Source organism: Streptopelia decaocto (genome assembly GCF_964273445.1).
Source record: "Streptopelia decaocto genome assembly, chromosome: 10".
Classification (NCBI taxonomy): Eukaryota; Metazoa; Chordata; class Aves; order Columbiformes; family Columbidae; genus Streptopelia; species Streptopelia decaocto.
Genome location: NC_138665.1, coordinates 8,351,818 through 8,423,906, shown reverse-complemented (window position 1 = coordinate 8,423,906; position 72,089 = coordinate 8,351,818). Strand labels below are relative to the sequence as shown.

The following is a 72,089-nucleotide window of genomic DNA, read 5'->3' as shown; positions in this document are numbered from 1 at the left end:
TCATTAAAATTGCAAGAGCCTGTAGCACATTTGTAACAGCTTGCCCAAAGGTTAGCATTTATAGTTTTGCACTGCCAACATCCTGCTTTTATGGGCCACATTTATATGCTAAATTGCCTATTATGTTAAGTTGTAAGTTCCCATTTAGCAGCATCCGGAATAGGATTTGACTATAAGTGTTTAGATTTTATTAGTGCTATGGTCGTCTTCTTAACAGCTCAAACTTCCTGCAGGCTGAAAATTTGCTGCATCCTCTACAGAGGTTCTTGTGTACAAGATGTGTTTAGGAACAGCAGAGGATAGACAGCATGGGAAGAAATGTAAGACACTGCCCATTGATTGGAAAAAATGTGCCTTATTGTGTCTCACCTCTAAGGAAGTCTTAAATGTCATGGTTAAGCAATGCTTACATCTAAAACAATCTCAGTAACATCCACTTCTTGACTTAACAAGACCAAAAAGGTCAGCTGAAAATATTCCAAGAAGAAGGGTGTTTTATTGGTAAGTAAATATGTCTAGCTGCTTTCTTTTTGCTGTAGGTTACTTCCCGACGCATGACCTAACAGAAGGAAGTGTGATATACCAGCCACATAAACTGAAGTGGCAAATTTTAGCTGTATATGCAGTTCGCAAAGGTAGTAGAAATGTATTTGCTAATTAAATTGTGTATCACTCAGTCTTCCCTTGCTAACAGGTAGTTATCAGGACAACCTGGGACTAAGGGAGTTACCAATATCACAAAAGCCTTTCAGTTCTGTCACCAGTTTGTCAGAGCAGGGGTCTGATTTTAGAAATATCAATAAATATTTGCTCTCCCTGACAAAAATAACAGAAGCTCAGGGCCTTAGCCGAGGCTTTCTCTGCAATTTGAAACAAATAAAACTGTGTGTGAAATTTCTTTTTGAATGCTCTATCAAAACCAAGAATGTGAAAACACTAAGATGCTGCTCTGCTCCTAAGCTTTTTCTAGCATCCTGGAAAACAGCATTTGAAAGAGATGTGCTCTACAGGCTGCCCAGACCAGTTCTACAGACTTATTTCAGTTCACAAAGTGGGTGTAAGAATGGAGCTCTGTCGTTGTAGATCATCAAAGAGCTTTGGAAACATAGAATCATTTTGGTTGGAAAAGATCCTCAGGGTCATTGAGTCCAACCATTAAGAAAATATAAGTCAGTTAAAGCCATTATTGTTGTAATAATTTTTAGACTGCAACTAGCTATTCATCCCAACCATAAGTGGAAAACACAAAAAATGGAGCTTCAGATTGTTCATACAGAAGAAGAAATATTTTCCAAGCAAGAATCACAAATGTATTTTGATACAATGGGAAGTTTTTAGTGGCAAGTAGGAATGATAAAATGTAAAATCTGTCAGCACAATTCATAACTGAGGAGGGCTACCTCAATCATTGATTAAATAGGATTGCAGAGAGTTTTGAGTATGCTCTGCAGAATTCCAAATTTTTCAGTGATTGTAGGAGTGGGAGTGAGGAAGGTGCTTTCGTGGAAAATACAATAGCATTTCCAAGAGACAGAGGCCCCACATGAAAGCTCTGAGGTCTCTGTAGGAATCTTTGTTGCCAGTAAAGGCTGCAACCCCTAGCAAATGCAGACAGCTCTTTACCTATTAAGACAACGTGTAGGAGAGAGACTTGAGGAAAGTAGCTCAGAAAGTTTTCTTTAAAAAATGACCTATTTAAAGTTACGTTTTTCAAATCATTTAAGGAGCAGACTTAGTTAATGCTACTTAATCAAAGTTCCCTGCAAATAACTTAAAGGTGACAGGTCAGCAAAGACAAGCTTATTTAAAGACTGTATTTTAAGATTTAAAATGCTAAGAGTCTTACCAAGTTTAATCTCCTAGGAATTATAATAAAGTATAAGAGAAGTTCAAACCTTATTTATTTCAAGATCATATTTATTATTTTTTGAAGACCTTGCAGGCAAAGAAACAGACAAGAATTAACACATCAGCTATTTCTCTAAAAACATGCACCGGGGGTTGGATGATGATTGGTCACTTCTGTTATTCAGAATATTTAGGATTTCTAGTTGATAGTTCTCTATGGTCTAAATGGGTTCCTCTGTTTTAGGCAGTTGAAATTTTTTACTTCCAAGTTCTTGTTGTTTTGTTGTTGTTGTTTGTTGGGTTTTTTGTTCTTTTTATATAGACATGACGTAACATCTGTAAATACACTGCAACACTGTGCTAACTCCAAGTTCTTGGTTGTAAATTTATTTTTAAATAGCTGTTGCTGCAGTTTGAAGTGAAAATGGTGACCTCAACAAGCATTATCATTATTATGCCTTCAAGGGACTTGCACACTCCCATTCACTCTGATGTGCTATATCTGAATAGTTTGGTGTTCTGGGCCTATTATTTTGCTGAACTTACTATTAAAAAGGGGCTATGCATTGCACTGTGTTGCTTTCTTCAGATACATTTCATAATAAACCACTGCACAGTAGGCTTCTGATTTCAAGTTAGTAATTGGAATGTTATTTTAATTAGAAATGTGCACCTAGAACTTTGCTTTTCCTATGTCGGAGTTACATGGTGAATATGTAATTGAGGAAGAAAGCCCTAGTGATTTTCTACTTTTATTAGGCTAAGAAAGAACTAGGGGCTATCCAGTGAAGGCATTACAGAATCCTGGAAGGAGAGAAAGTTCATTGCTCACAGCTGGGAAAGGAGAAAACATCAGCTAATGAAATGGACTGAACTACAGGTTCAAAAGTCTGAAGAAGTCTTGATATAACCACTGATATATTACTAGCCTAAATCCAAAATATAACTCAGCCTTGCAGTTGGGTCTGTGAGAATGACAGGATCCGAATGCCCTTTTTATATCTGAATGCCTTTTGAATTATAACAAGTTCAACAAGGGAAGAACGAGGTTCTGAGAGTGGGAAGATTGCACCATTGTGCATTCTCTAAGTCAGTGCTATCCCAGCAAAAAATAATTGAGGACATGTTTTTAGCTCCATTTGAAGATTTGTGAGGCATATGTGTCAAGCATATTAAGAACAAAGCAGCAAATCCAGACAGCTATTAAATACCAAATTATGTGCTTTAGTTTAGAATGAAGCAATCAGTGTTTGGAGAATGCTCTTAATAACTCTGTCTCTCTGGAAATTACCTATTCAGTGCAGGAAATTTCTGTTTGATTATTTCTACAGGTAAATATTGTATTTATTACATTCAGAAAACAACAGGAATTTACATAGCTGAGCCTACATATACTCTTGTAGCATTTTCCTTCTCTTTTACATTTATAATAAACATGAATTATATATGGAAAGACAGCCATGCTTTGTTTAAACTGCTGCACTAAGTACTCTGTGACAGCAGTGAATCAATGGTTTGCTTTCTTATAAATTTGAATGAATGTAATAACTGGAATAAACAATTAATCTGATGGATACATAGGAACTCTCTGCAGCTAAGTAGAACTAAAAGAATAACACTGTTCATTGTTCATACATTTGTCATTTGTTGATCATACATTATTGACTTTCTGTATTGTTTGTCTGATTATTTGACTCTCAAAGTTACTTTGAATTACTTATTCAGCGTTCACTTAAACTGATATCTGAAAAAATTATTTTTTCAATCTCTAACTAATAAGCCAATTAAGATCAGCTTTGGAAGCTATTAACCAGATTACAGTTTCTGGTTTTGCTACCTAATTAAATCTAATGCTCCTGGTACTACAGTGACACTCAGGCACTTAATGTATTAATAATTTTTAAAAATAATGCCAGTATTTGTACAAAATACATACATATGTACACAAATACATACATATGAGATACTAAATATATGTATATATATAAAAATACTAAAACACCAATGAGTACTTGCTTATTACCTTTAAAGACCAGCATGAGCTTCAGTTGGGCTGTAAGTCTGGATGCATCAGGGGACAATAAGTGAGTGGAATTGTTCAGAGGAGCTTTCATTAGGTTTCTGCTACCTGGTGCCCTGACACTGTCATGGACGTCACTAAATTAATGGAGGGAACAGGAATGACTGTACAGTGACATTCTGTGGACAAGCATGAAACATTAGATAATAAACTCACAGAGCTTGTTCCATTTTGTATCTCCTCATTTTATAAACAGAGGAACTGGAATCACTTACATGAGAGGAAGAAATGCCTGGTGGAATATTCCTATTTCTGTTTCTCCATCTTCCTTGCTAAGTGAAATCAAGGAACAAGGAAAATGATCTCGTTAGGACTATTACCCATCATGCTTGTTCTCATGGATTTCTTCTTGCAGAGATGCTGGATAAATTCTGGAAAAATGTTGATTAGGATTGGCCTTGCTCATACCCAGACCTGATTGTTGCCAACCCAGATGGTAAATGGAGTCAGTTAATGTCCTAAGCAAACAGTTTACTGTACTTTAAAGACTGCAACAAGCAACTGAGACAAGTCAACCTTGTATCTAGGGAGAAAAAATTGGTATTTCTCCACCATGAAGCTTCTGCCTTCTCCAGAATAGCCTACATTCCTACATTCAGAATGTTAACCATAACTTACACAACCACATAACTGAGATCAATGTATGGAAGACATTTGTGTTTTCTGAGGCTGACAGTGACCATATCCTTTTGGGACAGGATGGGTCCAAAAGCATGGGCTTGCCTTTGGGATGCAAGAACCTTACTTGATAACAGTGCTGTGAAAAATGTTTTTCTTTGCTTTCTGCAAATCCTGAGAAAAAGCCACAAAGCCTGGCTCTCCAGCAGCCTGCTTCAACTGGGGTTGCCTGCAAATCTAGAGTTCTAGACTCTGGATTTCAGTCAGTGCCTAGCATGCGGATCAGTGAAGATTTTGTAAATTCAGGCATATTAATTGAAGAGCCTGAGCCAACAACTGACTTATGTCATCTACTCTGTCCTGGATTTCAGCACACTGGATATGAAACCATTTATTTCATCAAGATTAAGTTTCTGACCTGTGTTTTCTTTTGTAAAACCTTGGCTAGCAGTCCCAAAAGGCAGATGAAATGGTGTAACACACCAAAAATTTGAAGGTTTGTCTCATGTTTAAGTAAGTTACACCTCCAGCATCTGGCCCTTTGTCGGTTTTAGTTTGTAAATAATAATAAAAGATGAGTTTGTGTAGGAATAATCCACCAAACTAGCTCATTGTCTTTTTGTAATTAAGGGCTAGACTTAAAGGAATAATCAAAAATATACCATTTTTTCATACATGTTTTTGCTTTCTGTCTCAGAAAAAAACAGATCAGGTGGACACAAGTATCCATGATCAGGGGAGGGGGAATACAGCTTCTTAAAAACTAATTTCATTTTTTTGGCAGATCCTTTTAACACCTGAGGTAAAAGTACATTAGAATAAGCTCTGCATCAATGTAGAGGTTAAGATGGTAAAAGATTTGTTTTATTATTATAAAAGACATCTCCTGAGCTATCTAATTTAAAGAAGTTATCTGTTCCACAGGGGTAATATTGCACTTAAATAGGAACCTAGATTTGAGATAATAATTTGCTTCATATTCCAAAGTCAGAACTGACTTTTCTATGGCAGATGGGAAAATATTACTAAAAGCCACTCTCTTTTGAAGTGTACTGGAATGCAGATATTACAGATTTACTCTTCATGTCCAGAAAGGGTGGTATGTTTGGGGAGGATGGGGCAGAACATGCCACAAAATCCTTCCACTAGACAAAATCCTCCTACTAGGAAGAAATAGCATTATTTAGTTATTTCCTTTGTAATATCTATGAATAATTACACAAATTCCTCTACTGGTGAAAAAAAACATCAAGAGTTGATTAATTTCAGTCTTTTTTTTTTTTTCCTCTTATAAATTCTTCACATATTGTTTTTCCTTGTACTAGCTAACAATTTGTACATATTGCTTAGATCTTCCTGTGTTTGTTTTTTTTCTTCCCCCAAAGCTACACTAAACCAACAAATTTGTGAATTCATTTGCCTAACATGTGCCTTTATTTCAGGTCAATCACCTATTAATATGTTCCACCAAACAGGGATTGGAGCGTTCGAGTTTTTCATGCCTCAAAAAAACAATAAGATGCTTGCCAGTCAAAAATCCCTGGAGTCTGGATTTTCTTCATGCCAGTATATTAAAAACTGGATGGAAAAAACAAAACAAAACAAAACAAAACAACAAACCCTCTTTATTTTGTCCTTGAAACCTCCCAGAGAGAGCTACTTCATGAAAGGAAGAGAGGTATTTTTCCCGTAACTGACAACAGGTTTGTGTCACTTGCTATAAGGATCTGATGCACTTTAATCCTTAAGGTTATTCACTGTATTTCCACTTACTAAGGCACTTACGCTCTCTTTCCATGCCTCTTGTGCTGTCATACACATTAGCGTGCTTATAAATGCCAGTGCGCATACCAAGCTGTACTACTGCTATCAAGAGATAATCTTCCTTTTTTTAGTTTTAGGCTATGCTAAAAGTTTCTTAGAAATTGTCATAAATACACAGCATCCAGAAATGGCCACAGTCACCAAATTCATAATTTGGTGTCTCATCTTACATAATAATTTTAATATTTAGTCCTTTATTTGGTAATTTAAGATGGCATAGTAACTGATTATGTATTTCTCCAAATCACTCAATGTCAAATAGACATTTCATTGAAAAAGTCTACTTGAAAAGTAGGAGAAACTGGCCAGTTAAATCTTCGAAAGGTAAACTTTTGCTTGTTTATGAAAACCTAATTACCAGGTGAGAGAGAGGGGAAGTAAATATGATGATTGGATAAGGCTGATGATTACCAAAGCCAAATGACAATGAAAATAAAATAGGGCCTTGAATTAATACTACCTAATTTTATTTGCTGTCTCCCACTGACTGGCTTTAATAACTGTTAAAGACAATGCTGTTCTGCATGACCACACCAGTAGTTCATTGTCTGAGATGTGAGCCCTCCTCTTCATTTTTTGTGAATTATAGTGAAATTAAAATGACTGATAATTGAGTTTGTAAAGCACTTTGGCAATCATGAAGGTGAGCCTAGCTCTGATACAGCCAAGAGAATTGCTGGCATTAATTTTTGTTATATTAACGGACAAGAAAAATGTCAATTCCCAGATAACATTTACTGGCTAATCTAGGGCCTGGGTGTCCTTACATTTTGTTTAACCTCTTTACAGATATTTGATGGAATGTGGACAGATAATTGAGTGCAGGATCAACTCTTATTCCTGGAATGGCTTTTATGGCTACTGAAGTAAATGTTCTCAGTCCGATAACATCAAGAAAGCTTTAAGTAAGTGGAACATCTTGTATTGTGGTCAAAGAGATATGAAACATAGCACTATAATAACCAAGGCAGTCTTATTATCAAGAAATATCCTGGCCAAAGGAAGCCAATAGCATTCTTATTAAAAAAAAAAAAAAAAAAAGCAATCAGAATTCAGAAAGAGAAAATTGATTCCACTTTTGAAACCATGAAACTGCATGCAGAAATAAAATGTGTTAAATCCAGTTGCACTTAAGTCACTATTTACTTTTCTCTCACTGTGTGCTTCAGTTCTGTTGAGGGTGATAATCACTTGCTGCCAAACCAAAAGGAAAAGCAAACCGTTATTATTCTCAGGATAGTAACAGGGTTTTTGCAATGAAGGAGTGTGTGCACTCCAATTATTTGACTTCCTGTCAGCAAACTAGATGTTACTATGTTTGTTTTCTGCTTTCCAGTCAACGTGCTTACAGCACTGCATTTTCTAATCTTTCTGGTGCACAGGCTGACATTGCAGCACCACAGTGTAGTCTGTTACCTTCTGTCACATCTGCTTAGATCTGAAGTAACATGTATATACTAAGACACAACCTGATGAAACACAGCACATCGGCAACATAAAGTCATGCTCTTTCTTGGCCTTGGGGACAAGTGTAGAAACTGAAATTCTTATACAAAATGCAGTGAAGGCAATAGTGCATTTGTTTACTGGAGTCATCAATTAAATCAGAATATTCCATTTTCGATAATGAAAAAAGTTGGTAATATTCAATGAAAACATTTACTAAAATGTATGATTCAACATGGTTTTTTTTCTCATTGCCTGTTTTGCAAATGTTAATGGGAAAATCATAAATGAACAGAGAGCAAATCTAAGTCATTCCTACTGCTTATTAGAAGCCAATTCAATATGTGATTAAACAACGTACAAGCCTTGTTCTAATCCTATTCATAAAGTGAATTTTATTCTGTAGAAATAATTTTTCTGTAGAAAGATCATATCTAGAAAGCATGTCATGACAGATTTATCAACAAATTCAATTACACTAAAAGCTAGAATGTCTGCACTAGCAAAATTGTACAAGAGAAATTGCTTCATGAAGTTAGTGATGATGTATTATTTCTACCTAAGACCCAGACTTCTGATACCAGTTAAGATTTAAGAAAAAAAAATCAGTATCATCTGCTCTGTCAAAACACAAAAGAATATAACCCTTTTAAACTTAACACAAACCGAAAGCTCATAAAGAACTTACTAAAATGAAATACTAAGTTGTTTATTGCTGGTAGAGAATAATGGATGGGTATCTTCAGGAAATGAAGTTACTTCAGTGAGACAGGTCTTGTCTGCAACCACATAGCAGATCTTGCACTGAATGGTTCATCCTTTGTCATTTTCAAGTAGAAAAAACATTCACATATTATAAATTCCCTTTTTCCTGATAGTGGATCAAGATTGGGGAGACAAAGATCACGACTAATATTTATTAAAACCTTTCATTAATTAAGCTGCTGTTATTATTAGAATCCAGCTTTTATTTTTAATTAAAGATAACTGTATGTTCGCTTACTCCCCAGCTCAGTCATACACATGCTTACGTGAGGTGAGTCGTGGTTATGTGGCTGCAGTAGTGGGGTGGCCAACCATGGTGATGCCAGCTGGGTAGGGAGGTGTCTTTGTTTGAACAGCAGCCACCACGTTTTGTCTGTGGGTCAAGTGATAGGACCCGTTCTTGATGCTACTGTGTACTGGTGGCTTTGGACGAAGTCAGCAGACTTCTGGCATTTTATCCATTTCTGCAGGTTCAAACAGACCATTAGTCTCCAGAGTTTATCAGACATTGTAAGGCTTTTAAACACTCTCTCTGAACATACATCGACCCTCTCTTTGGCTGTTTTCTGGTAACTTCCTCTCCATCCACACCCATCAGTACCTCCAGACCCATTTCACACAACTTCACACAGAAGAGTGTGGCACACAACTGAAATTTTAAAAGTGTATACACAAAATGCTGTGATAACACTGTATTGCTGCCATGTTATACACAAAGGGTTGAGATGCATGCCCCTGTCTCACCTATCTGGCCTATAGTCACAATATCAATTTGTGGTCAATTTTCCATGCTCTGCTGGATTAAAGTAATTATACCCCATTTTTGGACAGGCACCAGAATTCAAGTTAGTCAACTACGCTGAAAAATTTACCCTGTTTCCCTGAAAATAAGACCTACCCCAAAAATAAGCCCTAGCATGATTTTTTTTGGATTTTTGAGAATGCTTGAAATATAAATCCTACTCCAAAAATAAGCCTTAGTTACAGTTCATTAAAAATGTCAATTTAAATAGTGCCCAGGCAGCTATACATGTAAAATAGTAATATGTTTTGGAGCAAAAATTGCTATAAGACCCTGTCTTGTTTTCAGCAAAACAGAGTAGTAAAGAAAGGGGGGAAAAAAAAAAAAAGCCAAAGAGCTTCCATTTGAATTTATTTCTTCATTTTTAGGTACAAGAGGAGAAAAAGAACCTCTGTTTTATTTAACTATTGACCATATTGCTCATACTTGAGAAATAAAGGACTTTCCTTTTCTATTGGGGTACTGCTGGATCTTGGCTTGCTCATAGTACTCATTAGAAGAAGAATGTTGATTTTGCTGTTTGAGCACTGCTTGTTATTTTTTCCATGTTGTGTACAGGTTACTGTCGGTTTGTTAAAAGACAAAAGAAAATCAATGCAGGTGTTGAAAAGGAATCTTGTGTATTCAACTTCGCAAGCAAAGTTCTTAAATAAGCACCAAGAAAAGTGTAATAGAAAAAATATGAATGCCAGACCTAATTACCAGTGTACACATAAAGCCATATTGCTTTTTCAAATATAGAGAACTGAGTGGAAAAGGTGAAAAAAATATTTGCAAGGAAAATAAAAATGGAGTGACAACATACATTTGCATTTCAGCTATGTTTATGTCCTTTCATTTAATAGTGATGTATCTTAAATGATTCGTTGACACAGGGGAAGATTAAAAGAGAACAATTAATTCCTCAAACTCAAAATATAAGGACAAAGGCATGATTTTTATCTCAGTTGTTGGCAAGAGTTATTGAATCACCTGTATAATCTTTTAGATTTTAGCCTCTGAATAGCACATTCTGAACAGTACATTCATCTGGGTGTTCTGAAGATGCAGAAATTTTAAATAATTTATGATCATCTTGGGAAAAAATTGGCAAGTCTGCAATCCTATATTTTTGTTTGTTTGTTTCTTCAAGCTAATTCTACAAGAGAAGTAAAACATATGGATACATTCCTTGCCTGTTCTTAAATTAAGATACTGCTAAAAAACATAAACAGAGGTAACAAGCTGGGTATTGAGTCAATAGATTGAGCATGAATTAATTGTTTGATTCTCTAGGGTATTAATTTGTCTCTAAATTTCATACTGATTTTCTCACTGATTTATAATTAGTTATAAGAATATTTTTATATACCTTAAAATGCAAAAAGATTAGAAAAAAATACAGAGTCTTTTCAGGTAAGAGGCACGTCATTCACCTGAGAAAAATGTCTCTACCAAGAGTAGAGCTAATGATGTCTAGTGCTCAGTTTTTCCAAGATTTCTGTCCCATTTCACATATAATTTGCAAGTTGCTTGCCAAGACAGAGCTGCCCAGCACAATTAGACTTCCACGTACTAACGAGAGCAGGAAGAGCTGCCAGCAAAAGAGGCAAGCAAACCAGTCTGAAAGTGCATAATGGTTTGCTGGGAGGATGAGAAAATGTACATTTGAGGATGAGTTGGGGAAATAAAAGCCAGTTATGTGGTCTTTTGTTCATGGACACTACTTCAATATGAAATAGAATAGAAAAGGGGGAAGGACACCAATTGTTATTAATAGATACTGATATTTGCCAGTTCTGTAGCTCTTAATGCCAGTCTCAGGTGTCTACCTTGTAAACGCTTAGATATTAAAAGGAAGCAAGAGTGCAAATGTAAGAGTAATATGAGCACAGGATGGACCCTAAGAAGCTTTAAGCTTCAGTTGTCTTTCTCAATTCTTTATCAGTCTCCTGGTCCTTCTCGCACTTGACCAACCTGCACTTTTTTAGTATCAATTAATTTAATTCTGGATACTAAATTCTCATGCAAGAAATGAGCAGAGGGAGAGAAGTGTGTTCATAGTGGCTGTGGATATTTAAACAGTGAACACCAGAATTTAGAAATTGGTTGGAGAATAGTGTTTTCTAGATTAATGCAGAATCATATAGAGAAAGGTGTTTGTTAGTGTGTGTGTTGTTTTTTTTTTCCTTGAAAAGTATTGTTAACCTCTGTCTTAAAAAGCTGACACCAAAGAGCTACAGTCTAGGCTGTTTAGTTTTTTTGGTGTAGATTAACAAGATTTTTTCTATTAAAGCCACTGAACACAAAATGGTATCTCAAGATATAGTTAATTCTGTAGATTCTGTATAGTTCAGCATTATAAGAAGCAAAGATACTTGTCTACAGTTGTTTTTGTCCATAATAACCATTGCTTTGCTACTGTTAAACTGAAGGCTTTTGTTAGTTTTTTTTGAATGCTCTTTACAATAAACACGAAAACAATTTTTCCCCATCAATTTCAGCCTGAGCCAGCTTTAGCAGTTTCAGAGGTACCTTGGTAACATGCCACCAATATATACTGAAAAAATGAGAGAAAATGCTGATCCAGAAATCCTTTTAATTCAAGCAATTAAAGAGGTACAGTTCTGAGCAACACTATTTGTGTTTATATTCTACCTGCTATGCAATTAAAAAAATAAATCAAAAGCTCCTCAGGACTGTGCTTATTTTTTACTGAAATCAATGTCAGCATCTAGTTACGAAGAAGAAACTCTCAATAGCAGATCCTTGCAAGAGAGAAAGTTATTTCAGCTTCAGGCTGATAAAAGGATTATTAGAAAACAGCTCTCTGTGGGTGTGTGCATGTGTGCATGTCTGAATGTTTAAACAATCTTGAAAAATAATACTTTGACATCATTCACCTCAAGCCCATATAAACAAGACTGTCTCATCCCACCAAAAGCAAATGAGGACATATATCGGCATGTGATGGATTCAGGAGTGTTTCCTGGACTGATGATAATTGCTGTAATAAGCTCTCACACACAAAAATAATCCTTTTGAAATATGGTCATGCTAAGATTATGTGAGAAGTTTCCATAGTAGGTGGCTTGTGTTGGTGTGGTTTTTGTTGTTTGTTTTTTTGTTTGGTTGGTTTGGGTTTTTGTTTTTTTTTTTTTTTTTTTATACCTACTCACTGCCATCTTATATTTGCTAGGATTTTCTGAAGTAGCATACTGCACACTATGCAATAGACTTACTATGTAAAATACCAGAAAAAAAAGGTTGACATAATGACTCATTACAATTTAAATCTTATTACACAAAGCTTCATTCAAGTCAATATACATAGTAGAGAACCGCAGGGGTACATTTTAGCCTGGTGTGAGAGGAATGAGTCATGCAATTCTCATTATGCTTAATAGAAGAAACACATCTATTGCCTCATGTAAGCCCCTGGAAATGCACCTTGCAATTTGTATCCAAATCCCATTGGGCAGTGGCTACTCCACCAAACAGTCAAAGTAAAATAGCTATGTTTCAAACTTTTTGGAAATGGTATTGCATTCTATTGATGACCTATAGCAAATATGACAAATAGCATCATTTGCAGCGATGATTACTCCTAATAGGCACAGAATTGAGTGGAGCCTCTCAGAAGCTTAAAAAGGGAGGGACAGAAACCACATGAACATGGATCATGTCTTTGATCTCATTATTTTTACTGGCAGAATGTTAACTTTTCCCTTCCTAGACTCTTAAAAACGTTGTGTACGTTTAGAAGCAGTTATTCCTGAACCTGGCCACTCCCTTATTGAATTTTAGGATATATATTGAATTATTTTTTAATAAACTATGCTAGAAGACTAATAGCTTATATACTTACGGTTTTAGTTGCTTGTTTTACTAATGGCTTGTTCTGGATAATTAAAGAGAATCTCCAGGAAATCTCTTTCTTCTGATAAGTAGGTTGCACAAACAGCTTCAAGGAGAATGCATCCTTCCAGCCATAAATCTGTACTTATAACTGCCAAGTCTGTTTGCATAGTCTAGATTGGTATGCTTGTGACTTCAGTTTGATTTTATTGTTGTAGATTCACGTGCTATTGAAAAGAGATATTTACTATTAATTATTGGGGACTTTTGAAAAAGCATCCTGTAAAAAATTTTTAATCATAGACAATGCTACTGTAGATTAGAATCAGGCATAGTTTTACTGGGACTATCTACATCAAAAAGGACTGAGTTGTCAAAAAAGTGCACCCTATCTTTCAAGTTAACAAAAGTGATTCTTCTTTTAGTGCTTCAGTGCAATTAAGGGATTTGATTTATGAATTTGAACTGCAAGATCCAACTGATCTTTCTAACTTCTTAATTTTTCATAGTTTTTTCAAAAGACGAACCCCCAACTTAATTTTAATTCAGATAGCTCATATTGCTTGCAAAACTCTAAAAGAAAAATCTCAAATTATCAGAGAAGTGTTTTGAAAAACAAAGTTGCATGTGTTCTGAAAGCAGAGTCTAACTCAAAAAAACCCCACTTTATTAAAGATGAAAGCTATATAGAATTTTTGGGAACAAATTCAAACAGCTCTTGCTGAATCCTCAAAGAACAGAAAGGTGCAGGTCACTAGTGCAGTGCTGCTCCTGCAGAATGGCAGCATCATCACAAATTCAGCTTCATTGCTGAGACTTAGCAGCGAAGCAGTAAAGCACCCCTTATCCAAAGGGCTTTAAAGACACTTTCTAAAAGAGCAGGATTTCCATTGTGCCTGTGTTGTGAGCTTGGCAGGGGTATTCATCAGCCATTATTGATTTAGAATAAGGTATGGCTGGAGTGAGGAGGATTGATCTGAATCCTCTCCCTTGGCTAAGTTAACTATTGAGGGATCTATTAATATCAAGATGAAGCACTGAAGAGTGACCTGCAATGATAGGAAAACAAGTATCTCTGTCTTTTTCTTTACAGTGTGTGTGAAACTCTTTTTGCGCTTGGTGTGTTTTGGGTTTTTTTTGTTTTTTCTTTTTCCTCTATTAGCTTTTAGAAACAACATCTTCATGAAGTTTAGTATTTCCTGATTTTACTGGGCAATCCTTTAGGGAGCTGCAGAGCAGCAGTTTCCTCTGAGATCATGTGGGAAAGGGATAGGGAAGAAAGAGCTATTGACTTTCTGTTCAAGCTGCAGTCTTACTTGTGAGAAACTGAAGGAGGCAAGACATGTCCAACAGGAGCCTGGCTCAGCTGCTCTTTCTTAGTCAGCTATCCCTGTCTCCAAATGTCCCAGCATCTCCCCAGGTTATTCCTGTGGTCAGTATTTCACCCTTGTCTTTTCCATTAATATATTGCTTCTCTTCCAGAGGAATTGCAACAGGACCATGAGCTAAATGGACCCAGGAGAACTGATCTCGCATTATCCTTGCTCAGATCCCTTATCTGGATACCAGTTGGGCTTGGACCTCTTAGCTCTGTACTAATGTGGACCATACTAAATCTGCACAGTTTTGTCGAGCTCTCATGTTATATCTGCAACATCTTTCTGCAGATTTTAAAGTACATATTTGCCTTACTGACAGACGTCCCAAATGCTTCTGCAAGTAGCATTTTTCTTTTCCTCTCTTTGTATTTTTTTTCCCCCATTTCTTTCACTTTGCAGATAACCTGACTGTCATGTGCCTTTATGGCCTTTCCTCCTACTCGTCATTTCACATGAACTACTGATACATCAAGTGCCACCACTGATTAGCTTCTGATCTCAGCTTGTTCAGCTATTTACTGGAGTTTGGGACAAACACATTTGTTCTTTGTCTCGTGCTGTTTGTCACACTCTTGAGGTCCTTTTTTACAAAAACACATGCAAGGCCATTTCAGGGTTTTCCCCATAGTCTTTTTCAGGAAGAAATAAGTACCTTTTGCTTATATGCTGCTCACTCCCCCTTTATAGTTTCTGCTTGGCCGAACAAACACACATAAGGAGATTTTGTCTCCTTCAAAAAAAAACAAAACCTCCAAACCTCAAAGAGATGTATCTTTTGTTATTTTCCTGTTAGTCTCACCTTAAAAGACTATTCCCACAATAAACTTAGCAAAGGTAAGACTGCATGTAAGACTGTACAAAGTTTACCTATGATGGGAATTAAAGTTTTTATCATCTTCAAATTCTGCACATATCAACAAGTGGCTCGTATTTGTTATGCAACTTGGGACATCTTTTTCTTTCTGGTTATTGCAGCGACTAGCACAACAGATTCCCCATTCCATAAGTAGGGCCCCTGTATGCTGCGATACAAATAAATAAGAATATTATTCCTGTTAACAAAGACATTCAAAAGCAAGACCAAGGAGTTACAGTTTAAGTCTGTTTTGTAATAATTTTTTAATAAATATAAAATTGATATTATAATTTAGAATGCTACCTTTAAAATCAGATTATTCAGACCTTTTCAAATAAAGAAGCAGCATGGAATTCAGTGATTTACTCTATGTGAAGATCTTTATTAATTTAAGTACTTCAATCTTAAAAAACCTGTATATATATATAAACTTACTTTCCTCAATTACTGTACTTTGCTTCACGTGGTGAAACACCAGCTGTTAATGGGATTTTAGTCCCAAGGACCAGATTAAAGTCCATGTGAAGTAAAATTCCCTGAACCGTGCATGATGTGGTTGTTGGGTTTGCATTTCAGGGTAGGGAAAAAAAAAAAAAAGAAGTCAGATAGAATATCCCTTTGAAATTCCTAATAATGGGAAAGAAATTACATACCTTGATTTGCACAGAATTCCTGTGGACAGTAGGAATCATGATCAGTCTTTTTATGAATAAATCAATCAGGAAGGAAGTATTAATAGTCCAGCTCTTCCCAAAATATGACACAAGTTCAAGATGAAGGAGTGTACTGAAATCCAGAACAGTGAAGATTCAATGCATGGCTGACATTTTTTTCTTTCCAAAACTTTTGTGTTGTGACCCAATAAAAAGCTTTGGCTTTTGAGAGTTTTATGTTTTATAAACTTCTCATCTTTGCTGCTGAAACCACCAGCCTGCTTACTGTGCTCAAAATAAAGTGATCATTGTAGTGAGTTCACCTTCAAATCATCCCATATTTGTGATCATTGTAGTGAGTTCACCTTCAAATCATCCCATATTTCCTTTATATTGCCATTACATTTATGAGTCATAGCATATTGATTTCATCCTTACATTGCACTGAGTTTGACTTTCCCTTAATAGGCAAAATGACTATTTGCTTTCTATAAATCCTACTATTTGTATTTCTTTTCTTCTCTGGGCTGTAATCTGTAACTTACAATAGGCCACTGCTCAGTAAAATGGTGAGGTGCTAGTTCAGCCTAATATTGTTCAAATAAAAAAGTCTAACTGCCAGTCTATTGTTACCAGTGCTTTTCTAGTATATGCTCTTCAAATTATCTGACTTCCCAATAAATTGAACAGTGCATTATATCCACCTGAAAACTGCTCAGATAATTATCTCATACAATATTTGATCCCTTCACAATGTTCAGTGTTGGCTGCTGTTCCCTGCTCCATACTGTGCAGGTCCAATTTATCATTCACCTTCTGTAATGTTGACTATTACACTGAATTACACATCATGCTGCATTCATTCCTTCACTGTCTTGGATACAGCACACAGGACTAGATTGTCATTTCAACAGTCTTCATCAAATGCTTTTTTTCTTCTAAGACCTTTCTTGGTTCTCTGAGGTAGCTACAGGTTTCTGATTTATGACCTGAAAATACTACACCAGCTCACTTTCACACGGTTAACAAGTGAACGTGCTCCAGAACATTTCTTACAAGTGCATGTCACTGGAGCCCCACCAACTCGCACGTCTCTCTTGGGTCTTCCTGCTTCTTAACTTGCCTGTTCCCTGTCAAAAGCTTTTGTCATATTTTTACCAGGAGAGGCATAACTTTGACCATATCAATTTTTTATTAAGAGATCAAGTGAGATATTAGACTCCAGCCACTTCAGCCTTTTCTACTCTTGTGCAGAAAGAAAAAAAGAGTGTCAGACAGGATAGTACTCTCACACAAGAGAGAAATATGCTTTTAAAATAATAATTTGAGACAACTGACTATTCTCTAAACTGTGGACTGCTCTGTACTCAGCTTAGTGTTTGACCCATGATTGCAGTGAACCAAACTTAGGGCTTCTTTAAACTAAAATGAAGTACATGAAGATTATCCCAGTTGGAATTAGAAGGATGTGGCTCCTTTAATATCATTAAAAAGATGAAAGAAAAACCTGTCAATAGAACATATTTTGGTTTTCTTTTGACCATGACAACCATGAACAGTTCCATCAGGGGAATTTTTATTTTTATTTTTTTGCTTGTTCTTTAGTGGCAAATCATCACATTGTACTGATCAAGTCAAGCATCTTGATTTGCCTGTGCTTCCCTTTTCTTCTGGAGAAATGCCGTTATTCACCACTTTCTGCCCTCAACCTTTTGTCAGTTTTGATCTCCTTGCAACTTTAACAGATTTCTTTCAGACAAATTTCTTCACCAAAATTGAAAACAAGATCAGAATCTATTTTGGAGAAGTGCTTTATCCACCCACGGAATAATGAGTGCAGAGGGAAAAAGTGTTAAACTTATGAAATAGTTTCTACTGTAGATCTCATTGGTTTTGATTTTCTTTCTCTCATTACAGTGCAACTGAATTAGTATCTATGATACTCCTTTTTAACTTGTTTTTGGAAACAGATGTTTTGATGAAATTATAAACGCATCTGGAATCTGCATAAATGTGACAAAGAAAACAGGATTATCAGCTCTCACATCAGCAAAAGATATTAGTATTTAACTAAAGTGGAAGACATGACCTAACTTCTCAATAATTAGGACTATTTCTAAAAGGTAATAAAATATTGCATTTAACAATAGTAACATTTTAATTTCCTTTGGTTAAAATAGATTTTAGCAATATTGCTTCATGCCTCATACATCCATACATCAAACTCCAGAAAAACAATCATTATGATATTTGGTGGTTAAATATATATATATATGTATGTATGTGTGTGTGTGTATATATATATATATATATATATATGTTATTTATTTATTTATTTTAGGGCAATTTATTATACAAAATAGTACTGGAAAATCATCTTCTATTAATTTTAATCATTTTAGCAGGCCAATAAGCCGGATTAACTAAATGGAAGGTGGAGTGCCTATATACAGAATAGCTGCTCAGTTGTCCTGTTCTTAAACAGATTAAAGGTATGTTTGCTGTGTATCCCCTCAGCTAAGGGTTATTTATATAATGCCAGCTTCCAAGGTATTTCCCTGATTCCTCCAAAATTATAGACTTCTCATTGCTGCACAAGACTTGAACTCCTGTTGTTTGACTACAGGAAAAGCTATGCGGTAAAATTGCATTAATTTTGCTTCAATGAAGATCTTCCCTGTTCCTTGGCCTCCTTACTTCCATCCAAGTGTATGTGTGAAGAAGAGCCTTCATCTGTCAAGAAAGCAGCTCTTATATTTGATGGAAGTTCTGCACCCATTATTGGACACCTATTTCATTTAACATCAAGCGCATACCCACTTGCTACTGGATAAGTTCTATTAGTTTTTGTGCATGGAGTTGTGAAAACATGTGAATGGTGAGGGAAGCAGCATCATCACAAGAGAAAAAAGCCGGTCTGAGATGAGCTACCCGTCTACATCTTTGACAGCGAGGCAGAAGGGAAGCATGGCAGTTGTTATACAGCACACAGATGAATGATGGCTGAACAGAGCTTTCAGGCCTTTTAATCTGTTCTTTGATCATCTCTGAAATAAATCAAGGCAAAGCCATTCCTTTCCTCTCTGATAAAAAGTACTTACTGACTTCTCTATATTAAACATAGCCTCCTATTCTACAGGATATCTGGAAACTAGGCTTAGGAATGTCACCTACTCACTTCATTTCACTCTGCTCAGTACAAAGGAAGAGTTTTGGACCCAGTCCTGTGGTACTTCATGGAATAACTGGAGTAACTGGGGCATGTTCTTTGTGAACTGAGGCAGATATGATCAATAAAAGGAGCTGTATAGAATGCTGAAAGAAACTAGTGAGAAAGAACAGAATTGTTTGTATATCAATGTAGATGGCCTTTAAAACTAAACAGAGGAATTGTAACAAATGATGCAAGTCATGAAAGCTGATATTATAAGAATCAATAGATATCTAGTATGAAAAAGCAGTGATGACTGAAGTATATTTATCAAAGTCCTTGCACTCTCAAGAACAGATAGCACTGCAGTGTATGTTAAAGATGGACTAGGGCATAAAGACAGAGTAGCACAAGAAAACAATCCATTTAGGTCAAAATCACTCTTGATAAGAATGATAAATAGTCACTGAGAGGCCATGGGGATTCTTTCTACATAGCCCAAAAGGTTACCTTAACTCATGATTGATATCTTGATAGTATTTATTACACAGAGCAACAAAACCCACCTGCAATTTTAAAATTTTCTCTCATTGGAGAAAAGTGCTACTGGCAACAGTCAGGCCCATATGTTCTTTGCTGTGCGAGTTCACCGGGTTCTGTGACAAAAAGTCACCAAACCTGCAAGGTAGGATGTTACTTTAATTACAGGTTCAGTAACCAATGAAGATATTAAATGAGTGATAGAAAAATAACCTTATTGTTGATGAAGGCATCCCAAGTTTGCTCTGTTTAAATGTAATGAAGAACAAAGAAAAGAGGGTCTGTAACAAACATCTCCCCTTTCAAAAGGGCAACAAAAAAAAAGGTAAGGAAATGTTATTTTAGTTTATTGTTGGTCTCTCCATGCATTCACAGGTTTAATTCCTAAACTTCTTTAAACAAAGCACAATATAACCTATAATGAGAAAGAAGACATGCTGTCCCAATGTTTTTTTTTTGGTTCTTCCCTCCATTGTATGATAACTAACAGTTCTGAATACTCCCTCCATATATACGCACAGGTATTCAGTTCTGTATCTGAAAATTATTCCTATTGCACCACTGACTTATGGATGCTAAACTCAAAACCTGAAATAACTTAAAATTCATCAAGTTAACTGTAGCAGCACTGGTATAGGGCATAAATCCATATTTTGACATCCTGAAGACAGTGTTAAGTTTTCTCTTATCTTATTAAATTGTATCAGACTTGCCTTGCATAGAGTACAACCAGGCTGGATAAACACGTGGTTTTAGCTACACTCTCCCATTTATTTTCACACTGTCAGGCTTAATCCATAACTGCTGTTCAGAGGCAGCAAACAGGAGGTGAGGGTACATCTTGACTCAGCTGGTAGCTGGCTACTGGCAGCCAAATTTGCAATAATTTATTATTATTATTCTGTCTGCATCTTGACTTAATTTATTTTCATTTTTCATAATCTATTCTCTGAGGATAAACATTTTCTAATTACATGATTTAATTAGTTTTTATTTTGTGTCAATTCGCTTAATCTCATTGACCAGAAAGCATGGATTTTTATGAAAAAACAAACAAACAAAAAAATCCCGCAAAAAACAACAACTGCAGTATCTGAAAAGCACATAAGAGAACATAAATGCAAAACTTGGATTGCTGGAGTTAATATAAAAGTCTACGAACACGTCTTTTACTCATGCTTAATATAGTACAGATGTTACTGCTTCACTGCAACAGATAGGCTTGAATTATCTTAAATACTTCAAATAGATGGGAGTTGTCTTACACTGGGTTTCACTTCAGCACAGTCTTTGGCTGGTACATTCTCCAATTCATATCCAGCATTTAATACAAAGGACAGGCACAAGAAAAGAAACCTTATTTTCCCATGAGGGAGGCTCTATATGTTCACCAGTGACAAAAGTGCACTTTCCTTTTTTTAAGAGCTGGTGTGGAAATAAAATTTTGGATTCTAAAATGGCTTAAAAATTATATTCAAATGCATTTCCCCAAGTGAGCTGCCATAGAGATGTAAATAAAACAACCTAATATGGATTTTTGAGCATCAGTTCTTCCCACACAGAGTCGTGCCCACAAGTTCCCTGTAATACCAGTGCCAGAGTCTAAAGGCAGCATCATACCTGGTGTCACTCAGGCAACATCCACCTTCCTTGGACTGCTGCTCAATCCTGGGAGCTGGGCCCATTCCCCCGCAAGGGTTTATACACGGAGGGGCAGTGGAAAATCCTCTGTAACAAAAAATAGAGCTTAGCACTGTGATAGATTGCCTGATGCAGCAATGTAAAAATCCCTCTGACTGGTGAGTTTTAAGATTAAATTAGACCAGTTTCTTGAAAATCAAGATCACTAGTCACTGTCAGCTCTCCCAGATGCCCTTCCCCTGGGCAGCAGTCCCATGGCTACTGCCTGAGCCTTTCACAGGACACGTCTAGCACCTTGGTGCCCATCGGTGATGTGCTCTGGCCAGGCACTTGGGTTTGTCACAACACTTCTGTGCTCTCGTGACACAGGAGACTGCTAGCTGCTCACGTCAAGGATGCCCGGGTCAGACAAAAGTGTCAGGATGATGCAGGAGGCTAATCCTGCCTCTGATGGGTGGTGTGGGTGGACTAAGCAAGCGCTTCATGCTTCAGGAGTTATTTTTGTGCTCTATGATATCGTACTGCAATATTTCTTCCTAAAGTAGAATTTATTCAACAGAGAGTACACATGGGCACCCTTATGGCATTTTTCTTCAACAAGAATGCCCTTCATAAGCACAGCTCTAGAAGAAAGAAGCGAGTTGAGACAATGGTTTCCACTTTATCATTGAAATCATACCAAATGGTACTCATTCATCTGACCAGGTAGCAGAAAGAGGAGTTTGCAAACAAGTCTGGTCTGAGAGAAAATAATGTATGTTCTAAAAAATATTCAGTCAGTTCCTAAAACAAAACAAAAGAAAACAGAACAGGTATAATTTGTCAGTTTATTTCCAAATTATTTATGTCAGTGGATTATTATACTTCTAACCCTGGTAAGACTGTCAACACTGAATGTGGCACAAGTGTTATATGTAAGCTTCGGAATAAACCTTTTAAAACTTTATTCAAAACAGAAAGAGCACTGATTCAAAGAGAGTTAGTATGTGATTCAGTAGTCAAGAAAAAAAAAATGGCCTTGAAGAATGCATTGTACCGACCTTCTGTATCTCTGCAGTAGAAGACACGTAGTATAAGAGAAACATCTTCACACTGTATAGGAGTGGGAGAAGAAGGAAAGCAAAGACGGGGAAAAGATCAATACAAATTGCATGAGACAAGAATCAGCTTATATTGTTATTATCACTGAGTAGTACAGAAACAAAACTACACTGCAAATTGTGCTAAACACTAGACAGCACTAGGATCTTTGCTCATTCATGCCAGTCTGTTACAAGATGGTAGGATGAGTAGCAGAGTCTGGTGTTGCCAAGGCACGTTCACACCTGTGATCGGTAGGAAGCTCCTGTGCCAGCCTGTCTCTCAGCGCTGAATCCCACCAGTCCAAAAGCACTGCTGGAATCTCTATGGATAATTTTGTGTGAACACTTCTATCCCAGAACCTCTGTATTAGGACTTTACAACTATATAATAAAATCTGATCCCATGATATTACTTGGCAAGTAGACTCGATGCTTGAAAATATTTATTTATTTATTTAAAGTGGAATTTTTATTCTCATGGAGTACACACTTGCATCTGTGACCCGAGCTTTGTTCTGTTTGGGAACCTGACAGCTTCTATATCACTATTGGTTCCAAAGGACACGTTCTGTCCCTCCACCCTGAAGTTGGGAAAAGATCTGATAAGATTGTTTTTCACTGTTTTGTACTGAGCTTTGCATAGGCTGGGATAGCTTAGCACTTTGTCAGCTGTGACACCTGTATTCACTCCTTTTAGGTAACAGAAGATCAATGGCCCTACAGCAACATTTTATCTTACTCTTTCTTTTAACTTGTCTTGCCACAAAAATGCTCCATGGGGGGGAACTATGTCACTGTGGTTGTATCATAATTTTCCAGCTACTGTACTGCAGGGGGAGGAACATTCTCAATAGCCCATAGTATATTTCACTGTTTCATCAGGTATATTTATTCATAGAGCTTGTTTATTACTAAGACATGTTAAAAGTGAAAATAAAACAGAATGAGTGTTTCTGGATGTTCCTATTCATCATTAGAATGCATCTGAATTGCAAAGATGCCACTGTATCAAGCAACCATTTCTTTTATCCCATGGGCTTTTGAGAAAATCTTGTTATAGGATCTGAATTGTTCTCTTGATTTGGGATGTAAGGAAAAAAAAAAATATCATTCCATTAGCTGATTCCTTTGCAATTTAAATTAATCACATACAGTGTATTGAGCACATGTCCCCCCCCAAATGGCTTCCTTCCCACCAGTAAATGCTAAAAGGTTGTCTCATAGTCTGTTATACAATAACAGACTCTAAACTGTCAGTACTGTGTTTTGCACCAGTTTCCACATATTACTGAAGTATGGAAAAGAACGTGAACTGATTGATACAATAACTTCTTATCGCTCACCATAGGGCCAGCTGGAATAAAAACCTTTCTACAGGAACAAGGTCTAGCAGGAGCAGTTATTGCATCACTGTAATTTTGCACTTTCTTTGTTTTCACTTTCTGCTTGTGAGTACCAGACAGGAGGGTTCTGGTACTAACAAAGCCCATGTCTGGATCAGAATTCAGCAAAAATCCTATGCATTCCTTATCTTCACTTAAATAAGGCATTCAACCATGGTGATTTATGTCAGGCTTGACCTGCTTAAATTATCCTGTCTCTAACCAGTTGATAGTTAATCTAATTACCCTATGGGCAGAATAGCAGTGATGGTCCCAAGAATTTCTTGTGCAAAAAGCTGAATAACAAAACCAGGAGGTTTAAACCCATTTATGCAGTCAGAAAAATAACGAAAACAAAATTTAAGGGATTCTATTCTATATCAAGAATATTGACTCACATGAAACACAAGCTCTTTTTTCTCCTCGCACTTACATTTTCATCAGCATAGTGACAGAAGAACTATTCTGAAAGCTGAGCCAATTGATAAGCACTGATGCAAACCCACTTTAAAAATTGGTGCAGAGGATAAAGGAGAGGCAGCATTAAGCTGGGAGCAGTGTAGCAATGTGAAGATCTATTCCCTGCCTATTCTCATTTATTGAGACAGGATGGTGAAAGGAGTCCAAAACTAAGTATTCACATTCATTACCAGGGAAAAGGAAGGAAAAAAAATAATTTTCCCTTTACTACTTTTGATTTCAGGAGTGATTAGTTTCAGCTGTGTCTCTTAAATTGGTTGGTAGATGTTCTATCTCCGTCACTTCTCTAACAGGGACAATGTATTTCATTATAGCATTTTCACTCAAAAGCCACTGGAATCATAAAGAACCAGAAAGAGAGGGGCAAGGTAGTATTCTGAGGTCATTAGATTGTTTTAAGGGTTGTTTCATTGTCTAAAAACACTCTATCACCCCTCTTCATATCCTGTAAATAGGAAAACTGCCTCCCCTGAAAAACAGCATTAGTGGTCATTTTAGGAGTTTTTTGGGATCTATTACCCTCTGATAAACTACCGAACACAATTCATCAGGACACTCTTTTGCAGCATCAAACTGAGTTAAATTTTACTATAAACACGAATGTTCTGTCACAGCTGACAGCTGCTCTATTAACAGCACCGTGCTAAGCACTATGTAGCAAACAACAGCAGAAAAGTTTCCTGAAAGCAGGCATCGCTTGGCCTCAGCATGGCAGAATCAGAAACTCCAGGATCTGCAGTAACAGTTTTTTCTTCAGAGGGTCCTATTCAACTATGAAGCCATTTGCCTCCCCTGTGCTGCTGGTGCCAGGCATGAGCCAGGTCTGAAAATGCACTTGGAGAACCCAGATGACACCTTCTATCTGCAGTCTTTTTCTGGTACTGCTACTAAATGAACAAAAAAGAAGGAAGTATTGAACTTATGTCAATGTCATGGGCTAAGAAGCTTGGCATAATAAGCTGTAGGAACAAACATTGGAAAATCATTGAGGAAATAGCTAATATTAAAACTATATAAAGGTCCAGATTTTGGCTTGCTTATAAGACACATCTACAGCATCCTAGCTTCAATCGAGATTGCTTCCATCCCAGAGTTTGACTTAAAGAACAAATTATTAGGGTATAGAACTTTACGTCCCAATTAAATATTCTCATTGTGACACCTGTCTTCTTTTTTTTTTTTTTTTTTTTGTAGAAAAACAGAAGAAATAGGGAAAGTAAATTTGAATATGCTGTTTTAAAACTCAGAGCTTTTTTTTTTTTTTTTTTTTTTTAGCAGGAGATTATTTGCAACAACTTCCTAATGCAAGCTGAAAAATTGGCAGTACATATTAAAATTGAATTCTCTTATGCATGTACAACAACTTCAACAACTCCTTCATGTGTGCTGACCTCACATCAGAAATCCAAACAGGCCAGACATGAAGTAATTATTCTCAGAGCCAGCAACACTTTGCAAGTCAGACTTCCAGACCCAGAGGAGATGTCTTTGTATTTAATAACCTTTAATTGATTTCCCTTTCATGAATTTATTGTCTCACACCAAACATGCAGACGTTCTCTTTGTCAGCTCAGAGGGAACCTGTTTTAGGCAACTGCTGCTCATGCATGAGCACTTGTATTACTTTGTTGAGTCTGTGAATACTGTTTGAAGAAAGGATGTATAAAATGTTAAAAAAGGCTATTTTAGGATTTCAAGGACACAGTCTTTTTTATTAATATATCATGAATGTATATTTTAGGTACATGAGCAAACATTTTATACTATTCACCAATCTCATATACAGGGTCTTACTTCTTCTATACATTACAAATTTGGATTTTAATCTCAGCTTCAGGCTCTGTGCTGGAAACACTGAATCTACTCGATTCTTCTAACTTTTTCAATACATTATGAATTTGGATTTCTTGATTTTTCTTAAAACAGGAGGAGAAAATATTAGTGTGACCCCAATAAGCATTCTAAATGTGTTTAGAGGTGCCTTAGGACAATAAACGTGTTGTCTGCTTTACGTGTTAGGGAAATATCTGACACTATGTTAGAGAAAAATAAAAGATATTTCATTACTAATAATGATTTGGAAGATTAAAAAACTTTTTTTACTTACAAGGAGCCATTTAATCCTACCATCAATTCTTCACCCATTTCTCTGACTCAGGTCCCATGCCTAGAAAAGCACAAGTGTATAATTTGAAACAAATGAATAACCATTGTCCTTTACATTAATTTCATAAATCAGTATTATTGTGGGCCTAAGGGCAATCTTTGAACCAGAAGGCATGATTGCAATTAGCTGTCAGCATTACCAATCAGGAGTTGCTTTCAGAGTTCAAAGGAATTATTTTAGAGGTAAGTAAGATCAGAATCAGGCCCACACATTTCAGCACTGTTGTTTCTCAGGTTATACAATAGCGCCAATACTAAAATTTTACAGTGTATGGCAAGGGTCAACAGATAAAATATTTGGAACTTTCACTCATGAATATATTTAATTTGTTACTGCAAATGATTTTGATTACATTTTACAAAATACATAGCTGCTTCTGCTTTTGCAATTAAAGATTCCTAATAATACACTCAAACCTTCTTAATCATTGTTCAGTCTAGCATAAAGTAAATCTTGCTGTGTTTGAAGAGAACCTAGTCATCTTAACAGCATCCGGTTTTGCTCCTTTTTATTTTACGAGATTAGAATACTTAATAACCTTTACCATATCTGACTGCAGTGGAAGTGCAAAGAAGAGTAAAATTTGCACAGTGGATTATATGGCTGGGACAAAACTCAGTTCTGTAATTAGGTTTGGTTCTGTTGCTTACGTTTGCAAAAAATGTCAAAATTAATGGTTCTTTTTGCCTAAGGTTCCCCTGCAGAGTTATATATAGTAGTAAAGCATGGTTAGAGCCAGGCCTATTATCTGAGTATTTGCCAAAACCATTGATTCTTTTCTTTTCCTTGCTGAAAACATTCCAGTTGGGAGGAAAACAAATAGAAATACTCAGCGCCTGAACAGTCATCATTTTAATTGCAAATTATTGAGACACTTAAATAGCCCTGGAATGCTCACGTATGCTTATATTCATCCTTATAAAGACTCAGAGAAACTCCAGCAACAGTCCCGGATATCGAAAGCTCGGAGTTGGTATTGCTGCACCGTTAGAGCTCTGCTGTGGAGTGGTCTTAGGAAAGATCAGTAAACCTTTGGAGACATCCCCCCAAATCTTCTGAAACTGAGCATGGAGTTCTCAACACAAGCTTTGCTTTCATTAAAAAGAAAAATGCATTCAGGCAAGTTGATAGAAACATGAAGCAATTTGAATGTATTGAAGTTCTTCGCTTTGCTACAGTGCTTTTAAAATGGTGTCTGAACAGTTGGTCACAGATTTATTTATGTTTCCATGTAAAGAAAGAAAATATTATCATTTTCTATATGGGAAACAGTTTCCCTAATTATTTGGCTCCTTTTTCTACCACATAAACACAGCAATTTGTACCCCTCTCCTTCAACTGGCTGCAATTAGCAGCTACATTGCAATAAGCAGATTATGTTAATTAAAAACTCAAAACTATGTAAACAATGGGAAAGCTGACTAGCCATTTTCTATTTTTGCCAAATGAGAGGAACACAAGAGAAATTAGTACCAAGCTTAATTTTGCTGTTTATAATTCAAGTTATTTGTAACAAATAACATAATTTTAAAAGTATTTTTAAACAATTAACTATATCTCTCTATACTGATTAAAGCACAGCCCACATGAGAAGTTTTACATTTGTATAAAACAAAAAAAAAAAAAAGATTTCAGGAAAAAAATCTAAAAAGTTGTTAAGGGAACAGATTTACACACGTCATCACCAAACTGGAATATTAAACACAAGTTCCCTTCCATGCTGGAGTCATGCTCTCAAAAAGTCATAGCCAAGGATAAAAGCATGACTTAGTTCTGCTTCTTCAGCAAAAATTTGAACAAACTCTACTAGAAGCATATCCCAGAGGACATGAATAAATTGCGAAGTTTTAAGATGTTGCTACAGTTTCATAGAAGCTACAGTTTTGGTTCTGTTTTTCTGTTTCCAAACCGGGATTGTTTAATGAGGGTGGGAAATGTGGGAGGCAAAAGTGGATTTTGCCTTTTAGTCATTATGTTCCTCTCCATCATGGAGATACCTCTCAGTGTCACACACTAAGGGGACGTCACCACCAAATGAACTGCATGCACAGAGTGTACATATATAAAATGTATTGACTCTAGCTATGAACTTGCTGTTGACCAGACTTGGGGAAGAAGAAAGAGAATGAAGGACTATAAGCCTTCTGCAGATTTATAGAGGAAATACTCTGTCCAGGTACTTGAAGCAGACAGCCAATTTCCTTCCCCAGGTTTGCACCACTAGATATTGCTGATGGACTACAAAGAGGAAAGTATGAGTGTGGGGAATGATTGCAGCTTCAGATGAGGTGTTAGACTGTTTCTATGGGGTTTTCCAATGACTGTACAGGAAAAGAAAATTATACAAGAATATGTAATGGCTCTTTCGATCTGGGATCAGACTTTCAGACTCACCAGTGTTCTAGTTCACTAGAACACTAGTTCAGTGTATTCTTTCAGTTACACCCTTGATCTAAACTGCTTTAGAAAATGGGAAGATTCTTTAGAAAATGGGAAGATTCTTTAGAAAATGGGAAGATTCTTTCACAGAAGATGTGAAAGTTACTGATAGATGTATTACTTGCAAGCCCTTAGCAGGCCATGTAATGCCAAGTGTACAGGAAAAGACAACAAGAGAATGGGAAGCTTGAAGAGGGCAGAGATTAAGATCGTTAGATTCTGCACCATCTTTCAGTCATTTACGGACAGTGGGAATACGGAAGTGCTTCATGTATATTATGTTAGAATAACGTTTCGTCTGTTTTAAGGGCAACTCTGATTTCCCAGCTCCTGCTTCCCTGCAGAGCTCACAGACTGTGGGTGGGCTACTCAAAATAAAAGTGCAGTTGATCATTTCACTTTTTGTACTTCCACTGTTTTCCTTTTGGAGACATGAACTTTAAATGAGCTGCTGTACAAGCTTCTTGGGGTCAAAATAGAGGAAATCACATCTACCACAGAGACACACACAGCAGAAACCCCAAATATGACCATTATGTTCAACTCAGCAGTCTTTTTCCCGTTGGTACATTTTTGATACAAGCTTAGCATCAAGCCAGGCTGTCAAAACCAATGAAATCTATTTCTGTGACATTGAAAGAGCTCTTGATGAAAGTCAGTTTAGGGGATGTTTTTTTAGAGCACCTGGAATCAAGACAGGGAAAGAGTTGGGTTTTAACAGAAATGCTGTTTTTTTTCAGTTTCTGAGAGGCAAGGAATATGTGCTAAGTGAACACATTTATTCTGCAAATAGTACATGCAGTGCTTGATGCTAACAGCTACATTTTAGTCTGACCATTTGCTGAGAGTCCTGTTTCTTAACAGAATTAACCCTTTTGCTAGATCTTTTACTTTGAAATTACTGGAGGGGTATATCTCTTGATGGGACTTCATTTCTCGGTAGCACACAAAGCAGACCTCAGGCTTCTGAGTGTAACAATTTTTAGTTTTCATAACATAGACGGAAGAATATCAAAGGGGATAGGAATGACAAAAGGGAGGAATGGCAGCTTGGGTAATGCCAATGATACTGGATACTTTTCCTATATTTAAGATTTCACAGGATTTCCTGTACAAATATGTGTTCATTGCAGTAAGCTACTACTCTTAAGAAGCATTAGACTTATTGCAAAAGGCTTTTGACTGCACGTACTGTATTTTTGTTGCTTTCTAGGCATTCTGGACTTTCAGGATATGAATACGTAGTTTATAAGACCATTAAATAACCTTATCTAGTCTAGAAGGCTTTTTAACCAAAATTTAAATAGTTTCTTTGCTTCCAAAGTGTTTTATGGGCCCTTTGATTCCCATTCAATAAAGGGCAGAAGATAAATACTCCAGGAATAAATACGTGTTTGGTAGTTTTACAAATCATTAATTCCCCCAGCCTATAAGCTAACTATGGCTGTTTAGAGATGATCACTTTACAAAAAGGTTCACTTTTACATCTCAATCCATTCTCTGCTCAAGGTATAATTAAATAATTTGCTATCTTTTCCCCAGCCAGTTATTACAATGCTATGAAAAAAATGACTTAAATATTGACCTTGTCGATACAACCAGGTTCAGATGAGCTAAAAGTGAATCAAACAATCTTTTAATCCCAGGGAAATATTTTAAGGCTTTTCTTTTTATTGTCTCAAACTCACTTTTAAGACCTTAGTTTATGACACCGTAGTGATTCATGCAACCACCAAAAGAAAACTGGGAAAAGAATAAAACAACAGTTATTCACTTTCATAGCACTGAATCAGTTTTATGGTTTGTTGACTCAAAAGCAATATGCACTTTTTTTAAAAAAAAACCTCTACTGATTGTTACTTAATTTTTCAATAAAATAAATCTACCAGCAATTTTCTCATCTAATTTAAATCAAAACAATACATAACTTAACGCTAGCACTCTCCTTTACTCCAGTTGATGCTGCTCAATTTTACCCTGTGTTAATATATATTACATTTTCTATTCAATTTAGATGGTGCTTATTACTGTTCCTCTAGCTTCTGAGCTCTGACCTGAAGGCAGGACTCCATTCAGAACCTCCAATTCTACATGGGGGAAAAAGACTTCAAAAAACACTACCAACAACCCTGGCTATTAAATCAACATACTCTGTGGGTAGAGCACAAACACAGGTTAAGCTATGCAAGGTATTTAGGTTTTAATGCTGATACCATTGGATCTACAGTATTCCAAGAAATTATTAAATTAACCAACAGTCATCAACAAAAGCAACAAGAAACCCACTGTTAGTCAATTAGTTTTCTCCTCCTAGAAGTGTAAATTTGAAGATATTCCTGAGCAGATTTTACACTTCCATTAATTCTATCAATATTTTCCCAGATTTTTTATTCTAAAATAAACTAATGACATGTGTTTCAGCTTTGGGATGATGAGATTAGGTTGTTCAAAAAATTAGTTGATGGTATAAGGGTACAGTTGTGTTACAGGTTTACCAAAGATCTCCCATTGATTCTGGATATTGTTCATTTCTTTACTGGTATTTTTGAATAATTATTTAAAGCTATCCATATTTCATTGTATCTTGTGAGATACCTCAATATCTCATGTGAGCTATTCCTATATTGAATCATCGTTCACTGTTGTTCCTTTTGGTCTCCTGCCTTGGTGCGCAGAGCAGGAGCCCTGTTTGGTACAACTGGAATCCACAATCAGCTGTTCTTGCTGCCCAACCCAGCGAGCCATCCTCAGAGGAATGTCATACCACAAATTCCTCAGAGATTGCAACATTTTGCCATTTGTGGGAAAAACTTTGTTACTTTTAATATTTGAGGTGAAACAGGGTTGGCAGGGAATCACACAACCATTGCTATTTTCCTCCCACTCCCATTCCCTGCTCTACCTGGAGTGACAAATCCAGAGAGATGTGCAAAGCTCACCTTCAGTGTGACAGCCCTGAGTGACCAGAATTTTGAGCTGACAAGGACATAAACTCTTGTGTTTGAAGTGTGTTATTGATTTGTATGCAGCTACAGTGCAGAGATCAGGGGAAGTTCAAGGCTATACACTGTTGTTAAATTCCTCTCAGATTAGGAAAAAAAAATCTAATTACTTTCATTGAGGTACACAAAATGAAAAGTCTATTTTAGTATTTTGAATTTAAAATTGATCAATTCCTTTGTGTAGTTTACCTCTTGTACCAAGGGAGGATTTCATCCATTATGTAAAGAACAATTATATCTTACAATAAATTAAAAGCAAACATATTGTTTGTAAAACTGAAGCACAGATGTTCTCTTACTGTGGGCATTTAAAAATAAATAAAATCAAGATAATGCCTCAAGAAGATGCATGAAAAAATTATGATTATTTAATATGTTCTTATTGCTGTTAATACAGATGACCCAGGAGTGATTCAGCCCCAGAGCAATCATTTCTCATTTCATTTTTAGAAATTTCAGGCTGACTTCAAGGTTCTTTGCAGCCCCAGGAAGGTCTGAATGGTCTGACGGTTCATTTTTGTTATGCTCATTGGTATTAGTATTTTATCCACCACTTGCATTATCATCTATGCTTAAAAAAATATGCACACTGAGAAGCATCTAGAAATGAATTAATTCCACATGATTTTCAGAGTCTTAGGCCTATTTAAAATAATCTCATGTGCTTGATACAAATAAGTCTTGTTTAGCGCTTCCCCCCCCAGTTCTCAGCTTTTCCCTGTTGTTGTGGCAGACCTTTCAAAATGTGTTTGATCAGACATTCTTTCTGCTTGATGTTCTGTGCCAGTGATTGACAACAGTCCTTTGTGAGCAAGTATTTAAGTAATGATGTACGTACTTGTTAGGGAGCTGCTATGTCAAGAAGAGAAATGAACAATAAATCAGAATAAAATGGAATAGCATTTGAAACTTGGCTGGAGGATTTTGCATTTGTGAGGACAAAGGACATTTGACAATCTGAGTCATCTTGCAGCTTTGCCTGTAGCAACTGTCAAATTAGTTCCTAATGCTACAGGGAAAGGGATTGAGTCACAGCATTGCTTAAAGTTAAGAGGCTCATCAGTAAATCACTGGCAGTATTAACAATTATGAGCTACACATTAATATGGCAAAAACTCCCCGAATATTATGCTTACAACAGAAAGCCAAGAGGTGAACAGCATTTTGCTTTCAGATTCTTGTGTCTTCCCCAAGGAACTATAGCTTTAAATCGGGGACAGTAAAGGAAAAAAGGGTAAATCAAGATTTTTCTAGACTACTTGCCCTCACAACTATATAACAAGAAGAAAATCAGGCACTACATCTGGATTTAGTGTAAAAGTGAGGTGAGGAAGGGATGTGCTTACCTGCATATAAATTCAAGATTCACATGCATGTCTGTCACCCCCTCCTAAACTACACCTAGCAGCATCCTCCTCTCAGACACCTTTGACTCCATCCCTTCTCTTCAGTAGCTGGAAGATGTGACCAGATGCCACAGTGACTCCCTTCCCACCAGCACCTGGTTCAGATAACAAATTTAGACTGTGTATCCATGCTGGAGAAGAGGAAGGGCTGTGTTGCATATACCAGTTCCAGTCCACACTAAGAGAAAAACTTAGAGTTGTGTGTTAATTATAAGACATATTAGAGAACAATATTGTCTTTCCAGTTTCCTCACACACTCAAGAACTTTTAGAGCATTACACTACTTCGGATGTGAGAAACATAAGCTGCTTCACAGAATGCAGTCACTTTGGTGGAATTGGGTCAGATGGCACTCTAGTGTTAGGAAAGTGCACACAGGATCCTTGGATTTGAACCATTTTTAAAAATATGGTGCATTTTCAGGCCAGCACTGACTTTCATGATCATTTCCTATGTCATTTTATAGAGTGGCTTTCAACAGAAAAAGAAAGCGTATGCCCATGTTATAATTTTAAGACTGAAGATAAGACTTAACTCTCCCATATGATGATCAGCGTAATTTCATCTCTTTCATCTCTTTCAAAATCTCTGTAGGTCTAGCTCAATATTCTGTATGACATTATAAGGAATCTATTGTGCCAGGTTCTACACCACTTTTCAAAGACACGACTGCACAATTCTACCATTCTCTGGCATGAAAGGGGTCAGAGGGGAACAGAATTAGATATGTTGTGGGAATGGCCTGAGTTACAATTACATTGACAACTCATAATGACACGATAGGATATCTTCTTTCATAAGCGACGCAGGTCTTTCACACAGTTGGTATTGCCCTTTTAAGTGCTTGCACACTGTAATGAAGTCCCCTAATGCTGACAAAAGAAGGATGATGAGTACATTCACCACCTGAGGAGTCTCTTACAAGTGACACCAGAGAAAGAAATTTCCTGAGCTCTGCAAACACTGCACTAATGAAACTTCAAGTGGGATTGGTTGATCAAAATTCATTTGAAAAAGAAAAAAAGACAAAATCCTCACAAACAAGCAAAGAAGTTAACTAATAACAAAAACAGGAAAAGAGTAATTAAAAGAATATTTTTCTTTTGTGCTAAGAGCCCTGGAGAAACGAATCAAGCTTTATAAACTAGCTTGATGTAGGGACTTTTTCCAGGGAAAATATCAATGAAAAACATCCTGAGGGACATAAAAATGGAAGGTCTGAACTTAATGAAGGTTGACAATGACTATTATTGATGTCCTTATCACAGATGACAAGAGGTTTAGGAGACTGTTCTAGCATATTGACACTGTACTGGTTCAAATGCCGGTTTTTTTTGTTTGTGTTTTTTTTTTTTTTTTTTTTTTTTTTTTTTTCTAGTGTACTGTCTGCTTCAGAAGCAGTGTCAGAAAAACTTGATGTGCAGAATGACATTTGTCACCCTTTGTTCCCCAGATAAGAGCACTATCTTCCTGTTAGTCATCTTTCAAACTGAATAACAGCTGCATTAACACAAATTATTCTCTGTCCATCAATTTTAATTTCAAGATGAAAAGCAAAGGCAAACTCCAAGTGGAAGAAGAATGTTTCAAGAACATTTTCTCCCCTACCCTTCTCCTTCCAAATTACTTTCGCAAGAATATGAATTCAGATGCTAGAATACAATATAATTGTAAGTAGAGTTTAGAAATATTTTTACACTAGCATGATCCAAATTGTAAAATGATAAAAAATATTCTTTAAGAGAAGTCATCAATTTGCATTGTACAACTTCAGTGAAACCTTACAAGGAAGTTAAGAAAGTGGGAAAACAAAAAATGAAACCAACAAACCAACCAAACCCAAACATTTTCACCTCCAAACATCAAGAAAGGACGTGGTGCCTTCAAGGCAGACAAAAGGTCATCAAACAAAATGCAGATGCAAACAAAATCCACCCACCTGTCCCTTCAGTCACATCCTAAAAAGGTAGAGGTAGATGCCCATTCATTGTGAACAATACTCGCCATATGCAGAAAGTACACTACAACTCCAGTCACTCAGAGATTTTTCAGTCAGTTTCCTAACACAAGATTTATTAAAAACCTATATGAAATATTTCTAACTTCTATAGGTTTTAAGACTTCAGAATAATATTCAAAACACTATTTCAAGCTTTTTACCTACAACTAAACACACTGGAAATGTTTTCTTAAAAAGGTATAATCACATGTTTCCTGAAGTTTAAATATAAACAAGGCGAACTGGTAGTATAATTGTGCAACTAGGTAGCACTGTATTCATGTATAGCATAACATGCTCATTAATCATGAGTAGTATCTGAAAGTAAAATCTCCCCAGCTCATTAGTATTAAAGCTTGAGTGAGACTTTGTTAAGTAAATTTATTTTTCCATAAACCAAACTCTGACTCTGCACTGCTTATGACAGGCAGATTCAACCATTTTTAAAACAAAAAGTTCTCCTTCATTCTATTTTCCATTTTGATAATGAGCAGTTGCTACCAAAGAAACAAACTCTAATTACAAAAAGAAATAAAAGAGCAGAGTGAAATAAGTATGAGTACAACAAAGATTTTCAGCTTAAATATATATTTTTGATCTATACCATACCTACACTTGCTATGTATAGAAGACCAGAATAATAGTGTGTATTTTATAAGGAAGGCTCATTAAGATTAAAATATGCAGACCAGAAACTGTTTGCCTCATGAAACATTGCCCAAGTTAACGTATGCACACCTCAGGTTGGATATCTTTGAAAAGTAATTCCTTTCCATGTAAAAAATTCTTTAGATCTTTTCTTTAAAATAGGACAAGACTCAAAAATGTGGCTGAGAATCTTATGGCTGAGATATGACTTGAGAAACAGCTATAAAAAACCCCACTGAATTTATCCAAGTTATAAACCTCTTAAAAAACAAACCCCTAGTCGTTCGCTCATATTGAAGAGTTCTTTTTGCTAAGTTTCCAGAGCCCATTTGCACTGAGTTTTCCTAGCAATGTACTCTCATGTTCCTGCTGGCTACAGACATTTAATTGGAAAACTGAAGAGCAGGACAAATAGATAAAATGATTGCAGGGAACAAAGGTCTCTGTAGACCAATTAGATAATTAAAATAAATTCCACTAATCCAAATAAAACCGTCTCCTCTAAAACAGACCCTTCTGTTTTCTTCACTCTTGAGAAGCATCATGGCTAAATGTTCAATTGCAGAAGCCTCAATCAAATGGAGTAGTATTCTTCATGGGGGAGAATGGAGGGGTGGAGTGAGGAAAAAAGAAAGTCCAACAGTCAGTGTATTAGTTTAGTACTTAATGTATCCCATCTCATATTTATGTTGTAAAAAGGTTTTCATTGATCTTTGTCTATTACACTTAAGATATGTTTTTTAAAAATTATGCTACACCGATTTCACACTTTATTAGCAAATTCATGCCATGTTAGAATGACTCTCTAGTTCAGTATCTTACTAGGAGTTCACCAAGTCTACATCATGCTTGGGCAAGTAATCAAAAAAAACAATTGTCTGATGGAGTTCTTTATTTCCACTAGAGCTTTACAGAAATTGCAGTCAATGTGGAAGTAGCCAAGAGTTATGAACTGTCAACATGCTAATAGGAAAGTAAACAATGTAAAAGTGAAGCCAGCATTTGAGTCTCACAGCATGGTACACTGCTATAATGGTTTAAATCATAAGCCAAATGATTGTTATTATAGAGATAGTGAATGTCATGCTTACAGAAAAATTGTGCATGTTAAAAATGACTGCCATTAAAAAGATAAGTCTCACAGGGGGAAGGGACCTCGAGCCAGTAAACAGACAAAATGCATTACAGCAAAAAAAAAGCAAGACAGAAAAGGAAAGTCTTATCTAATTATCAGATTCTGCTATCATTTATAGTACTCTTTGCTACCAAGAAAAAGCTGGAAGACAGGCAGATACAAGGGCAGTAGACTCATTTATTTATTTTAAAAGCAACAGAATCTCAGTTAGAATTAAGAGCATGGCATCCAAAAATATGCATATCAAAAATAGATACTGGGTCTTTATAGGCAGGTCTTCAGCATTGGTAAGAAGAATTCTAAACATAAAAGGCATTCTTATTTAAATGTCAAAATAAAAAAAAAGAAAGATAAGGCTGACCCTCCACCATTAACACAGAAATGTGTTCCTTATCACAAAAGAAGAGGAAATCTGCACAACTATTCTGCTGGTTATTATAACCAGAATAAAACACCAGGAAAGGAAATCTCAATACAACAGTTATCAGGCACTATTTTAGTTTATTTTCCAGAAGACCAGGAACAGAAGACTTCCTTCATGTGCCAAAATACAAGTTACTTTTTTATTGTTATTCTAGCACACAGCTCTGGCCAGAATACAATTTATTCCCCTTCAGCTTGGAATCCTACCAACGATTGACATGGAAGGGCAACATGTTCAAGAATGCTTAGGAGTCAAGACTCAAAGTTCTTAAATCCAGAGAGGACCATGATTATGAGGCCTAAGAACCTCCTGCTCAGCTTAGACTGATGGATTTTCTTGAATTAATTCCTGCTTGACTAGGACATTTCAAAGAGAATCAAAATACTATTTATTTTTTGGCTACTGGTGATGGAGAGTCTACCAAAATTTTTAGAAAATTGTTCAGGTGGTGGCTTATTCAGCATATAGCATGAGAAAAAGAGTTATGAAAACCTTCTTTGTACAATGCAGGGAAAGTTTCACTCATCCTGTACCATCTTCTTACAGCCAAACATATGAGTTTAGACACATCCAATACTGTAAGGTCTGATCTTGTTTTTGAAGACACGTATTTCTATACTGTACTATCAAATATTCTTGCGGGCACTCAATCTTGTCATCTCTCTCAGAATGCCAGTATTGAAAAGCTCAGTTTCCACATGCTGTATAGGAACCAGCTTTGTTTCCAGCAAGTCTGATGCTCAGACTGAGTTTGTAAGCCTTCCTAGCTGCAGTGGCTTTTCTAAGTTTCCAGAGTGTCTTTACAGCAATAGGTTGCTCTGAAATGGGTGAGCACCTCTGGAAGAGAAACCTGCTTGATAGGATAACTCCTCCTTATGTCCACCTTCTCTTTGACACTTCTCAGTTGCTATGCACCCAGTCTGCACCACCATCAATGTTCATATTCTCAGGATCCTCCCAGGAAACCTGCAGATCTGCTTCTCTTGAGCTCTGACATTACCCCAAGCTCCTTTGCCTTTCCAGACTGTGAGATGGACTGAAGAGTGCAGCAGAAAACACACACAAATATGTTGCAGGAATTTCTGTCACTTTGTATGTGCACCTTATCAAACATACAGCTAGCAGAACCAGACACTTTACTCCTGTTACTATCAGAGCCATGTTAAATGAAAACTTCTGGATTTTTTCTATTTAAAACCCTCTTCTTCATATAACTAAGAAGCATATCAGCCTCCCTGGGCATTCAGATAAGCTTACGACTGATAGCCCATTCAAATTCAAGTGGGTTATCCACTGTAGTTGCAGACTGCTTCCAGAATAAGTCTGGGGGGTGGAAGGGATTCTGTAAAAAATGTTCTTTATTCCTAGAAGTAGAATCTTTTTTTATTTCTAGGCAATTCAAAGACTCATTATTTATTGGCAGCAAAATCCACTTGGAAACTAATATGTGAGAGAAATGCTCAGTATAGAGCATGAGTTGAAGGGTAAAAGTCATCTTTGTAAGTTATTCTCAAGGCAATCACTTCGTATCTCTTTTCATTATGCAGCATATTTTTCAGGTATTCATTCTGAATATATTTTTAAAAAGAAAACATTGAACTCACTGTATTTTAAGACTCCTAAAATACTATTATGCATTTGAAGGATTTTGTGCTCCAGGCCAGTAGTTTGTCATCTCCGTTTCTCAGTTACATGTGAAACTAGATGAGAAAATCAGATTATCACTCTCAAAGGCCTTTAGGAGAAAGCTGAATTAACATGACAATTCAGATTCCTGGAAGAAGATACTTGTGCAAAGTGTGCATGACTTATAAATCCATTTAACATTGACTTTGCCATTAAGTCAGCTTACATCCTTAAAGATACTGCAGCAAACTCGAGAATGTCGTAGGGAAATGAAGTAGCAATGCAGAAAAATGAACTCATGCATTACCTTTTATTACCATTTGGATAACTGTGTTTTCTAAAAGTCTCCATGGCTTCCAGAAGTCTGAAGTTCAAAATTATGACAAAGATTAAAAAAAAAAAAAACAACAAAAAAACATATATATATATATATACACACACACACACATATATAGCTGGAACTTTGTTAAGAGGGAAAACGACAACAGCAGAAGGAAAGGACAAGCATAGCTGCTATATGCCACAATCTAGGTAGGAAGACTTACGTATTAAGGACAGTTTGTTGTCACTGTGTTCTGAAGGGCAATATCTATAAACCTGGTGGTATCTCGAGGCTGACATACAATGTATTTAACAATGCTAGTATGTTAATGCAATTTAATTTGTTCACTTCAGCACAGCTTAAGTGTCCTTTGAAAGACTTGTAATAGGAATAGGAAGATTGATACAAATGAAGTACAAATAGAAATGTGTGTTTGGAAGCACCAGATGAAACAGCAGAACAAGACTTGGAAAGAATGTCCTATACTGATAACAGAGGAAACTCTATCCAGCAATAAAATTAGGGAAGTTCTGCTTTCATCAAAACCAGAAATCCTATGCTCTGATATGATCGAGCATATTGAGAGAAGACCCCGAATTCTGCAAGCAGGGCAATAGCATTGGGGTTGTAGCACGGATATAACCTCCTCCTTTCCCAGTCAGCTCATCAGGAAAACAGACTGTCATCGTAAAGATGGGTCTGGCTCAAGCAGGAACAAGATGACAAGACAACAACCTTGTCTGTGATTTATGGAGGCTAAAACAGGCAAGATTTGGAAGCAAAGGCCCACTCCACAGCAATTGTGGACTCCCAAGAGCCTGAAAGTTAAAAAATGAGTTTGCTGTTCCCACATAAGAACATCAGGGACATGATGGGATAGGAGACAGGATGTCTTTCATCCTGTGTCAAGCACAGGCGATCCTGGCCAGATTATTTGGGCACACGTCTCTGCTTGAGTATGTTGATGTGAGAATGAATGCAAGTTTTGAGACAGATAATGAGTAAAATCAGTTTACTTACAGATTTTTTTTAAATAGATATCAACTTCTGCTAGTACAACACCTCACACTTAACACAAGTAGAAAAAGCAGAGCCTTGAACTTGCAGTAGAAAAAAAGTGGTTGCAGGAGAGGAGAAGTGATTTATGTGACAATACTCCTCTAGCAAACACCTATAGCTTTTGCTGAGAAAAACGGCCCTTCTTGAAAGATATCATGAAACTACTTATGCAGGATAAATAGGAAAAATGAAAACAAACATAGTTTTCATGCAGTATCAAGGTTAATTTTCATGTGGAGAAAAGAGTTAGACACCTTTGTGCAAGCCTCTGCCACTTTTAGTGAAAGCTTTTATCTAAGGTTAAATCTCTACACTTTTAAAGAGTTTGGAGAAATAAGGACTAGTAGAATAAGTGCAGTAATAGAAGAAAAATCTGACAGAAAGTAAAATACTCTTGAAATCCAGCAGAAAAACTAGTGCCGTATGTGTGGAGACCCTGGAGAGAAAAAGGTACTTAGATTACTACAGAATAAAAAAAATAAAATAAATAAAATAAAATAGCCAAGAAGCCATAGTAGTCAGGCTATGGACTACTATAAATCACAGATTTATAACCTAAACAGCCTGCTCCAGCTCAGCAACCCACCAGCCCAAGAGTCCAGTGTTGGAATTCATACACAACAGAGAGAAGAGCAGTGGAAGCAGAGGGTATGGCCAGGCTTTGACATACTCTATTTCATGGCTCAGTGAATCACAGACATTGCATTTAAAATCTGCTGTATTCTAATAATCTCCTGATTATAACAAACATCAGCATAGCTGAACTTTACATATGTGACTAGCTTATTAAATGAGTTTTAGTGGTTTAATCTGTACATTTTTTAAGATGGGGTAAAGAGTCAGCAAGAAATATTTTTTTCATCACTTTGTTTTCCAAATTCACTTATAAGCTGTTTTGTCATACTTGCTCAAGGTATTATATGTTAGCAATAATCATTGATGTAAAGATCCTGCAGTTCAATTTAAAAAGGACAATGGATAATTAGAAAGAGGTAGACAGGAAAGCACAATTCTGATGAGCACGGGGTACAGTTTCTTGCTCAGTAGACAACAGAAAAACAATGCAAAGACAGGTTCTGCAAGCATTAGGATACATGAAAGACCAACTTCCTGGAGATGTCAAAGAAACATGCACATGGCAGTTGTCAAGACAAAGGATATTCAAAAGCTACATATCATAACTGAGTCTTGAGATGATGCAGCTGTTGGCTGTGACAGATGTTTCCTTAGGCAACCCACATAGAAAAACCTATAACACATGTGAGGGCCTGGAGAAATGTCCAAGTCAAAGAGCAGCCTTTTAAGACAGGCAGAATGGTGGTGATCTTGGTCTGATGAGCAGACAGCACTGCAGGCTGATTATCAGTATCTGTACACACATCTTGACATGAGAGTCACGACTGGTAATGACCACACTGAGTGACAAGTGGTAATTTCAGTTAAAGATCAACTCCCTACCACAATATGAACTTCTGAAAGTAAAGATGTGTTGCATATTAAGACTGGAAGAGATCATCATTATTCTCTGGAGCTAGAGCATTTAAGCCCATTTTTCATTCAAATTTGGAAGCTTCCTATCCTTCCACTCCAAATGAATGCAGAAGAGTCTGTCTTCACAATGTAACTGTAGCTGAATACCACGCAACATCCCAGATAGAGATTGTGCAAATTGTAAAGCTTTGCAGTGCCATCTGGTTTCTACAACACAGCTGCAGACAGAGAATATCACCATAAGACACCAGAGGTTTTGCCAGAATTCAGGTGAATATGAGCTTAATAGCTTTCCTTTGTATTTGTCGCTTTAGATAAAAGCATTAAATTCTTATCTTGCATTTATAATGTGCCTTTGAGTCAAAAGAATACCAAAAAATACAATTATATACAGAGATAATTTCCTTCATCACTGAAATGAATCCTCCTTCAGGGTAATGACGGAGTGAAGAACATACACCAAATCAAGAACATTATTATGTTTAAATATAAAACTGTACATATGAGTCTAGCAAGATGCACAGACTTTGATTTCCCAACAGATTCAAGCCAGGTAGCTCAGTAGGAGAGAGAATACTTTGTACTTTGAATATCTAGCCACAAACAGCACAATTAGAGCTGCTGTACAGCAATTTCTCTTCAAAAACATGATGGTGCACATGTATCAGTCACTGCCAGGGAGGTTGTTTGTGCCATGCAGAAGCTCTAAGATCGCATCAACTCTTAAGTTCTGCCTATTGAACTTTCAACACCATTTCTGAGCGCTGGTGTTAACCTAGTCTTGACACAGCACAGATTATCTTAAGTGCTCTGCACTAATAGGATCATAACACTGGAAACTGTGACCTTGCCCTTCCTAACCCTGGAAGCCTTCTCAGACTGTAACAGTCTTTGAAAGCATTCAGTTAATATTACTAATTATAACTGCCTTTTATTTGGTTTAAAAGCAGTGAAATAATGTTTTTTCCCAACTGAGGCAATACTAGAAGTCTCAAGAAAAGACCTTTCTTTTTTCAAGCCCCCAAAACGTTTGATAAATGCAGAAAGCTTACTACATCGGAATGATACAAGATGCCTTCTTATTACTAGATTACATATTAAATCTCACACAGAAAAGTATTAACTTGAGGTAGAACTTTGTCTTATTAAAACATTACAGAAAGCCCAGAAATAACAATTATTGAACATGTTCATCACTACTTCAATATGCAGTTTCTGAAAACTGTATATACTTAGGCTTTCACTTACAGAGACCACAGATACAATTAAACAATTGTCACCAAAGAAGTAATTTCCCAAGTTCATCTTTCCAGTATGTTTTATTTCTAGATATATGACTTAAAATCAGAAAGATTCTCACAGAACACTCCCCACTCCCCCCACCCCCAGTACTATGCAATGGTTTTAAGTAGCTGTATCAGTAGAACTATATAGGTCATTCAGTCACAAACATAACTGACATGAAATAGAGCAGCTCTTTTCCATCTGTTGTCATATTCCAAATAAGAAAAACAACATAGTGATCTCACGTAGCAAAGACCCAGGACAAACCTCTGTCTTACGGCTTCCTAATCAAATTAAATGCTTCAGTCATACATCTGCCTTATCACATGTTAAACTTTCACTTCGGAAGCATCAAGATCACATATATAAATCTCTCCCTCCTAGATGTCTTGCATTCTTCGGTACTCTAGCTGAAAGGATTTATCTCCAAGTCCAGCTACTCAGGGACACTAATGCATTTCTGCTCAGTGGAGGTGTCTGACCCTCTCTGAGGAAAGAAGTGCTATGAGTATGTGCAGCAATAGACATTTTGTGAGTCTTCCAAAAATCTCTTCACATTTAATTACAATTTCATTTGCTTCATCAATAGGGAGCTTACTTGGGATGGGGAGGTGCCTGCTCCCTCCTTCAATGATTATGTAGTGTGAAACGGTGTATTTATAGGAAAGAGAATACAAGTCTGAATTTCTCAGGCATTATGCTTAAAAATCATGTTTGTGTGCTCTTGCTGTCTGTCTTTTCCGCCACCCCCCACCTTTCCCTTGCATCTTTTCTCCAGCAAAGATTTAATTATTTAATGCCAAGTGCAATAACATCAGGAGAGACCAAGAGCATTCTTCCATAGAATACTTCATAGCACACTAATTAGGACTCTTCTGAGAGATTTAACAATCCCTGTAGGCAGATGAGGGAACTGAATTTGATCTCTTCTAATCCCAACAACCATCCTCATTTTGTGCTATTGCAAAGCGGGGAGCAGAGGGCTCTTATTGGCCACCTTTTGTGAGAAAATTACTCTTCCTACCTCACTCCAGCTGTGGATGGGTGCCTTGTTTGGTTCCAAAAATGGGTTAAGACTGAAACAAACCTTGGTACCTAGCGCTTGTTATTGCTTGTGTAGATTGCACAGCCTATTGCTTAACATGCTGGCTTTGATCTGAGATATTACCAGCTCTTCCTCCATGGAAAAAGAAACTTGTGAACCTAATTTGGAACTGTAAGTTCTACTAGATACACATCTGTGTGTGAGGCTCTCCAACACTGGCCTTAGCTCCTTCCAGCTGGATGGAGCTTATGCAATATGAAATACAAAGGTTTTGAGCCATGCGGGGAGCACACTTTCATTATGGCAGAGTATATTGTTGAGTGGTGAGGAACACACGCTGGAAGGGGAGCACCAACATCTGCCAGGGGGAAAGAAGCACATAAATTGGTATGATGTACTGTTCTTACAGTTCTGAGCTTCTGAATACATCAAGACCACATCATACTTTGGCCAGTACAAATCGGATTTTGCAGTACATAAGAGACATATAAGCAAACTAGAATATTAGCATCGATCTGAACATTGAATCCGATTGCAATGAAACATGTTACATATGTATTCAGGCCATCAGTTATAGGTGGTGTAAGCCAAGGGCACAAAACAATTGCTTAAGTGGTAATAATATTCATGTTTATAATATTTCTGCTCTTCTTTGAAATCCACAGTTCTGCCACTGGAAATTCAACAGTAACTAGTTCTGATAAAAAATAAGGACGGGGATGTTTTGTTGAAATAAACGTCAGTCTTCCCCCCGGATTAAACTGATCTGAGAAGGTCTTTTCATTACAAAAGAAAGTTGCAATATGAATATTAGTTATGTCACCCTATACAATTGATTTTTAAATCAGAGCAATTGTGAAATTTTAATCATATTTTTAAAGTTGCTGCTCTTTATTTTTACCAATTAATGACTTGTTTGAATTTCATCTCATGATACTTGATTAGCTCTTTTAAATATACTGGAGTTTATACTTTCTTCATTTATGTCATTCATTAATCACTGTTCAATAAATGCTGTCAGAAAGCTGTCGTCTTTGATGTCTCATTGTTCGCTTCATTCTTTCTTGTTGGTAGTTAATCAAATGCTTCCCTGCTGTGGTCAAAGCACAGTTTGATAGCAGTTTCAGAGGTGATCCAGCATGAAAACACAGAGCTTATTGTAAAGTTTCATTTTTTCTTATACTGTGCTAAACCAAAAGCTTTCATTTTGCAGTCCTTGGCAAATGACACATTGTTGTCATGCCCTTATGCCTGCGCAGCTCAGAAAATAGTACTAAGTTCTGCCATCTAACTGAAGCACACTGTAATGACTGACTAATTACCTGCAACTCTGAAATGAACTGCAAAGTTTCCGCTGTCAGTCACAGTGAAATAATGTTTCTTTTTTTTGAGAGATTGGAATTAGAGCCATTGTCAAAGTGTGTTAAAACTTCAGGGGGCGGTAAGTCAAATGAAAGCATCCAACAGAGAAAAAATCCTAACATAGGATAAAATGAACATTTTCATTTCTATTGTTTGTTCAAGGCAGATTTGTATTAAAAATATTCAGAAAGAAATTCTGTAAAAGCAATAGTTAGCAGGTGGACTGAAAACAAGTGAAGTACCGTCTCAGAAGAGAATGAGAGAGGAGAATGAAATGGGACCAGGTATCATCACTGAAAAAACAAAAACAAAGGCAAAGCCTGACTACTAGAAAGTACTGTGGGTTTTTATCATAGCTTGGCATTGCTATGCTTATTTACTTTGAAAGAAATCATCAGTCTTTGGGCTCTTTACATTGAAATAATCTAGACTAATGATTTCCTGTCTCTTCTTTTTCAGAGGTCTTATCCCTGATTACATGATCCCCCAAACAATTGCAGCCATACACCTGAAAAAGCAGTAAAATGTAGTGAGAGATCTATCAGATTAGAACATATGATCATCATCTTTTACTTGTAAGTGAATTTGTGTACTTATGTAAGACCAGTAGCATAAATAAAAGCAAAAAGAGACAATAACATTTTGGATGTTGTAAAATGTAAAAAAAGAGAAGCGTTTATGAAGTGTTCATAAAGCCATGTTGAACTGGAATTCTAAGCCCAGAGATAAAAGTCAGATTCAGATCAAAAGCCTCAAGAAAATGAACAAAAGCACCAAAATAATTCAACTCTGGGAATGGCTGAGATAAAGCAATAATTTTTAGCTGCATGGTTCAAGTTGCTTGGGAGATGAATAAATAAAAAACTATTTCTTGCCTTAAATCCATTAGGATTATTAGGAAAAATATTCATAACTGAGCTTATTGCTTTTTATATTATTGGAGAATTAGTTTTTCTTGCTATCCTGATATCTACCCTGCTTTGCAAACATGAAATAGTACAATTAGGAACTAAACTTTAGGCCTGCTTAAAAAGTTCATCGAAGTTCTTAAAACCTCACCGGCATCACTTATAAAGAGGAAGCACTTTTAGAAAGAAGACTATTGTACGACATAATAATTTTATAAATAATATGGAAAAACTACTATATTTAGCAAGTGAGAATCAGTACTCCCTAAGAAGCAGCTAAGGCAGTTTAGCCAGTTACAAACCTGTATCACTGTTCCCTCGGTTCCTCACCTGAACAAAAGAAAACCAAAATGGTGGTTGCCACCTGTCATTAAAATACTTAAATTAGCAAGATGATATCTTGGAAAGTGTATAGAAGTACCCTGGAAACTCTCAGATTGTGACAGAGGTAGATAAATGTAATTTAACAAAAATTATTGTACAAGTGCCTTTGTAGCGGACATCTTATGAACCAGCCATGGTACAGATAATGACAAAACCCATCTGCATCACTTTTGGATCTCTGTGCTGTGTGGTTCTGCTGTAGCTTTCATGGAGAATACATCTGTAATTAAAATAAGAGCTTGATGGACTATTTATATTCTAACTTTTTCTTTGCTACCTGCTCTTTCCCATTTTTCCCTTGTTTGAGACCGAACAGAAGAAAACACGATGTTTTAGCCTGCAGGCACTTTCTTTAGATTTTCTTTTTTTTTTTTTTTTCAAATGACTGAGGGAACAAAATATTTTCCTTTCTCTAGACACTAACATGCCACCCGACTCAAATCCCCATGGCCTCAAGTACCATTTTCTTTTCTGTTCAAGCCTAGAAATAAAAGCATGAAGTTAATACATAGTCAGTCTGTTCACTCTTGTTACAATACACCTCTTGGTGTGCTTTTTGATCTTAAGAAAAGCAGTAAAAAAACTTAAGAAAAAAATCTGAAGGCTGTAAACCCCTTTTGTAGTAATAGCAGTCACCGACCTATTCAAAATCTGGAGGCTAATTTGCTAAGGTTACAAGGCAGTAATACCATTTCCATTGATACTTGCAATGCTCCAAACAGTTGTTCCCAGCAGTATCTGAAGTTCACTGACCTGTTTAGCCCAGCTCTTTACTTATATTGCTCAGCTTCTGTGCAATATCCCTACCGTCAGCTTAAACTACTCTCAGACAGGCAAAATTGGAACAAATGTTTCCAGAAGAAAGAAGTGACATCAAGATCCTGATTCATGGTGAGCTGTAAGATGAACATCTGTTGAGTAGTTCAGTGCCAGCAAAAGATGGGCAACTGGAAAAAGGAGGGATCCACTAATGTGTTTTCCAGCGAGATTCAAATTGCCTGATTTTGTTTTTCTCTCCCAGGCACCAAATTTTTGGTGTTGTATCATCACCTTCAACGAAGTTACTGAATGTTTTCCAGGAATACCATAAAAAAATTACAAAGGCTAAATCTGTGCTGTTGTCTAGTGCATCATGACTCAGTGATGTGTAAGCAAATAAAATGGCCTTACAATGAATTTGGACCCTTATTCTTTAGGGAGGATGAGGGACTTTGCTACAGATGCAAAATGACAGACTGCTGATGGTTTTTATGTACATTTTATAAACCAAGTTACCAATAAATAATTATGCCAAGCAAAGTAAACTCCCCATAGCTTGTCCATGGAGGACGCTCTAGGATCTTTAAAAAAAATACCCTACAACAATGAGGTAAGGCAAGGAAATAGCTGAAAGGTCCTTGGTTTATTTTATTTATTTATTTTTTTTTTTTCCAAATTGAGCTATTATTTGGAAAAAAAAAAAAAAAAAAAAAAAAAAAAAAAGGCAGTTCCCACAGCAATTTTCTAATAGGTATTCACCAAGGTGTTTAAATTTTGAGATTTTTGTGTTCTGAGCCAAATGCAGAAAAACCCCCTCTGCTCAATGCTTGAACTATGGAATCAAGAAGATTCCCTCCGTTTAATCTAGCATAGCACTGAGTCTTTTCATATTAAGAATAATGTCTTTACTGTCTGTTTTCAGGAAATACAATCCAACAGGGAGAAGGAATTTGACTGAGATTGCATTATGTTTCAGCTAGCAAATCTGAATTCTAGTGTAAAGTTCTTAACTGTCTTGTAACTAATATTCTAAGTTATAATTATATGGAGATTGAAACCTTTTTGTTTTCTCAATTTAAAACTGTTGCCAACAGCTTCTCTTCAGGACAAAGGCTGACTCAGTATCTTGTCACAACCTGTAAGATGTCTTCAGTATCTTCATTGTCTCTTTTTTTTTTCTTAAGGTTTTTGTCTTCCTGTGATTTTTTTTTTTCCTTTTCCTCTTTTTCATTGTTCATTACATCTCTGTATTTCCCTAAGGGCTTCCAGAAGACTCTGTCCTTGGTTCCCATTCTCCTCTCTGCTTTGTCTGCAACCATTTTCATTTTTCAACTCAATTATCCTTATTAGCTACTTTCTCTACTCAAGACTGCTTTTTTTCTACTTTGGCTGTTTGAGAATCTAATCACATGCACCTAGTTTTGAGCTGCAGCTCAACCTGTTTTAATGAAGCTCTTCATGCTTCACCAGAACTTCATTTCTGACCACAAGACAGACCACCAGCTTCTTGCCTGGCACATATGGTTATAATACAGGAGGCAAATTAGACATTGATCCCGCTTATTCAGGCTATATCTTATTAATTCTTTCTGCATACTAGCACCCATTTTTCCCTTCTATAGGAAGCACTTGCCATTCATTCCCACCGTTAGAACACTACCTGAAGCATAAATGCACCCTGCTGCAGGTCCGGATTGATTCTGTCCTGCCCACTCACAGGCATGGAGAATGCCTCTCATCCCTTACTCATAATTGAAAAATGAAGTACCTTAAAATAAACAAATCCACTATTTCTTGTTAGTTTGGGCTAGCTTGCTTATTGCACCACTTCTCCCCATCATTATCTTGTTACGTTTTGTATTTCTCATGTATTTATGAGTACTTACAGGTGCCTCTAATTGACTAGTAAAACAGGAAAGGAGAAAAATTTCCCTCCAAGCTGGACATTCATACTGGCTTCATAACTTCATAATTTTTTATGCACCAAGGTACCTAGCCTCAAAATTTTCCCTTGCACTAAATATTACTTGCTTGTTACAAATGGGAAATCACAGAAGTGATCACATAATCAAGAAGACATTGTATTATATGGAAAAAATGCTCTTAACCTTAATGGTATCTAGAAAACATCTTAGAAATACAGGCTCCCAAAATGCTCAGGGGAGGGTGAGTGCTTCCAGAGGGAAACTCTGATCAGCTACATTACAAAGAGACCAGCTGCTCCTAAGTGGACATGCTGGAATTTGTTCTAAGTCTACAAACTTAAATCTGGTACTAGGATAACCCATTTAAGTGACTTGTGCTCTCTCTTGAGAGAAGGTTCTGGGAAAGTCAAGTATTGATGGTTACTAATTTCTCAACAACGTTCAGATGCATCTGCACACTTGAAGCACCCTCAGTATGTTGTTTACTACATAAGTAGGAAAAACGTGCTTACACTAACTACTAAACTGACACTAAATAAGATCATGTAATAAGATGCGCTGAAAATATTAGACATGTACTACAAATGGTATCTGTACATAACCTGTATATGTAAAAATATAGGATATAAAAATTAAAATAAATATTGCATATGTGTGTACATATGCATACAAAGCTAATACCAGTTACATGGACTTACATTGAATAAAACTTATTGACAAATACAAAATTCTGCATTAGCAGAAGAGCAATATGCTGCAAACAGCGTATTTCAGTAGCATAGGAGATTGAGATTTTTACCCATTCTTTATTACCAGCTACATTTCTAAGTTGAACAAAAAACGTTATCTGTCATCTTGACTCAGAACTCAAATATACTGTCTTAGCAGTATTTTCAATAAGAGGAGGCATACCCATTTTTATCCTGGGAAAGCTGACACACAGTTACTTACCTAAACCCATACTATAAGTTGTTAGCTGAACTGAAAATTGAAGTCAAATAGCCCAGCTATTACTGCTGTGCTTTTTCCATTAGGTGATTGCTCTTACCATGGCAGGCAGCATGAGTAACATGAACAAGATTAGTGTTTATTTCATACAAGGCTGATATCCATGTTATCTTCATACTTGGGAAGCAATTTATAATTTTGGCATTAATTTGTCCTTGTAGGTGCAGGCGTACTATTGTTTGTGGTGCAGAAGTTCACATGGTCTGTAGTTTGACATGCTGGATCACAGTTCAGTAATGACAGGGGAGGAAAAATAAAAGAATAATTTTGACTTAAAAATTGAATTTAGAATGAAAAACACCAATAGAAACGTCATTTACAAGTATTTTCAGGTGTCACTTTGATAATGCATAGAGCTCAGGCTGTCACAGAGCTTACATAAACAATCCAAATATTTGCATAAAACAGTTTTTAAATTAAAAAAGCAAAAAGTTATTAATAAATGGTGAATTAGTTTAATTCAAGATAATCCTGATAAGCAGAGGTAGAAAGCTGAAATACCAATAAATGACTCTTTTCCTGCCTTCACCTGTAAACATAACTCACTATTGTCACTGCAATTGGGATTTTCAGGTGAAATGTTAAGCTTCTTTATGGAATGTTTCTTTAGCACTCTTGCCTAATTTTTTTTTTTTTTTTAAGAGGAATGTGTTCTCTGAAATGAGAAAATGATCTTTTGTTGTCTCATATTTTTCTTTATATTTTAAAGTACAGAAAAATTTATTTTTCTATTCAGTTCAACTATCATATTAGTGTGAAGACTATAATATTTAAGTAAACACAACAGTACAGTTCGCATATCAGCAGCTGTTACACTATTTAATGTCTGAGGAAAAAAAGAAATTTTAATATAACCAAGAGTCAGCTCTCATTCCTTTCATGTTAATCAAAATCTTGTTTTGAGACTTTCCCTCTGAGTGATATTCAGTTAAAGAAGTGATGCTTTCTCTTCTAATATTGAAGGAAAAAAAAAAAACAAAAAACAGCCAAGTCATTAAAGTGGCATATTAGTTGTGAAACTGGCACATTCCAATAGTTTAAATTTAGGTTTCAGGACAATCGGGATTTTTTTTTTTTTTCTTTTAGAGGAAACTTTTAGAGAGGTAAAAAAACCCCATAACAGTGAAACTGAAGTGGATCCCCTATAATACCTGTTGTTTGTGGGTTTTTGCTTTTCATTTTGCTTTCTTTCTAAATAGGAAGTATACACTGAGAATTTCAACTCAGTTGCTTAAGAATATTAGATTCTGTTTGTTAACTGAAATTACCAAATAACTCAATTAGGTTGCAGACCTGCATTTCAGCACTTGGCATTGCGCAGGGAGGAGGTTACAGGCACATGATGCATTTACCACTGTCTTAGAGTTACAAATGACGTGATATATCACATTCAAAGGACGCTAGAAGCTGCTGACTTGTTTATAAGGCACTCTATGACCAGCACCAAGGCAATGTTACCTGAACCATCACTGAAGTGTCAATGCACTTTTCTGCCCAGAGTTCTGCAGCGTGGCCAAAGAGCTTCTCTTGGTTCATAGAGATGAGATTCTTACGGATACAGTTTAGTGCTAGAGCTAGGTTATGGTTACACTTGATGATCTTGAGGGTCTCTTCCAATCTAAATGTTTCTACGATTCTTTGAGAACTGATGGCAGCCATCCCAGTTTGGAGCACCCAGCACAGCAAAGCAATGCTCCAGGCTTTGAAGACTGACTCATGTTTGCAGGCAGAGTTCTGAGAGGAAGGAGACCATTACAAGGGAAACACTGTTCTTTTTCGTTATCCTCTTTGCTGTGCAAGTCTTTTCCTAAAGGCATATGGCAGAATATGGCCTGAAAGTATACAAATAGAGATTGCTGAAGTGCAGATTTTTTTTTACATGCAAATTTGTAGCAAGAGTTTTTCAAATCTGTCACATGATTAAGAACTTTTAGTTCATCTGTTCATGAAATACAGTCAGATGCAAGCAAGGACTAGCCAACCCTAATCAGGAAGAATGTTTCTGTAATTAGATGGGATTGTTTGTTAGCCCAAGAAGTTAGGGAAAGCTCTTACAGCACAAACAATAACAGAGTTTATTGCCTCTGTAGTAATTTTTTCCCTTCACAGTCTTATGATTTGCAATAACATTTTGATTTTCATTTTAAGTTGTTTGGATTTTGCCGCTTCCACTGCAGGACTTTTAGGCTGTAATGAATGAAGATAATACATTATCTAAATAATTTACTATCACAATAATGTTGTGGAATGTTTTTTCTTTTCATAAGAAAGTCAAGAGAATCTGCTCTTAATGACATTTTTCATATGTCATCTTCTCCCTCTCATGTCTGTTCCCTGCTGGTGTCTGTTTATCAAGCTACAGCCATTTCACCATAAGAATATAGTGAGTTGAACCAAAAGCTGCAGTAAGAAAAATGTTGGTGTTTCCAGATACGTGAGTATACCATCTTCCTAAAAGACCTGAACAAAAAAAGTGGGAATGAGCAGCAGAATGACAGGTGTAACGCCATTAGCACACTGCAACTTACACCAGTACCTCACAATCAGGATTAATGAGGGTCAATATACAGCTTTCATTGCTAATAAGCACAGGAGGAAGTAAATCAGGATCCCACTCATTTTTGTTTGACAAAAGGCAGTCACAGATCACTTCCAACACTTTCCTCGATGGATGATATGCCATGCTAGATGAGGCAGAGCTTATTTGTGTCATTACAAATGCATAAAGTAAGTTCCCTGGGCTATCAGTGGGTACCTTTCATCCTCCCTCTGTATGAGATCTGAACAGGTTTGCATCTGTGTGTCTGAAATTATACTCATGACAACTTAAGTGTTACTTCATGAGCACCCTCCAAAAATCAGACTTGCCATGCATGCAGTCAACTGTTTGAAGTGTATGGATGGCTGCATCAAGTCTGCATGGTGCCTCATGGCTATGCACATCCCTCATCTTTGCACTCTGTCCAACAAGGCCTACAAAAGGCTGGAATTATGGACAGTTGTTTATATAGATGCCAAAGAGATTCATACATATACACACAACTTGATTTTATATAGGCTAAATACTGTAATGTCGAATCACGTGAATATATAAGACCAACGGCTCACCACTACATTCAGGTTTTCAAAAAGCTGAAATACAACACGATAAGTATAAAATACTGTAGAGAATTGAAGTTAAATCCCCAAATTATTCTTAAGTTGAAAACGATTTAAAAAAATAAAATGGTGAGGATAATTGACGCAGCTGGTTGGAAAAAAGTGCAAATCACAAAACCATAAATGTTTTTATATGCTAGGATTACTTCATCCCTCAGCACACGGTCGACTGTCCACTGTTATGCAGTTCCTGTAACCTATGCAGTGTTATTACCTACTAAAATGGATTCTATGTGATTGCATTTTGTATTGTGCATTGTACAGAGCAGCAGTCAGGCATACTCAGACACAATGAACACCACTGCGATACATGGAGCTCAGTAGTGCTCTGCACCTTTACCTAAGATAAGTCCTGAGCCTTTATCCTCAGTGCATTGCTTTTGGACATTTAGTTCAAAGAGGCAGAAAGGGGCCTTCAATAAACTTAAAACACAGAGGAGAGGTGAAAATTATCTGAGTGTGGCCATATCATGTTAGGAAGTTGCCTTATAGACATGTACTTGCAACAGGATGCAGGGAGACACCAGGTTCTTCAGGAAGTTAATCATAGGCTAATTTCAATATTTCAGTCTCAGATAAGTGGTTCTAAAAACAGATAATTTGCATTTTGCAGTTTCCCTTTCACATCTGAACTTCAAAAAGAAAATAAAATGCAATTGCCCATTGAGCTTATTTTAGGTTTCACTGTTTATTTGATGAAACAAGGAGTGTTTTGGATTTTAATCATTTGGTGTTTGTACTGTCTATGGATCATTAATGTATGATGGTTTTACTCCTGGGTGGAAAGAAACATGAAAAGAAGAAAAAGTACATTCTTCCTGAATGCACTGAATATGACAATCCACAGACAGAATAGCCAAAGTTGTACTTTGTAGATAATGTAAGCATAACTCCCATTTTCTAGAAGCTTTCCATTAGATATGAAGTGGCACAGACTAACAAAATAAATATGTCACTGTCTTACAGTGACTGTGACAATCTCAGGCACCTCTGGAATTTTTTGTGTGCTATGGTCACCAACTGTTTCAAAGCACCAGAGTTGTTGGACTACAAAGAACTAGTCAAAGTGGCCCAATTGTCTAAGTGCTGATGACAATTAGGACTAATGATCGACCACCTTTACCCTCTTTTGCCTCCTGCAGGAGGCAAATCAAATCTCTTGTTCTAAAATGTGCCTGCATGCTCTAGGAAATTTTTTCATTTTATTACAAACATTCAGTAATATTTCAATTACCTGTACAAACAATACCCATACAATGAAAAATATATATGAGAAAGGAAGATTGAGGCGAGAAGTTACATCCTGCATTTTTTTTTGTAGGAATCTAAGAACCCTATACTACACAATCATTAAATTTTCATAATGAAACAATTTGTTGGAAATCATGGCAGGAAAGGGCATTTTTTCAGAAGACATAACCAGTGTTTATTCACCTGTCTGGTATATCGAGTAGCTGGCCATAGGTTAGAGCTGGGGGAGGGAGTAGCATTATACCTGCCTAGAGAAACATCCTTGTTCACATTCCTCTGAACAAGAGTTCTGCTATCTGCTGCTTGCACCTTTGCAGCACCAAAATGTCTCAGTCCATGGCCAGCAATGCAGAGTGCTGAGCTTTCTAAATAGGTTTTAAAACAATTTTCTTTCATCCAACACAGGAAACACTGAAAGTACCGAAAAATGTTATTGGGCCCCCAGACAGAGAGGGAAAATGGCCTTGGAACTTGGAAAAAAAAGTAATATAAAGCATTTCAGACACTATAACCAATCAGGTAAGTCTAGTCATTGTGAGTCTCATTTGGAAAGCACTGTTTTCTTCTGAAGGGTTGAAATTAAAGCTGCAGAGAATTTGCAAGCCCTATTCTGTGGCAAGCAAATTCAGAAATCTAGCAAGAGCCTAATTAAATCCAATGAAACAATTAAATGAAACTAGAGAATAAAAAACCACATAAAAGAAAAGGAGAACAAAATTCATGGTGGTCAAGGTTGACTTTTTTTTTAACTGTCTTTTGTGTTTTCCATAGGATGAGTCACCCAGCCTACAGTTATAGCACCACAGAAATGCATGCATCTCCATATGTACCAGACATACATCATGCAATTTTGGGTTCACGCTTCTCCATCAGAAACTGTAAGAAGGGGTTATACAGAGAAGCCCTGAAAGAAAATTAGCTGACTTCCTGATGGAAAATCCTCAGGGTCAATTTGAGGAAAATGCTGAAGAAACCTTTAGGGTGCACCTATTTGCTTTCTGGGCTAGTTTGGCGCTTTCTGCATCATCCAGTTCTATGTCAGGTATCACACATCATCTTGTAGCATTAATGTTAGATAAAATAGATGACCTTGATTCTGTTCTTGCAGTGGTTTCATGTCCTTCCTAAAAGGACATCAAGACATCATTTATTGTGGAGGCAGAAAGCATTTGTTGACTGTCTGAACTTACACTGTACACTGGGAGGCAGCATGCATGGACACATCACCCTGGAAATTAGGACATCTGGAGAGAAACATTATCAGGAACAGGTCATGCAACTTTATAGTCCAGGTTTGCCTCATACTCAGTATATTTTAATGTAGTCAAGGAGGAATAATATCTAAAAGATTAACTGGCCTTGGTACAAGAGCTTGGGTATGAAAGCTGAACTACTGCAGGAAAAGAAAAAAAAAAATCAGTTCTGATGACTATTTTGGAATGAATCAACTGGATGGGCAGGAATGGCAGTATGACATGAAGTTGTGCAGGTCACCAGGGCATCGTAAATTATTACCTCTCTTTCTACCTCTCCTTCTGTGGGTGCTGGAAGTTTGATGATGCTGAATGTGAGACTCCATAAATATGTCTAGCAGGATTTTAGAAAATATGAGTCCTTGCTGGTGCCTCTTACTTTTCTAGTGATGTTGGAATTTGTTTCCCATTTTCAGATCCCTATGTTTTGATTTTTTTTTCTAACATTTTAATGGGTTTTGCCTTTTAAATATAATAAAAATTGCTCACAAAAGACCAATTATAACCACTTCATGCTCTTTCAGTGCTCAAATATATTGTAAAAGACTTGATGTAAAACTGGCACCTTTCCAGCTATAGGTGTTTACATCCTACAAAATGACACACTTGAATCATATGCTCTGAAGAAAAGACTTTATTTTCAGTCACCATTGCATAAATATGAAAATACCCAAAATGAAAGCTGAAGCAAAAGCCACAACAGTGTCGAAAACCTATCTGAAAAGTTCTGATGTCATGCAAATCTTTGTGTGTGAAACTGAGAGCCCTACTCTGACATCTCTGATGGTTTGGGACTGAAAGTATGACTGAGACCATCTATTTCTGGTTTAGTGCACGTGCCATGTTGGTGAAGTTCACATCTGAGAGCTGTGTATATGAAACTCAAATTCTGGAAACATCATAAGGCTGGCATTCATGAAAAATGAAAATAACAGTAATGATGAATAGGTGAACTTCATGGCAAAAATACCCACTGCCAGTCTAGACTTTGGTCTTAGTGGTGTAAGTGACAGGTTTAGCTATTGAATTTCTCAGGTGGGAACAACTTGCAGGAGAATTCTGAAATATCTTATTGAATAGTGAGTGTTCCTTTGTATTGCTTAAGTTTTGTGAGTATCGTCCAGCAGTTACAGAGAAGTCAGCTACCTAATAAAATTAAAAATATGATCAGTACATAAGTAGACAGCCAAGGGATAAAACAGTGCCCTAACTGCTATAAACTAAAAACTGCAAACTAAATCTTCATGTTAGCACTATCTACTGAAAGGAAGAGTCTGCAAGCAGAGAATCTCAGGAGTCACCCAGTGACAGGCTGGGCATCAGACTGATCAATAAAATAACCATTTGGGTATTATTTCTCCATAGCTAATAAATGAGATATTAAAGAAATCTCTACCTTGACAGATGGTCTGTAGTCTTGTCTCTCATAAAGCTGACAGGGTCATATCTCAACCTTTAAGTGGAAGAAGCACTACATTACTTTTTTCTACCACTTAAAAAAAAAAAAAAAAAATAAATCTCCTCTCACATTTCATGCACAGGAAGTATAGTAACCTCTTCTACAATCGTATGGGCTTTTTGAGAACAGGTAGTTACCTTGTTATTCTAGACTCTGAATTATATACAGGTTCTTTCAAACAAATAATGACATAAAATATGGCAGTTTTCTTTCCAACAACAATAATAACTCCAAAAACCTAACAGTTTAATTACAGGGATGTGAAGTTGCAGATTTCAACCCAGATTTTCCAAAACCACAACAAGAGTAGAGTTTTCTGCAAATAGGTCTAATTACAGTTGCTGTTCAACTCTTGTGAAGTTATCTAACACTTCACTATCAATTTAGCTGTTTTTAAATTGTCAGAAAGCAACACAATGTTTTCTGCCACCTTGCAGAGGGACAAGGTCTTGCAAGACCTTTTCCCAGTGGAGAAGAAATCAATTAAATAGAATCAGAGTATACATTAAGTATAACTTGATTTAAATCCAGACATAAGCTGTATCTCAAGCACAAGAGGACTACAAGTGATAGCATTTGAAACAACCTTATACAACACGACATAGTTTTCAAGCACTGACTCTGCCTCAGGTATTCAGGCGCTCCATTATGAGCAAATTTCCTTGAACCACTCAGAACATTACATAAGAAAAGTGACAGCAGCACTTTGCATACCTCCTAGAAACACACCATTTATTTACAGACTTAAGAGAGCCTGGAACATTCGTCTAGGCAGCTGGTTATGCAATTTATATTGTACAATTTACTTCTAAAATAAAAGAAGACTACAGACTGCCTTTAATGTCTTTATATAATATGCCATATAGGAATTATAGGCATTACATAGACTCAGGTTTGGAATCTATACAGATTTCTGATCTTGTAAGTATAGTCATTGTATTCCAAGCCTGCATATTCTTTTTTAATTTAGAAACACCCTCAAAACAAAACAGATAGCACAGTTCTATTTTAAGTATTCTTTTTGCTAAATTTTATCCTCCTACAGCTTAATATTACAGGCACAAAGAATACACGAAAGGGAGTAATAAACTTTAAAAGGCAGAGTCAGTGGAAATTTGCAGATGCAGATTTCTTATTCTCAGGCAGAGCGAATGTGATTGTTCTTCATGAATTACAAGTGGAATACAGATTAAGCTTGCTATAAATCTTGGTGAACTCATTTATATGGTTGTATTGTTGCATATCAGAGTGATAATTCATGTGATAATTCTAGAAATCACATGAACATTCAACACCAACCGATTTTCTGCCAAACTTTCTTTATTTAGCTATAACATAAATTTGCATATTTCGATTTAGTCAGCATAATTTTTAAGTTGTTAAGCTAATGATGAATAAGGCTGTTTATTGCTACATGAGGCCATTATCACACAACTGTTTGTCCAATGACCATCCTTATAATAACAATGACAAGTCCTTACAGTTAGTATTGCTCAACTGCTCACTCTGCATTAGCATTGTGGTATTCCTGCCGCTTGAGAACAAAGAAAATACAAATAGCCATGCGAAGAAGACAGACTTTCCTACTGTGCACTTCTGACATAAAACTGTTGTTTTACAAACTGATTTGAACATAATCACTCACTTTTCAATATAAAAATGGTCAAATAAGCAAAAAACCTTGTAAGCACATAACTGCATTGATATCACATACATCCTTTCACACAAAAAAACAAGCCAAAGTTAATCCTTTTCTCGTGCGTCAGACACAGTGATAGATATTTTGCCATTTAACTCTGAGTCATTTCTGAGAGGTGATCCCATGTTTTAACCAGCATATCCCTTGTTGCTCTATGCAATTTGTTCAGTATATGTACTGACTAAAAGAAAAGCATTAGACCATTAGGCACTGTCATTAAAATGTAAAGCTACTGGAATCATGGACATCACATAGAAGGGAAGAAAAACAACCTATCACCCCAGCCATCACACTGTCTTCAATAAAAGCCAGCCTTTGGCATTTATTCATCTTAGTGAGACACTGTTATAGAGTAGGTTCACAGATTACATTTCACGCAAAATCCTACGTTCAGCAACAACGTACAACCTAGTTGAATTTGGCTGGTGATAAAGCCAGGAAACATTACCCAGATGTTGGAATTGGAACAGATTTGGACTACTATTTATGAAGTTACTGTGCTACTTCAACTCTTCTGCATATTATGAATAACCTGTACTGAATGGCCAGAATGAATTTTTAAGGTCAGAGACATCCCTGAAGTAGAAAGGGCTATTTGGCTTCTATGGCAGCAGCAGTGGTGAGCTGCTCACCCAATGTGGGAAAGGACCGTGTGAGACACATGCATAAAAATCACAGAAAGAAGCCTTCACATTGATCTGCCAGCTTGCTTGAAGAAATCATTGGGGAAAGGAATGGAAAGAAGAGCGTTGAGGGTGACATATAAAAAAAATTTACAGAGAGTCAAGTATGGTAAGTTGCTTTGAGTGACAGCAAACAGGGGCTCAAGTACATTCACTCTAATGACACCGAGCTTATGTGATACATCCTTTCTAATAACCAGGTGTTTTCAAGTATTATGTGGTGAAGTGTGCAGCAGAAGATTTTATCTAAAATAAAGTTTTCCTTCTTAATATGTATATGATTTCCTCTGAAAGAGTTTCTCAGATTTCTAAACATGACCTTACTTAAGACTTTGGTTTTTACTACTGTTCTATTACCTCTCCCCTTGAATAGGTTATAGCCCATTCCTGCTTTTCTCAGAAATCATTATTGAACAGTAGTGGGTGAATGACTTAAAGACAGAGTAAAGATAAAGAATTAATGCATCTGGAAAATACCAGGAAAGCAATACATGTTATTTCAGCATAGTTGGCACATGCCCAGAACACAAAAGAAAGAACTGGGCTTCAGCTCTACTTTTCTGTAATACATATATTTTGCATTTTATTTTTTTTGTGCTCTGGAATATTTCAAAAATTGGAGAGCTCTCCAAAGTTTGGAATTCCTTCCCCATTTTGTAATTACTAAGTTGTAGAAGCAGAAGGAAATACAACTCCTCCGAAATACAAAAGTTCTAACTTTTTTTCAAATAATATCTACTTTTAATCCTAAAATGTACTGTTAACTCTGTTCTTTAAGACAAATAAAAGGATATTATTAATTCAAAACAATTTTTGAATTATGTTTTTCCCCTCTAAAATACTGATTTCAAATAATCAGTTAGCTTTATTATTTGTGGATCTCATTAAGGAAATTAAAAAACAAGCCTTGGATTTGTAAATGACATATATATTAGAACAGGACCCTGGAATTTCTATGAATTCAGTGCAGAAAGAGGGTCAGATAACAAATATTCATTACAGCAGGTGACTTTTTTTTTTTACTGCTGAGTCTTTGTGAGCATTAATTCAAGTTCCTAGAAGGCCAGGATACAATAGAGTGCATGAAATTCTGGTTATGATGATTCAGAGGCATTCTGATGACTTTGGAATAGTGTCATAAGATATATAAGCTATGGTCCATTTGTCACCTACATATAATAAGAGTGGAAAAGGTAATGCCATTGAAGTGAATGCAAAAGTTCCATTGGCCTCAGTGGGAACAGGATTTACTGTGAAAAATTCATAAACTATTTCAGACACAAGAAGAAATTCAGTCTCCTTGCCATTTAAGGTTTATATTAAAAAGTACAACCATTAACATCTCTTTAAAGGAGACCAAGACTGAAATAGTGGAAGTATTGGATTAGAAGTCAATACACAAACCAAATGATAAACTTCAGAAAGTTTTAATACTTATAGTATCTACTTGGATAAACATTATTCCAGGTAACCCTCTTGCATGCTCTATTCTCATAAGTGTCATATGATCCTATTGGCATTTCTTGAATGGTAACATCTGATACTGTAAATGATAACTTCTAGTCTTTGATTTATAGAATCATTTTGGTTGGAAGAGACTCTCAGGATCACCAAGTCCAACCATCTTTGCACATCTTAGTTTCCCAAACCTGTGGTGACAGCACTGACACTTTTCAAATAAAATAGATTTTGGCACTACACAGAACTACAGAAATTGAATTCACAGCTGGTAATAAAAAGAAAGAGACACCTGCTATAGATGAATCATGCTGGGGAGGGAAAACATTATGAGACCAATGAACTAAACAATAAACCAAAATTACAATAAACCAAAATTACAAATTACTTTATACCATCACAAGAAGTTTAGGAAAAAGACTCCTTGCCTAACTCATGGCCCATAATCTAAACCAGAAAAAATCCAAACAAAATGACCTTGCAAAGAGTCTGCCTGGAAGCAATGTCCAAGTCATGAAAATTCAAACAAGCCAGTAAGATTATACCAACAGCCTTCTTATCAAAAGCAATCCAAGCAGAGAGAGAGAGAGAGATAGGTATATGCATGCATGTTGAACAAGTACCAAGCATTCCAGATCCCTGATTGGAACTCTGACTTACCACCCAGTCAGTTCACAAGGCAGAGCACCTCACCTGTCTCATCTGGAGCAGAGCAATTTCCAGTAGTATTAGGACTGGAGTGCTGGAGCAAGCGACCTCAGACATGGACGAATTTAGAGGAGAGGCACCAGGACCTGATGCTACCTGTTAAAGGACGAATTTACGTTAGCAATGCACAAAGCTTTCACATTTTACCCACTTGCAGCACATGAAAAAACATCTGTCCGGAAACACACGAAGAAATACACATATTCTGTCACCGAGGTACTTTCTGCTTTTCACCAAGTCAGAACTGCAGAGTTCATAACAGCCTTGTGATAAAGTTCCAAAACATGCTTTGTGCAAAAACATGGCAGTTCTATTGCCCCTGGAGAGGTTTCCTTGGAGCCAGGTGGAACCACAAAGACCACTGCAGCCAACCTCATCTCTCCCTAGCAGCAGCAATCCCCCCTACCTCCACTTCCCTTGCACACCTGAGATACATGAAATTAGTTCCAGCTGTGGCTGGGTTGAACAGCAGCAATTTCCTGGGAATGTTTCACTGTTTCACACACAGAGGTTTTCTTAAAACAATCCAGCCTTTTCTTAAATCAAACTCTGCTGTTTCTCATCAAATAAAACAGCCCCTCAATTATGGTAAAAAGCTATCAACATTTCTCCTTAGAAGGTGAAGGAAAAGTAAATCCATGTTCAAGCACAGAAAGGAGGTGTGATTCAGCTGTTGTTCTGTACTATATGTGTGCACACATACAGGCTGAGTTTAATATGTTTCTGCATTAAATAGGCAAATACCTAGAGTCTGACCACCTGAGTAAAAATACTTTCATCTATTGAGGAATAGAAATGTGGTTCCTGGACACACAAGTCATAGAATCCAACTACAGGATGATGTGTGCTACTTTTCCTCAAAACCGTATTTCTTATCTTTTTTATTTCCCCTTTTCATTTCGACTATTTTTCCGTTGAAGAAGTGTGATACTATGGTAAGTTTTCTTCTCCAAAATACTAGCTAGAGAAGTCCATCTCTTTCCCAGGGCAGCTTTGGGAGCTTGACCTCCTTACACCTTCACTTCTGTGAGAGGTATCCCTACCACCACCTTCCAGCTGACTCTTCCGAAGCCTACAGTGCAGATAAAGAGGCAAGCGGTTGATCCATGGACTTGCCATTCATTTTTAGCTCTCTAACCATCAGAGTATCTTTTATTTGAAGAAAGTCCAGCAAGTTCATACTTTCCCTTATAGGAACATAATTTGTTCCAAGAAAAAAAAAAGGAAAAAAACATTCCAAGACTAAGATGATTGTCTATTACTGTTGTTTTCTAAAGATGCTAAAAATTCTACTAAACTTATAGCAGCAGCTTTACCTGATTTGCCTATTAAAATCTCTTCTTCCTAGCTTAGGTGGCCACAACTATATAAGATGTTACATATGCTAGATCTTATCAGTTGTATCATTTAAACTAGGTATAAATAAGGCTAGATGAAAATGGGGTTTAAAATTCTACCCATCCTCTCCATCAGCTTTGTCCAAACATTACCAGTGACTAGAATAGTTGGAGATTTCTGGAACGTCTGGTATTCTGATCATTATGTTATTGAATGGAGTGCTCATCTGGATAATCTTATCTACATGCACTTTTGATGTTGGTGAAAAACAGACTGGGACAACCTACTTGTAGCATTGAACAGACTGCATGAATAGAAATTCAACTCAGTACCTGAATTCAGTTCAGGTATTAGCAGAACACAAGCTAAAATAACTTGTGGAAACTAGTCTTGATAGACATTTAATAGTAAGAAAGGTGGAAAATTCTCCGGGAAAAAAAAAAAAGTTAAAGAAGCCTTATTTTCACATTCATTTTAGTTTCAAAGCTACTTAATTTTGAGGTTCCAATTCAACAGGGCTTTTAGATATACTTACCAGCCCAGTTAAAAAATAGCTGTATTGTCTTTTCACTGCATCAACTAAAATGCTTTAACAGAATCAACAGATATGACAGGAAATACTGCATGATCTAATTTTCATGTTACTGTTTTCCTTATTCGGTATAAACACCAAATACAGCCATGTTTTTAAAATGTAACTTGGAGTGGAGTTTTTAGCTCTGAGTAGTACTATTTGTTTTCCTCAAGCTATTAAAGTGACTTGGAAGAAATACTTACCTCTATCTTCCTGCAAATAAACCCAAATGATTACTTCATATAATTATAAAGAGAACATACTGAGAGCCACATGACCGTCTTAGGCAATGATTTAAACAATGTTTTTGTTCCATTATTTGCAAAAAACAATTCTATGATTCATGACATAATTTGTTATTCCAGCCTTTTCCAGAGGAACTAACAGACTCATAAATTATTTAATGGTAACTGTTGGTCATGTTTAACCCCACTTCATACTACTGGTATAATCCCATTTTTGTCTAGAAATAATAACTCAACACTTCTTTGATGATCAAAGTGAATCATCCTGAGTTTTTAAACAACTAAAAGATGAGTAAAGCTAGAGAGATAACTGAAAGTACATCTAGAACCTATAAAAACAGAGAATCACAGTAACATCTCTGTTCTTTGTTCTTCAGTTTGAGCTGTACATATCAAACATATTCAAAACAAAAAAGAAGGAATTTTTTAAAAAAATAAGGTTAATATGTAAGCCCAAGCAACTGCATCATTCTTTTAAATATTTACTAACTTTGCCTTGAATCAGGCTGCACTTAAAGCTTAGATGTGAAGGAAAAAATACTATTCCTAGGGGGCACACGGAACCCAATAACTTTCTTCTTCATGCTTAATAATCTTGTATGTGAGGGACCAATCTAATTTGTGGAAACGAATTATACCTTAGGGATATGTTATTTCAACCCAAACTGAATATATTATTCATTCTAAAAAGTAGCAATAAAGATTATATAAGATGTAATTCATTATTTTTCTAAATGTTCCATGATTCCACTGGGAGGTGAGACTTAAATAGCTTACAGGAAGCCTACCTTAATTAGGTTGCTTTTCAAATCAAATATAATATAATTTTAACATAAAAATGTCACTCAAGGGAAGTATTCCATTTACAGGGATGATTAATGAAATGTAGGGGGGAAAAAAATAGATCCATGGGTAATATAACATGTGAAGGAATCTGAGAGAGGGAACAATGCACACATAGATGGACATGTACAAATATGCAACTAGCTATAAGCTATATACAGATATCTGTCTCATATTCATTCATGCCTACACACACTCACAGAGAAAGGCAATTTGTTACCAGAGCAACCACGGTCAGCTGGTTTTTTGTCCTCCATCAGAATTGGTTTGCATTTTTGTTAACTTATGTTAGCTGCTAGAAGCTCGGAAGAATTTATCATCTAAACAGATTTATTTAAACTCAGTACTTATGTTTACATTTGTAAGAACGTCTTTTCCAGGATTATGATGAAAAAAAGAAGAAAATCAAAATATTTTTCAGAAATTTACAAACAGTTCACTGTAAAACACTGACATTGTAATTGAGGTACTTCGCCTCAGTGGTGCTATTAAAATATTGATGTGCATACCATAGAAATAGTCATTGCCTTTTCTGTGTACAGAGAAATGCTTCAGTTTCTCAGATACCAGAATGTAGCAATTTCCATAAAAATTGACTTTTAATGAGGGTTGTGGTCAATGATTTAATTTGTGGACTCCAATTCCACTGTAAGTTAAGAAGCAACAATAAAAGTTGAAATTTAGGAGCTTTAATTCTCAGTGTATGCATTTCTAATGACACTTAGTACTAAGTATTAAAAACCTTCAAATAGCCTTTAAATGAAGTACTCGAATTACCACACACTTGCAACACTCCAGGTACCCAGCCACAGTTGAATTTTCTGCAATTAGGAAGCAAAATTTGAAAGTTGCAGCCTTACCTTTTCTGCATCCTAGTTAAACACTGTAGAAAACATACTTTAGGAAAATCTAGGCATTCAAAGATTTAGACATCCTAGATAATTATGGTTCTTGGCTGAAAGATGTAGTCTATAATTCACTCACAATTCCTTTTTCCTTTCAGGAAAAAAGCTCATTGACATGAAGGGGTATTTTGATAAAAAAGTGAGCAAATGAAGCAAAAGCTACAATTGTATTGATTCCACCCTCCCCCCCGCCCCACTATGAAAAGGTGTAAACCTTGTGAGTCAAATGAAAAACAGAGTACAGAATTCTGTGGTAGGACCACTTACATCTTCTATACAAGAAACAGGGCCATCCTGTAAGTCCAGTCTATACTTTAAACGAAACAGACTAATGCACTTTATTAATTACAGCCTGTTCATCAGGGACACTTTTATAGTAAATAAAAATTATATTTCCTCTAGAGAAATGACATATATGAAGTGGTTAGGGGCTGCAAACAGTATTTTTCATCATAAATGCCAACAGGGATTTTGTAATATGATTTCACATACAACTCAGATATTTTAATAGAGAATGTTAATAAGTACTTTACTAGATCTGTGAAAAAAAGTGTTATTAGTTTCGGGCTTGATGAGAGACTACAATTTTTAATCAATTCTGGGTCGGTATTTTTCTGTTTTGCTTAGAACAAACAACAGATGTTTTGAATCAAATAAAAATGTTGTTATAGCTATATATGTTAACTTTAAAATCTGCAAATTTAATTTTAGGCAACTTTATGAAATGTTATTTCAAAATTTTTGAAAAGAGCACATTTATGTATGTTCCTTTTCAAATTTTCAAATGTCTTTCTGGAATTTTAGCTGACTTTTGTGTATGGATAATGCAATAGATCTATATGGATCTGCAGACCCAGGTCACCCTAGACATTTCACCCAGCTGCAGATACCTCTGTTTCATTGCCCACAGAAGATGACTGCTACTCACTACCAATAAATGAAACACATTCAGCAGCAATCTTTCTATGTTCTCAAAAAGACAAGGCTGTAGTAATATGAAATTCTGATACCTTGAGAGACTTAGAAATAACCAGGACTCCCTTGTTAATGAACAAAAAACAATTAATCAGTTCCACACAGCAATTTGTAAAACAAATAGGTAGAGTGATGGATTGTCATGCACAAGCATCACGCACCCAAATACTGATTACATGCTTTATAGTATAGTGTTCTTTGTGTGCAGATCTGAAATAAATTGCATCCTTTGTTATGATTAATATTTGATGTGCGTAATGATATTTGACAGATGTCAAACTTTTTAAAAAAAAAAATCTTTTAACTTTTTTTTTTTTTTAAATGTTGCATCTTTCCTGAATCTATTTTTAGCCTTCTTTGAACTATCTGCTGAGCTATCCCTTTTTCTATGAAAAGTATAAAAATGTTACAGGCTGCAGCATTTTGAACACATCCCAGTCATCCCATAGTCACAGCCCCTGACATCCTCTGCCAGTAGGGCTTTCAGCACAATGAAAGATCCTTCACTAGAGATGAGAACAGCTTGGAAAAAGAACAGCGTTTCAGAGCCCATCATGAGCACCTTTACCATTTGAATCTACAGATATGCACACTCGTCAATCAGCTCTTCCTCTTGGGCATTGATTGACTTTATGACCCAAGAAGGAAAAACAGGTTTTGATACCAACACAGAAAGTTCTACAGCAACCATCTGACTTCTTGCGGTGTTAATAGGAGCCTAATCAGCTACTGGCTGGAGAAAATTAAAGGCATTGCTCCTTTACACACTGATGATTACATCCTCTGAGCTAAGGTGAACACAGGGCTACGAAGGACTACGAAGCTGGTGAAGGGTTTGGAGAGGAAGCCATGTGAGGAGCAGATAAAGTCACTTGGTTTGTTCAGCTTGGAGGAGACTGAGAGGAGACCTCATCGTGGTCTACAGCTTCCTCACAAAGGGAGGAAGGAAGGCAGGCACTGAACTCTTCTCTTTAGTGACCAATGACAGAAACTGAGGGAATGGCAGGAAGATGTGTCAGGGGAGGTTTAGGCTAAACATTAGGAAAAGGTACTTCACCCAGAGGATGGTGGAGCACTTGAACAGGCTCCCCAGGGAGGTGTCACGGCTCCAAGCCTGACAGTGTTCAAGAAGAGACTGGTCAATGCCCTCAGACACATCGTATAAACTGTGGGGTTGTCACATGCAGGGACAGGAGCTAGACTCAACAATCCTTGTGGGTCCCTTCCGACATTCTATGATTCTATGACCTCTCAAATGCAATCATGACTTTACTGCTATTTATTCCATACATGTCAGGATCACCGTATGTGCGTGATGCTTTTTGCAGGCATGAGGTTATGACCTTTTGGCTGTAGGGTCGCTGCAACATGAGTACACATATGGAACTCAGAAGGTCCATAGGGGACAGGCCCATTGGAGGTGAGGGAAGAAGTGGGGTGGTGGGTAACAGTGGCCACATTGCACAAATGAAATTATACAAACATACAAGTAAATCACTGTCTGACCATGTCTTGCAGTGTTCCCAGACCTCCCACCACCTTCTGCTTTACAAGCTTTTAATGCTACGTAAGGATCCTAACATCTGTACTAGCTGCTTCCAAGACAATCAAAAGATTTACAGGAGCTTGAGGGAAGGGAGTAGATCAATATACCAATTTGCAAAGCTCTCATTGTCCCAAATATCTCTCTATGCTATGCTTGGAAGTGTAGGGGACTTAGTGATCTCCAGTTCTATGTTCTTATTGTTAACCAGCAAGTGGTGGGTTTTTTTTGTTGTTGGTATTGTTTTCCCCCAAGGTGGCTAACTAATGCAAATATTTGAAATTAAATATGGAGGCTTATATTTTTCATATTCAGATGAATCATTTGGGATTCAGGCATGGTCACTACAGTTTGGGTAACTGGGGGTCACAAAGGAATAAGGAGAGGAGAGAAAAAAAAAAAGAATTTCTGGAAGAAATATTTTTCAAAGGAAAGGAGATATTTCAGTTGTCGTTTTTTATTTCCTATGATTTTACAGCCTGCTCTTTGATTTTCTGTGCAAGAAACAGTCTGCCTGTCTTATCTGTAAAAGAAGATAAGGGCACATCACATCGTAGCATTTTGAACCAACTCTTAGCCTTAGACTCTGCTCTAAGGTCTCATTATTCCCAGAGGATATAGATAGAAATGTCTGTCTCAGGGGTACAATTTTTTTTTTTCCTTTAAATTATATGACAAGTCTTTAAGAGAAGTTATTTGTCCATTATGCTACAATATGTCTAGAAATGGTATCCATCATGACTGAGGAGAAATCATTCATTTTCAGACCTGTCAGTCTGAGCAGACAAAATAGGTAGGCATCTCAGCACAGAAAAATAGAGGCAGCTCATCCTCCATTAAAGTTTAGCACTGTCAAGGGACCTCTGACATCCAGTAAGTTAGTTCTTCCTTCCTTGCAGTTACTTTAACTTTTTTAACAGGAAGTTCAAGCTTAGAGTTGGAGTACAGCTATTTTAACTCTGATAGCAGGAGAGAGCTGTAAAAAATGGACAAGCTCGAGTGCATACTCAACATATACCTCTGCTGTGCACAAAAACAAGCTGGCAGAGTTACACACTCACAGTTTATCCCTGGTTTGTGATATCCCATTAAAATGAAGCAGTAAATGGTTAGTTCAAAAACTCAAAATAGAGAATAATGACACAGTATTAAGCAGGTAGAGTAAAATCATCATGTTGTGGAATGCATAGAGACTTTTTACATAATGGGATGATGGAGTTAATTTCTTCTTGGACAGAAGTCTTACATCCTATTCCAGTAGCTCACAGAAATGTCAGGAAGTCAGGAAGTCAGCTATGATAGTTAAAGCTACACTAATCCATTTTGGAATGTAGATTTTTACATGCATCCTTTTGTTCAGAATTCTTAATTAGAACAGTTTTTTAATATTTTAAAATAAAATACAGGAAAATTCTCCAGTTTTTAATGACAAATATAATAGTACAGGTTAGTTAGAAAAGAAAATTGTGTTAACTTCCATTAATGGGTAACTCTTCCACCCCTAAATATGCATAGATGTATGCAGCAAAAGAGCAACTTAATCTTGGAGATATTATAATAAATACAGTTTCCTCCTAAGATCTTTGTTTGTTTCTGTAGATGACCACATTGAGCACAGGATCTGAACATTAAACTTCCATGACCCTCCCTCTAACACTGCTTGGAAATCTGTGCCAAAGACCTCAAGATGAAAGCTGTAACAGGACAATACGACAAAGGAGGGAATGCTGCATATGCTACATAGGTTTATCTCATGGTGAAATTCATCTCAGAATCATGATGTTTTTAAGCATTCATTTGCAGATAATTCCATATATAGCAATATAGAAAACAAATATTCAAGCCCTTAATCCTAACCCTTCATAGCTTGGACTGTCTTTTCCACAGTTTCTTACCCATTATCACAATACCACAGTGCTGGGAAGGGAATTCCCTCTTAACAATGGTTTGATTTCACAGGATGAACATTTTATAATAAAACCCCAAATATGTAAAAGTATTAGCCAAACCTGAGGATTAGGTCTTCCAAGTTACAGCAGCAGACATATAATGCTTCAAGCTTCACTTATTATGGGGATGAAATAATTCTGATCAAAAGGTGGACTGCAATTCATAAATGCCATTTCTTTAATTTACCCTGTCCTTATAGTAATAGACATTAAAAAAAACCCTAACAAAACCAACAACAAAAAGAGAAAGCTTGAATTAAAGCATCTTTATCACAGAAAAGCATTTACATCAAAACAAATTGCATGTGTAATTGTATTTTAATAATATTCTTATTATCTACTATAAATCTTGTGACTGAGTATAGATATTGTACAATTACTTTCTACATTTGGCATAATTGTTTTGATCTTAAATGTTATTCATTCTAAGAGAAAAACTCAGTAGATAATACCATGTAACAAAGGAAGCATTTATGAGTAATGATGTTGCTCAATGAACCCATTTTCATTTTCCCATTTAATAACTACAGAGCTACTGCAATGGTTATGGTGTGTGTGTGGCCAAAATTATGTGGCAATTGCTAATATAATGGCATGGCTATGGTAACTCTGTAATTCCTGAAAAGTGAATCAGAGAGTCTAAATAAAAAATGCTGTGTAACACCTGTTTGTAGCCATATGTTAATTTAGTAATATTTCATTTAGAAAAAATACATTATGAGGTTTTGTATCACAGTAGGTGGCCTCCAGTTCACCTGCTTTTAGCCACCAGAAAATAAGGAGTATAGCCTAATTCTAAAATATTAATTTATTACAACATCAATTACCAGAAGATAATTAATTCCTTCTTAAAACAGGCAGGCTGAATTGCCCTCTGAAGAACACATTCACTGACTACAGATCACTTCTAGATGAGTTTTTTAGAATAGGCACCTAACTGAAACCCACATATTTGCTAAATGTTCTCAGATAAGCTTTTAGACTTTTGAAGTCAACCACCTGTACCTCCTATATTATTCTGTATCATTTGGCTTACCTCTAATGAACAACAATTTCAGTTACTCAAAAATTCTGAATTCTCAGTAAACCCTCCAAAACACAATGACAGAATTAAAAAAGCAAAAGCCTGTCAGACCATTGACACCCAATACCTCCCAATGGCACAAAATTTGTTGAGATACATAGGTCATTCAGCCTATGAGCTCTACCACACACTTAAAAAAGAAAGGAATAATCCCAAAATTGGAAAATCAGCCTTGTGTTGCAGAA

At 36.4% G+C, this 72,089-nt stretch overlaps 1 long non-coding RNA gene across 1 annotated transcript; it reads right to left on the bottom strand.

Moving 5' to 3' along the window:
* Positions 1 to 22,486: 22,486 nt before the first annotated feature.
* Positions 22,487 to 57,885, bottom strand: LOC309444300. The gene is made up of 3 exons (XR_014184985.1): positions 57,838 to 57,885; positions 26,492 to 26,551; positions 22,487 to 22,532 (listed from the first exon to the last, which is right to left on the bottom strand). It is a non-coding gene; the product is annotated as an uncharacterized lncRNA (long non-coding RNA).
* Between the last annotated feature and the right edge of the window lie 14,204 nt (positions 57,886 to 72,089).